The sequence below is a fragment of the Gracilinanus agilis genome, chromosome 6 (assembly GCF_016433145.1).
Source record: "Gracilinanus agilis isolate LMUSP501 chromosome 6, AgileGrace, whole genome shotgun sequence".
Taxonomy (NCBI): Eukaryota; Metazoa; Chordata; class Mammalia; order Didelphimorphia; family Didelphidae; genus Gracilinanus; species Gracilinanus agilis.
In genome coordinates this window covers 223,499,370-223,560,683 of record NC_058135.1, presented here as the reverse complement: position 1 = coordinate 223,560,683, position 61,314 = coordinate 223,499,370, and the positions used below count along the sequence as shown (strand labels likewise).

Below are 61,314 nucleotides of genomic sequence, written 5' to 3'. Positions count from 1 at the left end.
CGTGCGCACTTCCCCTCCCCCTCGGACCCGCCCCTACCCCGCCCCTTTCTCCTCCCTCCCGCGCTAGCTTCCTGGTCTACGCGGACCTCTTTCTCTTTCTCTCCGGAGCTTCTCGCCCCGCCCCTTATCACGTCACCCGGCAACCACCTCCCGGAGCTCGAATACGCACGCGCCCGGCTTCTCCCCGCCCCTTCCCCTTAAACCCTTTCTGCCCAAAGCAAGTAGTCACGCCTCAATTTGGAGCGCTCCTTTCTCCCGGAGGGGAGGCGGCGTGGGGAGTGCAAGGAATGGGAGTAGGGACCAGCGTCTAAGGGGTGGGGCCTCCCGGACGCGTGCCGGGCGGGCTTGCGTTCCTCGTACGGCACGTGACCCCCTACCTCATTTCCCCACCCCCGCCGCCTCCCACGCGAGACACACGCCCTCGGGACGCATGCGTGTGGCTGGCCGTTAGTTGGGCAAGGATTGGCGTGACCGTTGGGAGGACAGAAGCTGGGAGGCTAGGGCATTACAAAGTGTGCCACCCCTTCCAAATTCGACTTGAAATGAAAGTGTGGTCTTAGTGGTCCCTGGCCATCTTCTGTTACTTCCTAGGTTCCGTCGTGTGCCCTGCTTCACACCCAAGCTTGCGAGGCAGAAATCCAGTGAATGTGTTTCTTTATAGTTTATACGCGGTTTTTGTGCATGCATTAAATTGTAAGTTCATTTTGTATTCCCTTCGCTAAGCACTCTGCCTGTCACGTAGTAGGCGCTTAATAAATGTTCACTGGATTAAATGTTATCCCGTCTCCCTCCTCCAGACTATAAATTCCCAGAAGACAGGTGCTGGGTCTGAAATATCACACTCCACGGTCCAACAAGCAAGTTCAGGAGAATGTGGATCCTTCTAGAGAACTGGAAATGTTTGGGTGTGGGGAAGAGGAGGTTCTTTTTTTTTTTTGTCCTCGTCGCTCCAGCGCCTGTACCATTCCTGCCGCACAGTAGGAGCTTAATAAGCACTGCCCGATCTGTGCAGATTCCCTGTAGTGGGCTCTAGGAGAGATATAACGTGACCCCCACGGAACCCACTCAAGTCCTTAGAATGACGAGTGTGAAGGACATTGCATCTAGTAAAAGGCGTCACTGAGCGGTGTCTAGAGTACGGTTAGGAATCGGCACCCCCTGCTTCTCTGAGAGCATGCAAGCATCAAGAATTGCAGAGATGATAGTGTGCAGTGGGTAGACAGATTCCTTCGTGGTCAGTTCCCTGCATCACTGAATTTTACCCCCATGAAATCACTCCTTCACATTAGGAGAAGATGCCATTCTCATTTCCACCCCCCAAAACTCTTCTCGGAGCATTTGAAGACTTTCACCACTCCAACTCTCCAGACTTTATTCTCCCTCCTTGATTTTGCTCTCCCCCAGGCAGCTTACTTCTATCCCCCTTACAGGGCATTCCATCTCCTTCCAATATTACTCTGAACCACCTGTCCCCGAAGCCTTGGCATGCTCTCATCACCTCAACATCCCGAAATCCAGTCAAAGTTCAACCCAAATAAACTCCAGTTTACACTGGAGACCTTGCTCCATCATCCACATGTTGGTGCTTCCCTCACTGGTTCTGATTTGTTTAATTGTTGTCTCCTCAAGTAGAACAGATGCTCTTCCTTGAAGCCAGAAGCTTTTTTTTTTTTTCATTTTGTCTTTTTAGGCTCCGGAGAGCCAACAATTACATATTTAATAAAATATTAAATTGATCATTCAGTTAAGGGTTGTGAAAAAAAGTGAGATCTGATAAGGGAAGAGTCAGTATCTTCTGTTTTAGAATAATTTGACTTAACATATTCTGTTTCATGCTGTAGTTATACACGCTGAACCTCCTTTCCTTATTTGTGAACCCCTTGAGCACAAGCAACATGTCTGATGTCATGTCCATCCACAGTAACAAGCACAGAGCATGGTCTATAACTTCAATACTTTCGAATTTTTGGTTTTTCCTTCTGGCTGCTTCTCCTAGTATCCATCATAAATAACCCCTTCCCTCTCCCCTTCACTATTTATTATTCAGTTCCACATGATTTTCTTTTTGGTCATCTCCTTTCTGGTGATAAGCCTCTGTATTAGCCAGGTTGGTCCCTAAAAGGTAAACCCAGAGTCAGTCCATTTCTGAGCCATTCAGAAAGTAAGTGCTTAAAATATTTTTATTGAACTAAATTTAATTCCTTTATAGAGGAGATTCCTAAGGTCTCTAACGTGCCTTCCAAATTTATAATATCTTCAGATTTTGTCTTTTATTTCCTTAAGGTACTCCTTTATTAATATTTGTTCATTTTCTTTTTTCATTCTTTTTTATTTGCTTTTTCTTTTTCAGCAGACTTTTAGGAAGCCTGATTATTTAAATGAATTATGAAATATCTTCATATACATATCCTATTGTTCTTCAGATCATGTGATGGCAAAAATGAATTGCTTTAAATATATTTGAAGGATTCTCTTTTGGAGAAGATGGAAAAAGAGTAGATGATATAGTTAGATAGATCTCAGAGATGGCTGATTGGCCAGACTCAAAGTGTAGTGGAATTTAATAACATGTAAGGATGTGTCTAGTGGACTATCCCAAGGATCTGTTCTTATCCTTGTGTAGTTTAAAATTTTTATCAATGAGATCGGTAAAGGCATAGATGGCATGCTCGATATATATGCAGATGACACAACTGGGTGAGATAATTAAAAAGGGATGGCATAGTCCAAATCCAAAAGAATCTTGAAAGGTTAAAACATTAGCTGAGTCTAATAAAGTGAAATTCATATCTATAAAGTCTTATTTTTTATTTCGAAAAGTCAACTTTACTCTTATGAGATAAGGGAGATATGATTAGGTATCAACTTATCTGTAAAAGATCTGGAGGTTTTAGTGGACTGCAACTCAGGATGAGTCAGCGATGTGATATGACAGCCAAAAAAACTAATGAGACCTTGGGATGCATTAAAAGAGTCATACCTTCCAGGACTAGGGAGATTATAGTAATCCCACTATAGTCTGCCCTCATCAGACCCCCTTGGAAGTGTTATGTTCAGTTGACATCTGGGTACCACAGTTGATAATCTGGACAGTGTCCAGAGGAGGGCAACCAATGAAAGACCTTGAATCTAGGTCATGTAGTGGGGAATCAGTTGGAAAAGATGAGGATAGTTAACCTGGAAAAGAGAAGACTTAATAGGAAACATAATAGTTATCTTCAAATAGTTAAAGGGCTAAGATGTAGAGAAGTATTGGATTTGTTTTCTTTAGCCCCAGAAGGCAGAACCAGCTAGTTTTGTAGGCTAATTGAGTCTTGATGACAAGAAAAACTTCCTGACAGTTGTGTCATCTGCATATATAATGAGCATATGCCATTTATGCCTTTTTTATGTGCTCAATGGGAAGAGATACAAATTTTATTTTTTATTTTAGTTTTAAATTTATTTTACAATTTTTCCATGGTTACATGATTCATGCTCTCTGCCTCCCCCCTCCCAGAGCTGACAAACAATTCCACTGAGTTATATATGTATTATCACTCAAAACTTATTTCTATATTATTCATTTTTGTAATAGAGTATTCTTTTAAAACTGAAATCTCAAATCATATACCCATATAACCAGGTGATAAACCATATGTTTTCTACTCCCACAGTTCTTTCTCTAGATGTGGATAGCATTCTTTCTCATAAGTCCCTCAAAATTGTCCTGTTCACTGCATTGCTATTAGTTGCAAGTCTATTATTACATTTGATAATCCTACAATGTTTCAGTTACTGTTTGTAATGTTCTCCTGGTTCTGCTTATTTCACTCCACATCAGTTCATGTAGTGAACTATATACTTTCTAAGATCACTTCTAACTCTCAAGTTCTATGATTCTTTAATTTTTTTTTTAAACTCTTACTTTTTGTCTTAGTAACAACTCTAAGTCAACAGAGCAAAGGCTAGGCAAATGGGGTTAAGTGACTTGCTCAGATCACACAACTAGGAAACGCCTAAAGCAAGATTTGAAGCCAGGACCCCCTGTCTCCAGGCCTGGCACTCTATCCACTGTGCAACCTAGTTGTCCTGATTCTTTAATTTTCCAATCACATTCCATTAAGTTTCAGTTACACAAATTGTTTGACTTTTGCTTGATCATTATGGATATATGTAGGTTGTTTAGAGATTTTATGGGTTTTTTTGTAATTTTAAATAGCTATTAATATTTTAAACAGACAAGCTTTTTGCCCCTTTTAATAATATTCTTAGTGTATGAGTTCTAGGCCATTAAGATCAGTAGGATAAAAAGTTTTGTCATTCCTACTGTATATTGTTATATTGCTTGATCTGGGTCTTTTTTTAAATCAGATTTTGCATCTAGATTCTTTTCTCCTGTAAAATTCCCCCAAAAGATCATATATTCATTCCTACTTTCAAGTTACAACCTAAATTTTTGAATTCTCTCTCATTTTTCAAGGTTTTCTTCATCTAATTAAGTCTGAAAAGTACTTTGGGGAAATAATTATTTCTTAATTTTTTCTTTCAGAAAAAGACTTTAATATGCTCCCACAAATCCAAATTAATTCAACTTCCTATAATATACTCTTTCAAATAATTCCCCAAAAGGTACCAATTTGCCCTGTTTTGAAAAGGAATAAGGATAGTGGTTTTTAACAAACATTTATTAAGCACCTGTGATGTATAAAGCTCAGCACTATATTGACAAAGTCACAAAAAGTACGAGACACAGTGTCTGCCCTCAGGAAGTTTACTTACAACTATCATATACTCACATCTACAGGATGTCCCAATAGTCTTCATGTCAGTTCAAGCTTAAAACTGCATGAAAACTTTTAGAACACCCTACATTAGTACTTTGAGTATTACAAAGTACTTTCTTCACAACTCTCTGTGATAGGTAATACAAGAATTATTATTCCCATTTCATAGATGGGAGAGGGTCCCAAGGGTTAAAGGAGTTATGTTCAGCCATACAGCCAGTAAGTGGAGGATCTAATGCCATAACATATATGATGTATGAGAAAGACAGATGCAAAGAAAGTGATGTGCAAAACCAACACCAACAACAGTCAATAGGAACTATGGAGGATTCAGCAAAAGCTTCCAATTTGAATTAGGTTTTAATGAATGGATAGAATTTCAGCAGATAAAGAAGCAAATGAGAGCAAAACCAATGAAGGAGAGTTAGGTGTATATATCAAGGGTATTTAGCTGAAGCATTAAACACATAAAAGTAGTGTGGCATAAGGTTGAAGAGACAGAATGATGGGTAGCAAAGAACTAGAAACAAAGCAGATGCCCATCACTTGGAAGATGAATAAAAAAATTGTGCCATATAACATACTACCATTGCAGGATGAGAAACAATGACTGAATAATACAGAGAAGTGTGACAAGATATCTGAACTTTTACATAGGAAGTCAACAGAACCAGGAAACCAAAAGAAATAATGACAACAGCAATGTACATGGAAAGAATAATGATGAAACAGAAAACAAATCTAATGTAGTTTTGATAACCAAACTCAATTCTGAAGAGAAATGAGAATACACCTCTCTCCTCTGAAGTAGTGGGTGGAGAATACTGCACATCCCATCAGATAAGTTGGTATGTTGGCTAGTTTTACTGAATATTTTTCTCACTTGTATACATTGGTATAGGGATAGCTGTATGGATAGAGGAGGGGGAAGATATATATTAGGAAATAAAAGTGATATAAAAACAAAAGATACAAATAAGTTATTTTATGACATAAACACTTCTATTTTTCAAATTTTACAAATTCTTTTTTTAGACAGATTCTTGAACTGGTGACTCATATCCGTCAGCCCTTTCAACATTTGTGCCTGTTTCATCCCCAGGAGGGTTTTTTTCAAGATTTATCATCTTCATCATTCAGTTCCATCAGTTTTCCCAATTCAAACTTGAATTTCTTGGGTATCTTGATTTTTTTTTTTTTAACAAACATATCTTAAAGAGGGTAAATGGACTGGGAAGCTTTGTCTTTGGCTTTTCCAGTACTCTCTGGAATCAGTTCACTGACAAAATCTTTGAAAGTCATTTGTCTGTTCTTTCTGGGTCATCATCATCTTGCAGATTTGACAGCCATGTTGATGTTTAGCTTGAGAAATCTCAAAGATCTAGTCATTATGCTTTTTGGTAAAAACCAACACAGACTAGATAGAGCAAGTAGTCACTGGTGGTTTTTATAGCATCATGAAGTTTAATCCTAATCTGTCCTTTTTTTTTTTTTCTATCATGATGCACATCTTGTCCTGGGTAAGGTCTATTCCATGAGAATTAGTTTAGTTTTTACTCTAAACATCTTCAGTAATCAAGTTGGATTTTTAAAAAGAACTTCATCGTTCAGATCAGCAAAGGCAGTGTTTTCCCCTTGAGTCCGTGGGACCCCTATCTTGACAATATTGCAAATAATAAATATTTCTAGTTCCTTGACCTCACATCAATTCCCCACCCATCACCCAAAATGGAGCAACCACTTTCTTTTCGGCTCTTTTTTTTTTTCATCATCTTTGATCAGCCACTTGCCAACCACCATGATCTTCCTCAGAAATCTAAAACAATGGGAAAATTTCTTTAAGAGAAAAGGCAGAGCAACACCAAGGGATTCAGGCCTTTGTGTGCCAGGGTGAGGAGTTCAAATTTTATTCATTGGTTCATGGGGAGGTACTGAGTGATTCTGAGGAGAAGGGTGGCAACTCTACATAAGAAATCATTTGCTATATGGAAGATGGGTTGGAGGAGGGGAGAGTGGAAGTGGGAAGGATGAATGCAGTCAGTATTCTTTCTGACTTGTACAACCTAGCCATTACTTGGCCTGGGTGGTTGAGCAAGTAGCTATTTGCAAAACCACTTAATAGATCAGCATTCAGCCCTCACCCAGAAGGTTTCTAGCCACATTTGCACTTGCTGTCACAATGCTGTTAAGAAAGATGCAAAGCCTCTGAATCATCAAGTTTCAGCATTCAGAGTCCCAAATGGACCACCTGCTCCAAAAAATATCAAGGTGCTCAAGAAACTCAAGTTTGAATAAACCTAAGAAAAGGACACAGGTTATTCTAGGTTAAAAAAAAAAATAGAGGCCAGGTGCAGATAGGGACAAGGAGAATGGTGGCAGGAGGAGCAGAGATGTTCAGGTTCCTTAGGGATAGAGGAAATCCAACATGGAAAAGGTTTTGATTTCTACAGCAGTGATAGGAAAAAAAAAAAAAAACAAACACATGTGATCTGCATCTGCCAGTCATTTAATCCTCCCCAAACAATTATTTTTATCCACATTAGCAAAAACCATGTGACTCCATACTCAGGTTACCTACCATCTTGGAGAGTTGGCTCTCTGCTACTTCTACAAATAACAGTGAGTTGCCTTTATCTTCATTTCCTCATTTCTAGATTTTTTTTTCTTGCCTCTATTTGAACACCCAAGATATAAGATTATATTCTGCCATTGCTTCTTTACACTGAAGTCCGGTTATCCTTTGAGCAGCCTACCTTCACTTTCTTTCCATAGGGAGACTTGGTGTCCTATTCATAATCCTTGACAGATTTGACCCACATACACACACTTCATGGTTACCAAGTTCACCTTTTGTGAATGTTTATCAAAGACCTTTAGAAAGTCTGATTAAAGGATATCCACCTGTCTCCATATGCCACCATTCAACTAGTTTTTTAAAGAATTCAATGGGTTGGGGACATGTTGTTCCTGTCTTTAAAAAAATAAATGGCCCTTTAATTTAGTTTGAACCTCTCACATATTGAGGAACATTATAATAATCACTTGCAATAGATTATTAATTGAAGATTATCATATGATTTCACTTTTCAGAACCAACATTATCTCATTGGAGACTATTCTTTAACAGGTCTGAGAATCCTCCCGCAAACAACTGATCCTAATTGAGATTGCCTTTTAAGAATTTAAAGAGCAGGAAAAGTTAGAGCTGATGTGTCTCTGAGTACATGTCTAGACTAATTCCCTTGGTTAATTATTAGGTCCAAATGGGGGTATTATATCTCACTATTTCTTTGCAACTTTAGAGATGTCTTAATTTCACGATATAATGGAAAAAGAACTGGTGTCATATCCCAGTGCCTACTGCTAAGAGCCCCTTCTCTGGGGACAATTGAGCCCAGTTGCTGAGGATCAAATGTTCAGCTCTAGGCCAAATCTGTGACATATATTATCACACAGACCCCTTTTATGAAGGGGTCTCAGTCTAGGTTTTCACATAGCATAAAGTCTGACCACAAATCTACATGTAGACTGAAGGGAACACAAGAAATATGCCATATGAATGCCTTAACACCTCTCTTAGAGTCCTAGCAACCAGGGGCACATAATTTCAACATGAGTGGAATTATAAAGCCTTACCAGACAACAACAGCCAAAAGTATTCTCCTCATGTCCTGACCTCACCATTCACTCCTACATCTCCTATGCATAATGAGCATCACCAAAGGCTAGCTGGTATGAGGTCTACACGCTGGTCCTGATTGCAATGTGGATCTCATAAAATGTTTTGTCCTCTCCCCTCTAGGTGGGAACAGGACTGTTATCTTTAGTGCATGGCCCAAGCTATGTACCCTCTGTGTCTATATGCATTGATGGCATCTAAACTGGGAATCTGGAAGCCTTAGCTTTGGCTCTGTCACCAATATCTTTTCTCTTCTCTGTGACCTTGGGCAAGTCTCTTCCAAAGTCTCAATTTGTCCATCTGTGAAATTAGTTAAAAACAATAAATGCTTTTGAAGCTAAAACTGAACCGATGCTCTCTGACAGCCCTTCCATCTCTGACATTTTGTGTTATTCTAAGGTCTCTTGGAGCCCTGACATTCTTTGTTCAAAGTTCCAAGATCCCTTCTAGCTCTAACCTTTTATGATTTTCCCCACTTATGTGTTCCCATCCTGAAACAAGTATTCACTGCTCTGTAATTCAGATAATGTTTCCCATATGCTTCTCACTGTTCTTGAGAAACTATCTCTTGTTTCCCCTGCTCCTCTGGCTTTCCCCTACTAATATGGGAGTGCTGCTCCTAAGTCAGCTATATTCCAGGGCTTCCTCTGCCATAGTGCTAAGGCAAGATGCTGGGAGTGTGAGACTGAAGTGAAACCGGAGCAGTACCTTTCCTACTGGGCCTCTGAAATCCTGGTCATGTGTCCATCACAAAAGCTTGGGAAGAATCACAAAGAAGGTGACCAGTTGTTTACTACAAAGGCACTTATCCTCAGAGTCCCATTTTAGCCTGAGATTCCTAGAATTCACGCCAATCTGGAACAAGCCCCAAGGGTACAGTATGATCCCCGGCAGGACATCCTGGAAAAGAAGAGATAGGGGAAGCTGATTGCTATCTTCAAGTATATGTAAAGGCTGCCCTGGGGAAGAAAGATAAGACTTGCTATGCTTGACCTCAGAGGACAGCACTAGAAGCAACAGGAGATGGGGGAGGTGGCATTGTAGAGAGGCAGGTTTCAGCCAACTTATGGAAAAACTTGCTTAAAATTAGATCTGTCCAAATGAATGAATGAACTGCCCCAAGAGGGAGTGCATTCCCCAGCACGGAAGCATTTCAGATAGATGATGGTTGTCCAGTTGTCAGAGATGTTAAAGCATGAGATTCCTGCTCAGGTACTGATGAACTCAATGACCTCTTGGGTTCCTGCCTACTCTGGAGCTTCCCGGAGTCAGGGATTCCAATTCAATACAGAATCAGTCACATTTGACCAAGTCTCCAGAGTACCACTCTCCTAGATTAGACCCCAGTCAGCACCACCTATCTCTTCTTTCCCATGTCCTTCACCCCAGAAATCACCCAAAGGCAAGTCCATCTCCCAAACCTAGCCCATGGCTGATCTCAAAACACTAGGTTAAATCAAGACTAGCCTCAAAGAGAAAAGGAGTCAAGGGGACAGGAAGGAAGGTTGTTTATCTTGCTACTTTTTCTTTAGAGGCTGCCTTCCTTTTAAAATGTATGCTGTAAAAGATAAATGATTTGGTGTCTCTTAGCTCCTTCAAACTGGATCTTGAATAAATACATAAGACCCCAATTTAGAAATGGATTCCAGGCCTATCTAGCATATGCATCTGCCTCTTAACCACTTTAAAATTTCAAAAGAGCAGACTTCAACTTTAACCACAGGGTGACAGGAGAGAATCCAGCCAGTGGGCTACCATTCCTTTGATCTGAAGTTTCCTTCTTAAAAGGCATGTGAGTAGGGACTCTATGGAGAGAGTAACATCCTAATCCCCCATCTCCATGCAAATGAGGCTGGTTTTCCTTTATCTTCAAGGCTTCATTGACTCAGGGAATAAAAGGCTTTAGCTACTGACATCACTTCCTGTCCCCCTCAAACCCATACAGCCATTAGAAACTACTTCTGAGATGCTGATCTGGAGGACCTTAGTGGGCCACTCAGAGGCAGAAGAATTTTGTTTAGTCAAATAATCTCAGGGTATCATCAGTGTATGTCAGTGGTTCCCAAACTTTTTTGGCCTACCGCCCCCTTTCCAGAAAAAATATTACTTAGCGACCCTGGAAATTAATTTTTTTTTAATTTTAAAATAGCAATTAATAGGAAAGATAAATGCACCTGTGGCCATCACCACCTCCCTGGATCACTGCAGCACCCACCAGGGGGTGGTGGCACCCACTTTGGGAATCACTGGTGTATGTCCTCATTGGATATCCTTCTCCTGCTCTGGCTAAGTGAATATTCTTTTGTTAACTGTTGAATGACCTAAGAGTGTTTCATTTCATTCCAATATCCACAATCAGCCACCAAAACTGACCTGAGCCAAATCTAGCTCAGAAACCTTCCACCCCACAGAAGTCACAGTATTGTCTAGTTCCTAGAGGGCCACAACTGAAGGTTCACCAAACTATTCCATGAGGAGGGATGTTATTCCTCCCCTCTCTCCTCTCCTCTCTACAACCTAGAGATAAAGAGAAACAAGGAAAGACTCCCAGGCAATTCCCTTTGCCTTGAGCCATAAGCACATCTCTTCCTAGCCCAGCACCTTCATCTAAAGCAGTCACTCAAAAATATGCAGGTAGGAATGCCTCATTGCTTCAAAGGGGGTAATTATTAGACCTCTTCAAAAAGGTTAATTCAGTTCAATAAGTAATTCCTCACTACCCACTCACTTTCTATTGCCTGGCAGTCTATTTTTTTTTTTTTTTTTGTCATCCTTACTTTACTGAAAGGTCATGATTGAGCCACTTCACTTCCAAAACCATCAGTTTACTTATTTTTAAAATGAAGGTATCATACAAATTTATTCCATTGGGCCTTCCAGTTCTAATTATGTTTTCATAATTTCTTAATGGCCAAATTGAACGACCTTATCTTCTTTGATGTCCCTGGTGTTTAACAATGTTGAAGACCTACTCCTTCCTTGAATTCTATGAATAGAAACTACCCTGGTTCTCCTAAGTAAATCCACTCCTTTGTCACTTTCATTAGCTTCTCTTCCTCTACTCACTCCCTCAGAATAGGTATTCCCCAAAGCTTTCTTCTCATCTCTAATCTCTCTATTGCTTTCTTTCTTGATAATCTCATCTATTTCCTCCACTCCAATTATTATCACTGTAAGGATCACTCCAAATTGTATGATAACATATAAAGTACTTTGCAAACCTTAAGGTGCCAAATAAATAATACTTTTAAATCTTCATGGTCCCACCTTCTCTTTTAAACTGAACCCCCCTTTCCAGCTGCTGGCTGAATATTTTCGCTTAGATGTCATGACTGCCATTGGAAATTCAATATGTCTGAAGCCAGCTTCATCAGCTTCGCCTCAAACTGATTTCTTTCCTTGTCTTCTTGACCACCCATTAGATACATTATGAAAGAGGTTCTTTTCCTGAGTATATGTTGGACTGGGTGACCTTTGAGGATCCCTCCAACTCTGAAATTCAGTGACTATTTCAGTTATGGCACTATAAAGAAGTGGCCTAAGCAGGAAAGAGAAATTTGCCTTTTTTATTCTCTCTTTGACCTCTCTGTTAAAGTTCCCTAGTCCTGCCTTGGCCCCTGGGGAATACCCAAGGTTTCCCAGTTTTCTGGCTTAAGCAAAGGGCCAACAAAACAATTGACCCCCATTCCCTAGCTCTTACCACTCTTTCTTTAAATGGGCCAAGACACAGTAAAATTAAAAGTAAAACTTGATGGGAGTAAAGGCAAGGACTTACCTGAGCTCTCCCAAATTCCTCTCCAAATAATTTTAAAATAATACCTCAAGGGGGCAGCTGAGTGGCTCAATGGATTGAGAGCCAGGCCTAGAGATGGGAGGTCCCGGGTTCAAATTTGACCTCAGATACTTCCTAGCTGTGTGACCCTGGGCAAGTCAATTCACCCCCATTCCCTAGCTCTTACCACTCTTCTGCTTTGAAACCAATACACAGTATTGATTCCAAGACAGAAGGTAAGGGTTTTTTTTAAACAAAATAAAATAACATGTCAAAACTAATTCAAGAGTATCAGAATCAACAAAGGTCCAGGTGAAACAACAACTTAGAAGGCCAGCAGGAAAGCTCTGACCCACTGGAGTGAGAATAGAGTATAGTTCAGTGTGGACTGATCCAATCATTGTGGAGAACAATTTGAACCATGCCCAAAGGACTATATAACCATGCATACTTTTTGACCCAGAAATACTACAACTAGGTCTAGATCCTAATGAGATGTTTTTTAAAGGATAACAACTTATATGTACAAATAGCAGCTCTCTTCTTGGTAGCAAAGAATTGGAAATTGAGGAGATGCCCATCAATTGGGGAATGGCTGAACAAGTTGTGGTATATGATTGTGATGCTATAAGGAATAACTAGCAGGTTGCTTTCAGAAAAAACCTGGACTTACATGAACTGATGCAAAGTTAAATGAGCAGAACCAGGAGAATGTTGTACACAGTAACAGCAATATTATACAATGATCAACTGTGAATGATAAATATTCTCAGCAATACAATGATCTAAAATAGTTCTGAAGAACTCATGGTGAAAAATACTCTCCACCTTCAGAAAAAGAACTGATAATGTTGGAATGCAGATTGAAGCATACTTATTCTTAACTTTTTTATTTTTCTTGGGTTTTTTTTTTTGGTCTATGTTTTCTTTTATAGCATGACTATTATGGAAATGTTTTGCATGACTGCATATGTATAACCTATATCAAATTACTTGCCTTCTCATTGAGGAGAAAGGAATAAGGGAGAGAATTTGGAACTCAAATTAAAAAAAAATGTTAAGGGCAAGTCACTTAACCCCCATTGCTTAGCCCTTACCTCTTGCTCTTCTGCCTTGGAACCAATATACATTATTGATTCTAAGACAGAAGATAAGAGTTTGAAAAAGAAGAAGAAAATGTAATTTGAAAAAAATTTAATATTAAAATAACAAATGATATGATAGAGGGGCAGCTGGGTAGCTCAGTGGATTGAGAGCCAGGCCTAGAGACGGGAGGTCCTAGGTTCAAATCTGGCCTCAGACACTTCCCAGCTGTGTGACCCTGGGCAAGTCACTTAACCCCCATTGCCCACCCTTACCACTCTTCCACCTAGGAGCCAATACACAGAAGTTAAGGGTTTAAAAATGTAAAAAAAAAAAAAAAAAAAAAAAAAAAAAAAAAAAACCAATATGATAGAAAGAAAACCAATGGAGAATTGAAAGGTCTATGTTTGAGCCTTGGTGCTACCTTTTTTTCTGGATGCCTTGGCAAGTTTCTCTAATCTTCAACTTCCTCATCTGTAAAATGGGAAGAATATTTGAATTATCTACCTTAAAGAGTTTTGTGAGGAAAAAAAATTAATAAACTTTTCAAGGTGGTAGAAATGGGAGGAAGCTTTATTCAGTCTGGAACCTCAGGCACACACTTATTTGTGGGCAAGTTAGTTGAACTCTCAAAGCTTCTGTTTCCTCAGCTATAAAGTGAGGATAGAACTATGTGGACTCCCTGCTTCCCAGTTATGGCAAGCACAATGAAGTGCCCCTTGACTCACTCTCTTGAGCCAAGATGCTATATTGCCCCTGAGGGTTCCCAATGAGCACCCCAAGGTGTTGCAATTTTTCTTCCCTACTATCCTTGGCCATTATTAGAGAGTCCCTATTATTAGAGAGTCAGCAATTAACACTCCGTTTCCTATTAAATACTTTAATATCACTTAGCTTCAGAAGAGGATATTTACTTCAAAGATATCATAGCAAAAACAAATATATAGGCATTTCCCAAATGCATAGTATTGGGCCCACCAAATTCACCAAATTGGGCTCACTAATTGCAGCACAAATGTCAAATGAGTCCATCTGCTGGGCTGGGGTCCTAAAGGTCACCTAGGAAGATTGAGCCTTGTTCCTTTGGCCATTGATGCTGCACTGGGTACAAAACCCAACTAGAACAATGATTTATAGATTCCCGTGACTTGTTTTTCTAATCTTTGCAATTCCCAAAACTCCATTCCCTTCACCTATAATGGAAAAGCAAAGTAAAAGGTGAAGGACCGAGGCCCATTTCTCTGTGAGGGGAAGAAGGCCTTAAAGGCCTCTTCCCTTGCCAATCTCTCCCTGGACACCATGGACAAAAGAGAGGTAGGAGCCAAAACTGACAGGCCTTTTTGAATGCTTCTAAAGCCAATCATAGAGACTCTTTTCCACCATGTTTTAGCATGCTCAATGATCTCTCAAAAGCACTTCATCTATAAGGCATCATGATTTCTGTAAAGATAAAAATTAATATGCAATAACTAAGTATTATATTTTATAAAGTTTATTAATAATAACTAAATTAAAAAAGCTAGCTAACCCAGCTGGGTCGTGAAAGAAGAGAAAGAATGTGAGGTTTACAGAAAACTTATAAGCAACACGTGAAAAACGTAAATGTAAGGACACAGGGAAAGGGATGCTGGGAGATGAAAGGAATTCTGGGGAACATAGCTCAAAAGGTACAAAATTCTCTAACTATACACTACCTTTATAAGGTCACCAAAATCTCTAAATTTTTTTTCAGATAAAATTCTCTCTAATCCTGCCTCTCCCATCTTGTACTTGTAAAGTTACCTTTTTAAAGAAACCAATTTATCCTTTTTGCATTTCATCTTATTAGAGTCAGCCCAGTGCTCTAGCCTGTCAAGTTCTTTCTGGATCCTGACTGTCATCTAGCATATTAGCTCTCCCTCCTGACTTTGCATCATCTGAAAATTTGATGGGCATGATATTTATGTCTTTATGCATGTCTTTGCCAAAATCTGCTCACTCACATATAACTATAACAAANGTTTATTAATAATAACTAAATTGTATATATAAATAACATATATTTAATATATATTAATATATATAATATATATAATAAATTTTTTTTAAAAGCTAGCTAACCCAGCCCAGTCGCTAGAGAAGAAAGCAACAGGGGCAGAGTTACAAAACTTATAAACAAAATGTGACTACGCAAACGTGGAGGTGCAGGGAAAGAGATGCTGGAAGATGAAAGGAATTCTGGGGAATGTCGTTCAAACAGTACAAAATTCTCTAACTATACATTTCATGAAGCCAGCTCTTCAGCATCCCCCTTGGGGAAAGGTAGCATCAGACAAGCAAACTGACAGGATTTGCACGTGCACCAGATTCCCATTCCATTGGGAAATCATTTTGCAAACTTTAAAGTCCTAAATAAATGTAATCATTATCAATTATTATCAGTAGGTTCCATCCCCTAAAAAAGGGTACAAACAGTGATTGTGAAAAGTCAGAGAAGCAAGAAATCCTTTTATGCTGAAAGAGTTAAGGAAGGATTATAGGAAGAGATAAAAAAATTATTTGAACCTTTCCTATAGAAATTAGTTAGGCAGCAAGAGACTAGGGAAAGAAATTCCAGGAAGAAAGAACAGCATAACTAAAATTGAGGGCAAGAATTTAAGGGACAGGGAAGAGATAGGAACTCTGATGGTTCTACTTCACAGAAGCAGAAGCTAGGTTTGAGTGTTGGATGGTTTGAGCGCTGGTCAAGAATGTTCATAGAATTCAGGTGGTATCAAACCAAGATTCCCTAATTCACTAAGGCCTTCCTTCATGATTACAGACTACAAGACTAAAACCTAATGTCAGATAATCTCTCAAGGACCTGTTCTTCTTGTCTGGCCTTATTTCTGCTCAAATATCACCTTCAAAACACTTTAGTACTACAACGGTAGGTGCCAAGTCAAGAAATAAGAGAGATACCTGGATCTTCTGGCAGGAATGGGCACCCAGAAATCAAGTTTAGCAGCCAAATTCAGTTTGGCAAACACTAGTCCCCACCCTTCGTGAGGCCTCCCAAAGAAAGATGCAACATAGACCTTACTTTTAAAGAGTTCGCCCTTTAGTGGATCAGAGTTGTAGAGAGCAAGGCAAGAAACAGGTTGAGCGTCCTTTGAAGCATTTCTTTTCCCTTGTCCCCAGTGTGTGGCAAGATGAAAGAATTGGCAAGAGTCCTTATTATGGGTTTGGGCTTGGTAACCAGGCAAAGTTCTGGACTAATCAACGAGCACAAGAGAGATCAGATTCCAAGCACACCCACCACATGTTCAAGTGGTCAGCATCAGTGTTCCTTCAGGAAGCACCATCTGCTTCCAGTGAAGCAGTGGTTTGGGAAATGTAAGCAAAAGGCCCTTTTCAATGAAAAGGATCCATAAAGTGAACATGGAAGCTATGAAGCTTCTTTGAACAAAAAAAAAACCAAAACATGGAAGAAGTAAAAAGCATTAATGAGCAAGAGCGACACTCCAGAAATGCTTTGTTTCTGGAGAGTTATGATAAAGATATTTCACAGTAACATTTAAAGGAAATTCTTGGTAGCCACAGCTATTAAATTTCACAGTACACTATACTACAAGTACTGAATTAAAATGAATTATTTTTTCAAATCATCTTTTCCAAGCCTACCATACTCCTACACTATATTTACTGTACTTACAGAACGATGTTAAACAGAAATCCGAGGCATTGTGCCCTCCTCACAGTAGGATGGTTTTTAAAACTGGAAATATTCCACGTACTTTGCTTAGATATAAAGGAAGAGACAAAAAATAGAACACTCTCTTGTGCCAGCTTGCCACCTGGGTAAGACTAATGTCCCCGATTGGTCTGGAAAATAGAACATGGTGGGGATGGATGGGATTCAACAAAGGACATAGGGAGAGAAGGAGGGCATTCGCGCAAAGTTCAGGAAAATGATCCTGCCTACCATTTATGGTTTCAGTTCTCTTTGGACAGGTTACAGCTCTAACTAGTATTTCCAGAGTGAACTAGAGAGGTTTTTGTCTTTCAATTTGATTCAACATTTATTAAGCATCTACTGTGTGCAAGGCATTTTGCCAAGGAGTAGAGAAACAAAAATCAGTGGTCCCTACATTCAAGAAAAAGAGTCTGTAGGATCGGACTTCACTCCCTCAGGGTCAGATTGTTACATGATCTCCTCAGTAAGTGTATCCTAGAAACTTAGAGGAAGTTGGGAAATTTCTCTCTAATGCCAGTAGTTTGAGGCCCCACTAACCATGTGTCTCCAATCTTAGAGGACCACTGACCCCAGTTCCATTTAACCATTTAACGTTTTTTTTACAAAAGAATATATGTTTCAAAGACAGAGCCAAAAACAAACATATGCACATTCCTGACAACACCCACTGGGCACTTTCCCCCTATACCATTTTAATCTGAGATAAAAAGATGAGTTGCTTCATTTATTTCAATTCTAAAGAGCCTTAGTCTCTCTCAATTTATGTACAAAATCAAGTCTCTCTGCTGGATGAGTCTGCTTCAGAAAAGACTGAAGTTCCCTAGGGGTATCGGTGCTATGCTAGCTGAAAATCTCAGCCTGGCCTTAGACTCTGAAATTCCTGTGGCTCTCTCCTAACCTTTTGAAACTCCTAAGGATGGCAACTCTACTCCCTTCACCAAGTCTCCCTAAAAGCAAACGAGTCAAAGAGATCATAGATAAAGATGACAGATTTTTTTGACTATCTCTGCCACCAGTCAAAAAGTCTCTTCTTTCAACACATAGTCAGCCAACTGGAACCAGTTACAGAATGTCCACGTATGCACCACAGTCTCCACAAGGCCCTTCTCTGACATGGCATCATGATAATCCCAGGAACCAGTTCTCCAGTGGGAAAGATCCATCCCTGTTACTCTGCATATGCCCCAGATCCCCCATCACAATAGCTTTGTTTCTCCTAGAAAGGATACGACACTATACAAAAAAAATAAATACATTTGAGGAGGAAGAAAGACAACTAGAACAACTAGTTTTAGGAAAGGCTTAGTGGAGGAGATGGCCCCCGAGCTTGAACCTTGAATTTAAGAAGGGTTCTAAGAGGCAGAGATAAGAAAGTGCATTCCAGGTAGGTAGGGTAGACAGCAGGTACAAATGCAGAAAGGGAGAAGGAATATAAAATTGAGTAGTCTGGTTTGTCAACAGCGAAGAGTATATGAAGGAGAACAAGGTAAAATAAGCAGAGAGATTTGGGAGCCAGATTGTGAAGGAGTGTAAATACCAGGTTGAGAATTATATACTTAATCTAGTAGGTAAAAGGGAATCACTGAAGTTGGTGGAGCAGGGGAGTGGCATAGACCAAGCTATACATGAGAAGGATTATTTGGTTATCTTCATGAAGGAAGAATTAGAAGGGAGAGAGATTAGAGGCAAGGAAATAATTCAATTAAGACCTTATTAAAATTTTACAGGCAAAAAGCAGTGAGGACTTGAACTAAATGGTGGCTATGTGAGAAAGGGATCGAGTCAAATGACTACAGAAATAAAACGGATAGGATTTGGATTTGGGGGTGAAGAAGAATGAAAAGTCAAGGATGATGACAGGTTTGTGAACCTGAGTAGCTGACAAGAAGGGAAAGATGGTTGTGTCCTCAACAAAAGCAACTAAATTTTGAGAAGAGGTGAATTTAGATGAAAAAATGAAGAGTTCCACTATATTAAATTTGAGATGTTAAAGGGACTTGGAGACCCCAACTTGGACACCTACCCCCAGGTAGCAATGTTGGACTGAACTTAAGTCCAGAAATCAGGGATGGCAGTCATCTAGGTATAAAGTGATAACCAAGGAAGAGAGTAGGAAAGGACAGATGCTAGGAAAGAATCATGAGAGATAATCTAAAGGGTCAGGAGATAAATGAGGAATCAGTGAAGGATTGAATGAATGGTCAGACGGGTAGCTCTCTTCCATCCAGCCAAACTGGACATCTCTCTCTGTTCCTTACACATGACTTGTTCCTCCATCTCCATTGCCCTTACATTCACCACTCACCTTGCCCCATATGTACTTCCTCCTTCCCTCTACCTTATAGGGTCCCTTTCTCTGAGAGTCAACTTGGATACCATGTTCTTCATTAACTCTTTCCTGATCCCTCCCAAAGTACCTAGTATTTCACTGTTTTATATGTATTTATACTCATTAATAGTATATTGATACTAAACCCATTTTATATGTCCTTATAATCTCCCTCTCTCCTCAACCTTAGAATGTAGGCTCATTATGAGTAGGGATGGTTTCATTCTTTTAATTTGTATACCTAGTGCTTGGCACATAGTAGGTACATAATAAATGCTTATTTCCTCCTTCCTTAGGGGAATAAATCCAATATATTCTCTATCTCCCCCATTTCATTTCCTTAAACCAGTATTTCCTAAATGTCTCTACATCTGTTGAGGTTCTACCATTTTCCCAGTCACCTTGGAATCATTCTTGCTTTCCCTCGCCTTCACCACCCCAATCATATCCAGAATTGAATTTTTGTCATTCAGTTATTTTCAGTCATATCAGACTCCTCATGTCCCCATTTGGGGTTTTCTTGGCTTAGACACTGGAGTGGTTTGCCATTTCCTTCTCCAGGTCATTTTACAGATAAGGAAACTAAGACAAACAGGGTTAAGTGACTTGTCCAGGGTCATACAGCTAGAAAGGATTTGAGGTCAGATTTGAACTCAGGTCTTCCTGACTCCAGGCCCAGCACTTTATCCACTGCATCACCAAACTGTCCCATTCAAAGACTTATCAAATCTCATTGATTTTGCCTTCATGACATCTATCACATCTACCTACTTCTGTCTACTCACACAGTCAGTAAGCATTTATTAAGTGGCTACTATATGCCAGGTACTATGATAAGTATAAGAGATCCAAAGAGAGGCAAAAGACAGTCCTTGTCCTCAAGAAGCCCACAAACAAATAGGGGAAGGGCAGCCAACTAAACACATATACAAACAATATATGTGCAGAGAAAATAGAAAATAATTTTTTAAAAAGGAAAGCAATATCCTTTGATCCAGCAATACCACTACTAGGTCTGTGTCCCAGAGAGATTTAAAAAAAAAAAAAGGGGAAAAGGATCTATTTGTACAAAAATATTTCTTGCAGCTCTTTTGTGGTGGCAAGGAACTGGAAACTGAAGTGTCCTTCAATTGGGGAATGGCTGAGCAAGTTGTTGTATATGATAGTTATGGGAATATTATTGTGCTATAAGGAATGATAATCAGGATGATTTAAGAAAAATCTGGAAAGACTTACATAAACTGATGCAAAATGAGGTGATTAGAACATTATACACAGTGACAGCAATATTTCTTGATGAACAACTGTGAATGACCTAGTTATTCTCAGCAATAAAGTGATCCAAGAAAATCCCAGAGACTCATGATGAAAAATGCCATCTGCCCTCTGAGAAAGAACTGGAGTCTGAATGCAGACTGAAACATACTATATTTCATTTTCTTTGTTCTTTTTTTTTTCCATTTGAGAACTCCTCCACAAAATGACTAATATAGAAAACTGTTTTACATGATTACACATGTAAAATCTATATCAGCCATCTCAAGGAGGGAGGGTCCGAACAAGGAAGAGAATTTGGAATTCAAACTTTTTTTTTTTAAAGGAAAGCACTAGAATTAAGAGGGGTTGGAAAAGGTTTCCTGTAAAAGCATCTTTGTTCAGTATTTCAACCCATCATATTAATGTTATAGCCTCCTAATGAGTCTCCCTATTTCTAGTCTCTCTGCTCTCTAATCAGCCCTCCAAACAATAGCCGGCATAAATCTGACCATATCACTCACTTACTCAAAAACTTTCAGAGGCCTCCTATTACCCCTCAGATAAAACACAGACAATTTAGCTGGACCCTGAAGCCCTTCCATAATCTGGCTCCTGTATATCTATTTTTTTTTCTTAAGTTTTTTTTTTTTTAAACCTCTACCTTCTGTCTTAGAATCAATACTAAGAATCAGTTCCAAGGCAAAAGAGCAGAAAGGGCTAGGAAACTGGGATTAAGTGATTTGCTCAGGGTCATAGAGGTAGGAAGTGTCTGAGATCACATTTGAACCCAGGATCACCCATCTCCAGGGCTAGCTTTCTATCCACTGAGCCACTTATCTGCACCTCAAATATACTTGTAGTCTCAGTCTTGTCTATGCCAGTCCACTTCACAAAATTCCAAAGTTCCAAAAAAAATGAATTACTTGCTTTTCTCTGAATTTGACATCCTCTTCTACCTCCTTATGTCTGCAAAAAGTCACCACCACCTAACACCCCACACCTATCAGACTGACTAATATAACAATAAAGGAAAGTGATAAATGTTGGAGGGGGTGTGGCAAAATTGGGACACTAATGCATTGTTGGTGCAGTTGTGAACTGATCCAACCATTCTGGAGGGCAATTTGGAACTATAGCCCAAAGGGCTATAAAATTGTGCATACTCTTTGATTCAGTAATACCACTACTAAGCCTGTATTCCAAAGAGATTTTTTTAAGGGGACAGGAGGATCTATTCTTATGAAAACATTTACAGAATCTCTTTTTGTGGTGGCAAAGAATTGGAAAATGAAAGAATATCCATCAATCGGAGAGTGGCTAAACAAATTGTGGTGTGTGATAGTAATAAAATACTATTGTGCTGTAAGAAATTATTGAACAGAATGATTTCAGAAAAAGTCCTGCACGAACTGATTCAAAGTGAAATAAGCAGAACAAGGAGAACATTGTACATAGTGACAGCAATATTGTATGATGATAAAACTGTGAAAGTCTTAGCTATTCAGTAATATAATGATCCAGGACAATTCTGAAGAACTTATGACAAAGAACCTCCAGAGAAAGAAGTTAGTCAGATGCAGATCTAAGTGACTATTTTTCACTTTAGTTTATTTGTATTTTTATTTTAAGGTTTTGGTTTTATGTGCATATTCTCTTATGACAATGAACAATATGGAAATATGTTTTACATGATAATACATGTATAACCCAGATCAAATGCTTACCATCTCCAAGAGGGGAGAGGAAAATGAGAAGGAGACAATTTGGATTTTGTAATTTCAGAAAATGTATGTGGAAAACGGCTATTACATGTAACTGGGAAAATAAAATATCTTTAAAAAAAAAAAAGCCGCCGCCACCACCACCACCACCACAACCAATCCCATACCTGGAATTCACTCCTGACTTCCATCTCTGAAAATCCTTGTCTTTCCTTCTTTCCTTTCTTCCTTCTTTTTTCTTTCTTTCCTTCTTTTTTTCTTCTTTTTAAAAATAAGAAACCTTACCTTCTTTCTTGGAATTGATAACTAAGAGAGAAAAGCAGCAAAGGCTTAGATAATCAAAATTAATTGACTTGCCTCAGGTCACACAGCTAGGAAGTGTCAGACTTGAACCCAGAATCTCCCATTTCCAGACCTGGCTCTTTATCCACCTAGCCACCTAGATGCCCCCAATCCTTGTCTTTCTTCAAGGCTCAGTTCTCTCTTTAATTCCCTTAGTTGTTACTGTGCTGTCTTGCTTCCATTTTTTACACATCCTCTCCTAGATTTCTTGAATTCCCCCAGGGACAGTTTTGGCTTTGTTAGTATGCCCAATGCACATAGGGAGTGCTTGACTCAATTCCATTCAACAAGCATTTATTAGCCACCTCCAATATCCCAAATACAGGTGTGAGGACTGGGGATAAAAGATAAAACTTCCCATATACGCACACAAATGGATACAAATAGAGTAATTTCTAAGAGGTAGTAGAAAAGCACTAAGAAAAAAAGGATAATAGGGGTCATAGATTTCCAACTGCCTACAATCAATTGCTTCTCAAAGTTTGGTCTTAGGCCCCCTGGAGGTCCTCAAAACTTTTTCAGGAGGTTCCCAAGATCTTTTCCTGAAGGTCTACAAGATCAAAACTGTTTTTCATAATAATAACTTATTTTCATTTCTAATATGATAGATAATGATAGATGTAGTCCACATAACAAAAACTCTTTGGGTTGAGGGAGAGCTATGCATCTTCAGTCATTTTTAAAAGTGCCAAAAGTACAGCTAGGTGGTACAGTGGATAGAGTGCCAGATCTGGAATCAGGAAGAACAGAGTTCAAATCCAGCCTCACTTAATAGCTGTATGACCCTTGGCAAGCCATTTAACCTGTTTGCCTCAGCTTCCTCATAAAATGGGGTTAATAATAGCACCTACCTCCCAAGGTTGTTGTAAGGATCAAATGTCATAACTGGTTCATGTTGGGTGGTGCCATATAAATGTTAGCTATGAGATCAAAAAGTTTGAGAACCACTTTTCTCTCCCAACTTTATTTTATATGTAACCTATGAGTCAGTGTCCCCAACCTCCAAGGTCACACAGACTGGGTCCAGTCTTGGAATAAATCGAAAAGATCAGTCCCTTTTTGCTCATTATGCTCTTACTCAAAGTTTACTCTGCATATTGATAATATTTGTTTGTTGGTTTTTTATAATTGATAATTGATTAAAAAACTTTTTTTGATAATTGATAATTGATTTTTTAAAAAGTATTTGATAATAATGTTTGTTGAATTAAGGAGGATGGGAAATCTTTGTCTCCCCACTACCAAGTAGTTATCATTCTGTCCTCCACACCACAGACAAATATTCAAAGAATCTGTGATTTGGTAAGCCTGAGTCACTCTGAGTATGATTACCAATTCATCCCCTATCTATAACTGTGCCAGCTATCTCTACTAGATCATGGGCCCCAAGGAACCAGGAGATAAATGATAAATTGGTGGGAAGCTCCTAGAGTTTAAATACCTTGTCATGGGTCACAGAGCTAATAAATATCAAAGGGAGACAGGATTCAAGCCCCCTCCTGCCTTGCCGGTCTTCTTGCATCTTACTTCCCTTCGCCTATCTTCCATCCAGTGATAATGACCCCCTGGCCATCTGCAATCAAGACACCAGATCTCTTAGCTCTCTCTGGCTGGCCCCCATGCCTGGAAAACTCTCCCTACTCTGCCCACTGACTTCTCTGGCTTCTTTTAGGTCCCAACTTAAATTCCTCCTTTTCCTAGAAGTCTTCCTCAACTCCTCTTCTTTCCAGTACCTTCCTTCTGTTAAGGATTTCCTATTTATCCTGTCAATAGTTCTCTTTGTCTAGATTTGTCTCCCTCAATTGATCGTAAGCTCCTTGAGGGCAGGGACTATTTTTGCCTCTTTTTTGTATCCCCAGAATTTAGCATAGTGCTGGCCCTCAGCAGGTGCTCAACACATGGTGACTGATTGACTCAAAGACAGTTTTTTCCTAAGTTGCTTTGACCAGTTCTCTGGGGCTGAGCCTGTGCCTTTAGCTATGCTGATCTCGGATATGGGACACACATTAGAGGCCTTTCTACTTTGCTATGATCTGCCAGCTGCCAGATGGTACTACTGCCAGGGAGTGGCTCAGGGTAATCTCTACCCAACAATGAGCCACTGGAATAATTCTTATTTATTAAATAAATGGCTTCTATTTATCATATATATTTATTATATCTCCCCACTAGAATGTAAGCTCCTTCAGGGTAAGGACTGTTTCTTCATGACTGTCTGTTTTTGGATCCCCAGCCCTTAGCACAGTGTCCAGCACATTGGAGGCATTTAATAAAAACCTTGTGGTTTGTTTATAGGTAGCACTTTACATTTATAAGTCCTCAGTTGATTCTCACAATTTTATTAGCTACATCATGCATTTTCTTATAACATAATGAATTTAGTAGTAATGATAACTAGCATTTCTATATTACTATAATGTTTACAAAATACTTTACAAATATGCATTGTGTCCTCACAACAGTCCTGGGATATAAGTGCTATTATTATCCCCATTTTTTCAATGGAAAAACTGAAGCTGGTAAAGACTAAATGACTCACACAATGTCCGTTTCAAAGGCTAAATTTGAATTCGGGTCTTGATTTCAGGGCCTGCGATTTATCCAGTGTTTCCCTTCAGTTTATATACTCATTCTATGAAGTCACTGGGGGCAGGATAAATTTCTAAACTGGACAATAAGGTCAATGTGACTTAATAAAGCTTTTCAGTTTTGAATATAAGCCCCTTTTATTCTAGAATGTATGCAAAAATGTTTATTTTATTTGCCATGGGTCAAATTTAAAATAATTTATTTAATTTAAAAAAATAAAATACTTTTTAAATTAAAAAATAATAAAGTCTATGTGACTGGTGCAGCATGACTTAGTGAATAGGATGTTGGACTTGAATTTGGGAAGAAGTGCCTTTAACACTTAATGACCGTGTAACTATGGGCAAATCACTTTACATCTCTGTGCCTCAGTTTCCCCATTTCTAAAGTGATAAAGTTGTAGTAGATGGCTTCTAAAGGTCCCTTCCAACTCTCCAAGCCATGATCCTCGAAAAGTTTGTAGTGAAATTTGAATGTCTTCGAGTGACAATCCTATTGCTATAAATCTAAATTTTGAATTTGGATTGGATGTCAGAGGTTGGCAGTCCCTTCATTTGTATATTACTGGGGGTTTTCTTCTCATACATATTTCAGGTAGGAATCTTTCTCATCAGTAACAATTACCTGGGCACTGGACTTTTTATTTGTGGACGAAAGAAAGAAACCTCGCTTATCAAATTGCGCATGCACAAAGCATTCTGATTGTTTCTTAGAATTATTCCCTAGGAATATGATATGGCTTATCTATGGCCACTTTGACTATGCAATGATTTAGGAAGTGATAAAACACTTTGGAAACAACTGAGCAATTGTTTTGAATGACTTTGGGCACCATAGACATATAGGAAAATAATTGCATACTTATTATCACTAGCCACTACCTGAACTTTCCTTCCGTTATGAATGTCAGTATAATTTTGAGAAAGGGTATTCTAGGTTTCACCAGACTGCCCAAAGGGTCTACCACAAAAAAAAGCTCAAGTCCCTGCCCTGGCCCCAAATCTGCCATATAGAGACATACCTCAAGACCCCCAAACCACTTACATGTAAGACTTTACATTTATCCATCTCTTCACTTTCATCTCATTCATCAATCATCAAACATTTTTATGTCTTACTCTGTGCCAGACATTGGGCTGGCACAGCACTGAGGGGTACAAAGAAAAAACTCATCTTCTGCCTTCAAGGAGCTGACATTCTAATGGAGGAGACGGCATGTATATATGTAGCTATACACAAGATACATACAAAGTAGATACAAGGTACTTTTAGGACTATTGGCACTAAAGGTTCAGGGAGGCGGTTAATGGCCAAGAAAGCTCTCATCTCAGATGCTTCCCAGCTCTACAAACCTGAGCAAATCACTTAACTTCTATTTGCCTCAGTTTCCTCCTCTGTAAAAGGGGAATACTAATAGCACCTACCTTCCAGAGTTGTTATGAGTTGGGATGACTTGACTTCTAGTCCTTTCCAGAGCTAAGATTCTACAAAGAAGCTTAGACTTGGAAGGGATCTCAGTAAAGCACTTAGCACAGTACCTGGCACAAAGTAAGCACTCTATAAACGTTAGCTACTATTATTATAACAATTCTAATAGCTGACGGTGACATATCATTTTTCATTCTTCTGGCCCCTTGTGATCCTGTGGCTTTGAGCCTCACTTTACAGATGAAGAAACTCACTTGGATTGCTTAAAGTGACTGGTTTTTGTTCACAGAGCTGCTAAGTGGCAAAGCTATGACTCAGACCTAGAACTTCACCTCTAGACCTCCTTCTGCTCATCAATCAGCTGTCTTACTACCCTGTGAGCCCACACTAGAACAGACCTGGCGCAATGGATCACCCATCTGAGCCTAAAGAATGAAGTAACTCCCTGAACCCCAGGGGATGGACTCATCCTAGAATGAGCCTAGGAGGTCCCCTTTTCCTTTGACTTCTTTGGTACTCTTAGCTTTGGACAGTCTAGATTGGGCACATAGGGCCAGCCTGGAAATATTTTGTTTTCACCTTTTAGTGGTTCCCAACAAGATGGGAGCCTTGGAACCTCAAAGAAATAGGTACTTAGTTCAAAATGATAGCAAGACCAAATTTCACCCCCCTAAAAAGTCCTCAGGCATATTACCACCCAGACATGAGACTTGTTAGCTATAGTTTACCTCCTCCTCAGGAACTTATTAGTAATAATAATCATACTTTCCATCTATACAATGTCTGATACTTTTCAAGAAATTCTTACATACATCTTTTCATTTTCTCCCCAGGAGAATCTTGCATTATATATTATATATTATATATTATATATTATATGTGTGTATATATATATAATTTATCTGATACTTTTCAAGGAGTTCTTACATACATCATTTCATTTTCTCCTCAGGAAAATCTTTTATTATATATATTATATATATATAATTTATGTGTATTATATACATATATATTATCCCCATTTTATAGATAACAAACTGAGGCCCCAAGAAGTGAATTGTGAATTAACAGCAGAGATGTAACTAGAAACCAAGTCTCCTGACTGCTTGTCTACTGCTTTCTCAAACTGAGTCACTCCCATCTTCTGTACCTCTGAGTCCTAAGGGGAGGGACTATGTGGGAGAAGATGCCTGAAGTAGCCCCTGTGGCTCATCCTTGAAGAGACTGGTCTGTTCTAGGACATTCTTGGAGATGTTCAGTTCTAGAAGCATCCAATGGGCTCTGGGATTGATGTGCCTCTCTGGGAAGATCAAAGATTTGGAACTAGACTTGATTCTAAGTTCACCTCTTGGATAACTGTAGATTCCTTCAGCTTCTTCTGGTCATGAGCCTAACACATTCTCAGTTTATGGGCAGGGGAAATCTTAGACTTTTCATCATTTCCCTTCTGTTGCTTGACAGTAACAGGCACAGAAATGAAAACACCGCTTTCTGTCTTATTTGTAAGCCTGTATGTATATCTCATAGGTACAGAGATGTTGGCATGTGGTCTCTCCCATTAGAATGTAAGCTCCTTGAGGGCAATGGGCTGTTTTTGTGTTTCTGTGTATCCCTAGCATTTAGTTCATTGCCCGGAACATAGAAAGTTCTTAATAGATGCTTCTCAACTACTCAGTATTGACTATTAGAGGAGGTACTTCCAGTCATCTAATGTGGGATCTCAACCTAGTACTTTTTATTCCAAGAGTCTTGGTTTCAGCTAATTGATTTCATTAATTGTTGAAACTTTGAGCCTTTTCCTGTGAAACATTTGATTAAAAAAAAGAAAAAGCTTAAAGAAAAACACCTTTCAGCTACATAAAAGTAAAATGAGCTGCTTCTGGATGGAGTGAATTTCCTCTCTCTGGAGCTTCTCAAGAGGAGGCCAGATGATTACTCATTATGGATATTAAAGAGGATATTGAGAGATGCCCAGAATGTCCTCATTTAAGGTAGACCAGATGGCCTCTGAGATCCCTTCCAATTCTGAGCTTCCATGTAGAATATTACCTCTGAAAGACTTTAGAAGTCAGATGATCCCAATTCCTACCTGTTGCTAGGCTCCTCATTAAAATATTCTCTATTAATTTAGCTATCCAAGTTTGAAAATCATAGTAGCCTAATTTGAATTACGAAGCTGCAAATAGCAAAAATATTTGTAGTGTAAATGAATAGGAATTTGCTTGTGAGTCGTTGCCACATTTCAACATCTGGATAAGCAATTCCTACACAAGTAGAAAAAAGATCCATATTACAAGTAGAAACTCCACTAACAGTTCCAAGAATTTACATCTCTTCTTCCATCTGATTTTTGTTCTCCATCTCAGCTTTTCATTAAAGCTAGAAATAAGGTTAATATGACCTCTGTTTTTCTATTTAGCTACAGAAGCTGGAAAAGTTATGTGCCCGAGGAAACAAAGATGAGACTTGCTTCTTTCAGTAAACTAGAAATAAAAAAAATAAAAATAAAATAACTCTGTTTAATGCAATTAAACCTTTTTAATTTGGCCTCTGCTAACTTGGAATTTTTGTAATTGTTAATAATGAGTTGAAATTCATTTGTGTAATATCATCATTTTTTTTAATCTGGAAGGGACCTTAGGGATCATAGATTTAGTGCAGGGAATTAGAAGCTATTCGTCCAAATGTGTCATCATTTTGTCCAGCCCAGTCATTTTCTTTCACCAATTCATTCATTCCATCCTTCAATAAGTATCTACTGGAATACTGCCATTCACAAGGCCATGTGCCAGGTACTACTGTGAATATTTCTTCAATATTGCAATGAATCCATGATCTCATTGGTGTGGCTTGTCTTCCCACTGGTACAAATCATAAGCTCTATACATCGTCTCATCCTGGACAATTCTCGCTCCTGCCTTTCCATAAGAGTCCTTCTTCTGATTCATTTGCTATTTCACACATAACATGCACTCTTATCACGGCACATTATGATTGCCTGACCAACACACGTCTTTTTCCATCATACCTGCCCTTAATGTGGTCTTTTATGCAGCAACCCACATGCAAGTCATCAGTGATAATATTCTGTAGCCCGCTTATACCCAGACCCATCGCTAAGGCAGGACAACCAGAGCTTTATCCCAGGCCACTAAAATGTAAAGGATTCAAAAGTTTAAAATAACACGTGTTACGTTTACATGTTCACAGTGCAAGCACTCCTTGGTTATAGAAACAACAGAGCTTAGCACCTAGTCAGCAAGAATAATTAGTTAAAAGAGAAAGCTACCAGATGGTGGCATTGTTAATAACACCCTTCTGTCAAGCACCAAAGAAACTAATTCCCCCTCCTGCTCAACTAAATTTGTTTTAATTACTTCTTGTATTATTTTCACATCATGAACTACAAAGTTGATTTAAGGGAGCATTTGCAGAGCTATAAGTAGGGGTAGAGGGAAAGATGGGCTTTGCCTCGGGGAAGGAAATGGGAAAACTTAACCCTTGGAAGAGGCTAACCTGGATAGAAAGTGAAAAATGAAATGTGGGAGAAGGGTTGGATTTTGGGGGGGGATGAGGGAGACGGCAACAATATGTTCTGTTTTACTCTTTAAAACTCAATTGGAAGATCCTTGTTCCAGGAAGTGAGAGTAGACATCTGAAACCTAAACAGCAGAAAGAGGAAAAGGAAGAATTAAGAAGCTGCTGGAAGTTGAGTTTTTACTTAAGGCCTCACTGGAAACCAGCTAAAAGCAGTCTCTGTTTGCTCTAGGAATTCGAAAGGAACCAAGTAATTATGGATCAAAGGCAGCTAAAAAACAGCTAGTCTTCTATTAGGTGTTAAAGTCTAGGAATGTCCAATGGACATGTTCATATCCTGTTCATATCACATAAGGATATGAACAGACAAGTTTCAAAAGAAGAATGGCTAATTATAGTATTAACAATCCTATAAAACATTGTTGTAAATCATTAATCATAAGAGAAATGAGCATCAAAATAAGTTTGAGGTTTCACCTTATACCCAGAAAACTGGCAAAGACGACAAAAGAAGGAAATGGGCTGTGTTGGAGGAATTGTGGAAAGAGAAGCACTGGTGGTAGAGTTACATATGTATGTTGTTAGTGAGACTGAGTTGGCGAGGTGTGTGACCTTGGCCAAGTCGCTTAACTCCTTTTGCCTAGTCCTTACTGCTCTTCTGCCTGGGAGCTAATACATAGTATCTTGATTCTAAGAAAGCAGAGGATTAAAATACAAAAAAACTGAACTGGTCAAACCACTCTAGAAAGCAATTTGGAAAGTGACTAAATGTGTACTCTTTTGCACCCAAAGATTCTACTGCGTAAGCATATACCCCAAGGAGGAAAAGAGAAGTTCAAAAGAAAGGTCCCATATATGCCCCCAAACTTAAAGCAGCGCTTTCTGTAGTAGCAAAGGACTGAAAACAAGTTAGCTGCTCGTGATTGGGGAATAGATAACAACAAATTGTGGTACATAAATATAGTGGAATATTACTGTTCTATAGGAAATGAGGAGTATAAGGAGCACAGAGAAGCAGGAGAAAACATGTGAGCAGATGTGAAGTTTGAGTAAACAGAAACAGGAAAGCAATGTATTCAACGACTACAAGATAAATTTTTTTTTATTTTATTTTTTGTTAAGCCCTTACTTTCCATCTTAGAATCAATAGTGTATATTAGTACTAAGGCAGAAGAGAAATAAGGGCTAGGGAATGGGAGTTAAGTGACTTGTCCAGGGTCACACCGCTAGGAAGTATCTGAGACCACATTTGAACCCAGGACTTTCTGTCTCTGGTCCTGGCTCTCAATCCACTGAGCCATCTAGATACCCCTGATAAATTTTTAAAAAGCAGTTTGTAAATCTACTGATCAAGCTTGGCCCTCAGAGAAGACATGAGAAAATGTACCTCCCTCTCTTCTTTGTAGGGTTGGGGAGATTATATGAGTGCAATGAATGATTGAATGATTGAATGAATGAATGAAAAAGCATTTATTGGGGTAGCTAGGCAGCTCAGTGGATTGGGAGCCAGACCCAAAGATGGGAGGTACCAGATTCAAATATGTCCTCAGACACTTCCCAGCTGGGTGACCCTGGGCAAGTCACTTAACCCCCATTGCCTAGCCCTTACCACCCTTCTGCCTTTGGAACCAATACTTAGTATGGATTCTAATACAGAAGATTAGGGTTTAAAAAAAAAAAGCATTTATTGAGTCTCTACTTGTGATAAGTACTAGAAATATAAATAGAAAATCAAGACAGTCTGTCCTCAAGGAGCTCACATTATAATAGGTGGGAGACAACACTTAAAAGAGGGTTCAGTGGGAAGACCCCAGCATCCTTGGGATGTAGCAGCCAAGCAGTTGATAAGATAGCAATATATTCTCTTTATGCTATTATGATATTGCCACTAATATATTTCTGATATTGAACCATTTGACATAGCCAAGACAAGAATTTTCTTTTCTTCTCCAGTAACTATGGCTGCTATGAAGGCAGGGGTTTAGCCCTTGATAGGTCACATCCCCATAAGGATCATTTCTCTGGGTGATGGCTCTGGAGACTGGGCTTAGAAGCAGGGTAGCTCAAGGCTTCCTTAGGGCTCTGAGGGGAGGTGGTGGTTAGTCAAGGTTCTGGTATTGCCAAGGCACCTACTGGGTGCCTTGCCTGCTTGGTGGGTGGCAGTCAACCAATAGTTTGTGAAGAAGGTCAGCCCTTCTCCATAGGGGTTGCCCACCTCCATGATGGCTGTAGGAGTCAGACTATAAGCCTCTCCAGTGGTCTGAAGGACACTCCCAGAGTTCTTGGGATCAGGGTTCTGGGTTGTCTCCATCAAGGTCAATGAAACAGACAGTTGGGGTGAAATGGTAGGTAGTTTTATTCACCCACTTTCTTTTCTTCTCATAGCCTTTTTGCAAGAGATCTCTGGAGAACAGAAGAATGAAAGTGATACAGAAATTAAGATTTTTTTTAATTTTCAGGTTTTTTTTTAAAGTTAGCTATTCTGTAACTTCACATCATATAAAATGAGAAAGACAGAAAAAAAAGATGCTATTCATGACTGGTGGAGCTATGAAGTGGTCCAGCCATTTTAAATTTTAATTTGGAATTATGCAAGAAAAATTATTCAGTTGACTATACCTTTATATGATCCCACCACTTGCACATACTCCAAAGAAATCAAAGACAATAACAAGGTTCCAATATATGCCAAAATATACATAGTCACATTCTTAATGGTAGGAAAGAACTAGAAACAAAGTAGGTCCGTTGCCTGCAGAATGTCCAAACAATTATGGCATATTAATTTAATTTAATATTCTTCCATGGCAATAAATGAGGAATATGAGGAAATCAGAGAAACATAGAGAGATTTATATAACCAGATGCAGAGTTAAAAATCAGAAGCAAGAAAACATAATGGTTATGATAGAAATGAGAAGCTCACCAAAAGGAAGTTAAATTTGTAGTAACTAAAAAATAAGTAAAGATTCTAGAAAGCAAATAATAAAATATACTCTGCCATTATAGCAGAAAGTTGGGGCTTTACTAGGATTGAATATTGTATACATTGTCAGATATAGTCACTGTTGTATAATTTTTCTTCATTGTCTTTCTTTGTCATGATGGAAGACTGCAAGTAAGACTTGAAATTCCCATAATATAAACACAAAATTTATCAAATAAAAGTTTTTTCTAATAGATTTCATTATATTCATTTAATTTTGTATATGACGTCTCTTCCTCCAGTAAAATATTAGTTTCTTCGAGATAAGAACTACTTTCTTTTTTGTCCTTATATGTTTAACATCAAGCACAGGTCCTTGGTAATTAATGCTAGCTGAATTAAAATAAGGAAGGTTAGCACGAATTGTTAATAGGAAAGTAAATACTGTACTGCCATTTATTTCCAGGAAGTGAGGGTCTGTTCCAGAAAAATTAAGAGTTGATTTACGAGAACTGCTTTGTGTGGCTCAGTGGATAGAGAGCCAGGCTTGGAGACAAGAGATCCTGGATTCAAATCTGGCCCCCGACACTTCCTAGCTGTGTGACCTTGGGCAAGTCACTTAACTCCAATTGCCTAGCCCTTACCACTCTTCTGCCTGGGAACCAATATTTAGCATCAATTCTAAGACAGCAGTTAAGGATTTCAATTAGCACTAATCACCCCTTGATTAAATCTCATTCACTACAATACTTCTCCTATGCAAAGCTAAGTTCAGGGTTTAAAAAAAAAATTGCATAGTGCAGTGATGGTGAACCTTTTAGAGACCTTAGAGACTGTGTGCCCAAACTGCAACCTTCATGTCGTTGCATGTAAGCCCCTGCCTTGCCCCATACAGGGGAGGAAGGAAGAACTCCTATTGGGCTTCTAGGCAGAGGAGCAGGTCATGCACCCCCCCCCAATACACTACAGAATGCGTGCCATAGGTTTGCCAACATGGGCATAGTGTAAGGGAGGCTCTAAGAGCTTGGAACCCAATGGATTCTGCAAAAGAACTGCTATATCATAAAAGTTGGAATTAGTCCCAGGGACACTGTAATGAGTCAGTCAGTATAAGTCAGTGTATGCTATGGAGAGATGAACTGTGTTCTAGACTCTAAGCTTTCTACTCTCACATACATACAGCTATAATCATGGGAGCCATGAAGAGCAGCCCTGTCAGACTCTGCAAGTTTCTGAGTTCTGTGTAATCCCTACATAGAAAGAAGAATGTCTGGAGGCAGAGGGATGGCAAACAGACTCTGGGCAGGAAGGCATAAATGGTGGTGAGGTGATTGGGAGTGATAGTTCCAGCACCCTAGGCAAATCTGGCAGTGCATAATAGGTCAGCAGCATCAGAAAAGAAGGTAGAAGAGTTCCTCTGTTAATGAAGGCTCATATGGGAAGGGAAGAGAAAAAGGAGACTCCCTCCCTTGTAGTTCTCTATTCATGGGCATAATTTGGTCTTCCTACCACAAGAGATGAAAGGACTCATAATCAGGAGAATGAAGTGTTCCTAGAAAGAATTTTTAAAGTGCTTTAAGAGGTAAACAAGAGAGGCAGAAAGGAACTTAGCACAATTTTCTTTGTAGGAAGTAATCACTGGAAAGGAAAGGAAGAAAAGGGGTCACAAAACATTTGGATTTAAGTAATAGACAAGACTTTTCCTATACAGAGATTCCTAACCCTAAATACATAAAATGACAAAGGAAATGAGTTATCAACATACATGAAAAATTCCCAGACCTCTTGAAATCTCCTAGACTCCAAGTGAATCACCTCTGCAAAAAGGGTTCAATTGGACCCGTACTTGAGTAGAAAGCAGCTTCATGGGCTCCAAAAAATGATAATTTGACTCTAGAAGTGCCACTAAGTCAGAGATTGGAGGAAGACGAAATGAGTAATCATGGTTGGTGACTCACTGCTGAGGGGTATCTGGTGAATATTAGAGGACACCATCTTTCTAAAGTATGTAGCTAGGACTGGATGGAATGCCTCCTGGAATTACCACACCTAATGACCATTACTGACTTCTTTTTTAAATTTTATTATTAGCTTTTCCTTTTGCATTACCTTCATTTCCAACTATATACTTTTCAAGAGACTTGTATAAAAATATTTATAGCTGTGCTCTTGCAGTAGCAAAAAACTAGAAAATGAGGGGATGCCCTTTGGGGAATGGATAAATAAATTGTGATATCTGTTGGTGATAGAATACTACTGTGCTCAAAGGAATAAAGAACTGGAGGAATTCCATGTGAACTGAAATGACCTCTAGGAATTGATGCAGAGTAGAAGGAGCAGAACCAGGAGAACATTGTACACAGAGATGGATACATTATGGCACAATCAAAGGTAATGGACTTCTCTATTAACAGCAATGCAATAATCCAGAACAATTTGGAGGGTCTTATAAGAAAAAACGCTATTCAAATCCAGAGAAAGAACCATGGGAGCAGAAATGCAGAAGAAAAACATATGATTGATCACATGCTTTGATGGGGATATTATTGAGGATGCAGACTCTAAGCGATCACCCTGGTGCAAATAGTAATAATATGGAAATAGGTCTTGATCAATGATACATGTAAAACCCAGTGAAACTGTGCATTGGCTGGGGGGGGGGGGGGGAGGGGAAGGGAGGGAAAGAATATGAATCATGTAACCATGGAAAAATTTTCTTAATTAATCAAAACCAAATATATACTTTCCCTACCTTCCCCCAGAGAGCCATCCCTTGTGAGTAAAAATAAAAAGAAAGGGGAAAGAAAGCAGTTCAGTAAAACAAAGCATCAACTCTTCTAAGTCTAAAAATCTATGTTGTAGGGGCAGCTGGGTGACTCAGTGGAGAGAGAACCAGGTCTGGAGTCAGGAGGTTCTGAGTTCAAATCTGGCCTCAGACACTTTCCAGCTGTGTGACCCTGGGTAAGACACTTAACCCTCATTGCCTAGACCTTACCACTGTTCTGCCTTGGAACCAATATTTAGTATTAGTTTCTTAGATAGGGTTTAAAAAAAAGAAAAAATAAATTTTTATAAAGTCTATGCAGGGGGCATCTGGGTTGAGAGCCAGGCTTAGAAACAGGAGGTCCTAGGTTCAAATATGACCTCAGACACTTCCTAGCTGTGTGACCCTGGGCAAGTCACTTAAGTCACAAGCCCTTATCACTCCTCTGCCTCGGAACCAATACACAGTTTCAATTCTAAGACTGAAGGTAAGGATTAAAAAAAAAAAAAAGTCTCCGCAGTGTTCTAACCCATTGTCTCCCACTTCTGCAAAAGAAAGAGGGAGATTCATCTCTTCCTGGGCCCAATCTTGGCCACAATTACAAAGCATTGTTTCATTTTTTTGGTCATTCTTTCCATTTATATTACTATATTCATTATATATATCACTTTCCTGATTCAGCTCATTTCATTCTACATAAATTCATACGCATTTTCCCAGATCCTCTGTAGTCTTCAAATTCATAATTTCTTATAGCACAGAAATAATTGCATTATATTCATGCATCACAATTTGTTAGTATTCCCTACTTCATGGGCACCTGCTTTGCTTCCAGGTCATTGCTACTGTGGGGACAGCTATGTGGTTGGTGGATAAAATGCCAGGAGTTGAGAGGATGTAGATTCAAATGTGGCCTCAAATACCTCCTAGCTGTGTAAACCTGGGAAAATAATTTAACTCCAGTTGCCTAACCTTTTCCCTTCTTCTGCCTTGGAACTGATTCTCGTATTGATTCAAAGACAGAAGGCAAGAGTTATTTTGGTTTTTTTTTAAAGGCTACCATGACTAAATGGAATCTTTCTTTCTATCTCTGACCTCTTTGAATATGTGCCTACTAGAGGGATTCCTAGGTCAAAGGATATGGATATCTTAGTCTAATTTTAAGCATAATTTCAATTTGGCTTCCAGAATGGTTTGACTAATTCATTCCATCAACAATGTATTTGTGTGTCTACGCTATAAAATTCTGATGATGCAAATGGGAGCAAATGATACCACTAAGAAAAACCCAGAAAGCTTTGCCAGAGATTATAAACAAGAACCTCAAGACTTTAGAGGAGACACATGCCTTTTTTATCACTGCTGTCAAGAGAAGGAGAATGCTTCAGAAGAGAAGGGAAGATTTCAAGAGTGAGCAGTTAATTAGTCAATCAATATTAAGCACCAACTATGTGCCAGGTACCATGCTAGGTGCTAAGAAGATAATGTCTGCAAACAAGATCTGAACTTCCATAATACAACTTAAAAGAGAGGAATGAAATGTTCCTGGTCAGGGATGGATTCTGTTGAACAGAAGCTGCTAAGACTGTATTTACCTGAAAGGCAAAGCTAATAAAGAGCTTAAAGCTGAAGTAGAAGAAAAAGGGAAAAGACAACCTACACATAGCTTGCTAAACCAAATTCCAGAGATACAACATAAAAATAATATTATCAAATTCACACGAAACCATATCCAAGAAGGGAGCCAGCAATAAAGCCCATGATTTCATAAGCCTATATACAAATACACAAAGGGTTTATGCCCACAAGTAAATTTGACTGCATTGGCATCACTGAGACTCATGAATGGAAAATGCCTATCTATGGAAGAGCACACCAGAACCAGGAAGAATTCAAAGCTGGCCTCAGACACATACTGGTTGTGGGACCTTGGGCAAGCCACTTAACTTCTGTCTGCCTCCTCAACTGTAAAATGGGAATAATTATAGCAACTTATCTAACAGGGTGTGGTGAGGACAAAAATGAGATATTTGTAAAGCCCTTAGCATAGAATTAGCACATAGCAAGTGCTTAATAAATGCCCATTCTCTTCACTTCCCCACAAAAAAGGAACAGAGTAGGGTTATTGAATAGCACTATAGCTAAGAAGATAACCTTTTGGAGAATCAAAGACCTAGAATGACATGAATCAATCAACATGCTATAAGTGCCTATTATGGACCAAGTAAATCTGGGAATACAAATATAAAAGTGAGACAGACCCTGCCCTAAAGCACCTTACATTCCTCTGAGAAAACCATGGTGGAAGAAGCATTTCCATGAAGATCAGTAGAAGAAGAAATGGAAGTGATGTTTTTTGTTGGAGTATACCACAGACCACTCTGCCAGAAGGGAGAAATAGATAAGGTATTTTGGAGAAGGTCATTGACTGTGGCACAAAGATATTTATAATAGTGATTGAGAGCTTTCACTCTCCAGACATTGGTTAGAGTTCTCTCTGTCAAAATCAAAGCCGCTGGTAAATTCTTGATTTGCCTGAATGATGACTTCATTCTTCAAAAGGTGGAGAAAGTGTCAAGAAATACTGCTCTCTTGGACCCAATTCTGAAGAATAGAGAAGAAGCAGAAATTTAGGAAGGTATGAGAGAGGATAGTATGAGATAGCAGATAGAGTGTTAGGCCTGGAGTCAGGAATACCTAGATTCAAATCCCATCTCTGACATTTAGGAGCAATGTGACCATGGGTGAATCCCTTAACCTCACTGAACCTTAGTTTCTTTAACTGTAAAATGAAGGAGTTGAACTAGATGGTCTCTAAGGCCCCTTCTTGTTCTAAATCTTTTTTTTTTTCTGTTCTGAAACTATGGTTCATTAACCCATTTTGGAATTTGTAATAGAAAAGGAAAGCCAGGCACAGTCTGGTATGTACGTACCTCAGATTTTAGGTGACTACAATTAAGGGCTCCAGGAAATGTCTTAGAGCAGAAACTAGATGGCCCCTTATCCAAGATGACATATTCCTATAAAGATACCCTTTTCTTGATCGATGATACATGTAAAAACCCACTGGAATTGCTTTTTGGCTAAGGGAACAGGGTGGGAGGAAGGGAGGGAAAGAACATGAATCATTTAACCATGGGAGGAAAAAAAAAATCCTAAATTAGTTAATTAATTAAAATGGATCCAATTTAAATAAATAAATAAAGAAGCCCTTTTAGGGCCTATTTAACTCAAAGATTCTGTGATTTAGGGAGGCTTTACTTGATCTCCTCCCAACTATCTCTAATGCCCTTTACACTCTTCACACCTCACATGGCACTTTCTTCTATGGCTCTTTGATACAAGGTATTCTTTTATATATTATCATCATCATCATCATCATCATCATCAGAGTGGCTTTTCCTCACTGAGCTCCCAGAGAAGAACTTGTGTGATAAGAAAAAGTTTTTATTTGACTCAAGCCAGTGATCTGCATGTAGAAGGCATTTAATAAATGTTAGTGGAATGGAATGGAATGAAGACAAGACCTGTGCCTCCCAGGCACTCAGTCTGTGAAGAGATGGGCACAAGACAAGACAGGATGTGGTCAGCCCAGGAGAGATATGTAGTCTGCTGTGAGCATTCAGGGGAAGATGGGAGCGTGATAGGACAGGGAAGCATTCCGGATGCCAGAGCCCAAGGTCACCTGCATCTGGCCATGAAATCGGAGTGTGGGGAAAGAAGGTAGGGTTAGGGTCCAGCAAAGTATCTATAGATCATTAAGCGGACAAGGAGGTTAGACAAGGAGGAGAATTAAGATACAAGGAAAGAAATCAATCCTTTTAAAGGACAATCAATAAGAGTTTGAAGAAGACAAGCTGTTTTTCATCGTGTGACATTACATTAACCTTGGAAAAGGCAACCACCCTTTCACAGCCATGTTTTCAGAAAGCATCTTTTGTAGTGGTAGCCAAAGCTATATTAATCAAAAATGTACATCACTGGCCTTCCTCTCAGAAACGTCAAGATTAATGAATGTTATTTATATGTTTCTTTGAAGCCTTCCAGAGAAAGATACCACCCTAACATCCAGTTCTGCTCTTATCTATCAGAGTTTCTAAACTCTGCAGATGAGGTTCATTGGCCCCGGCTGTACCGAGGATTTTGACCTATGGGGCTATTTTCAAATTCCTTTTAGAACTTGAACTGGGAAGAGCAGAATTGGATTTATATTAAGAAACTGCATTTTAGATATTCTTCTACAATTATGGATACGAGGGAGGCGTCAAGGTAATGCAGTTTAAAAAAATCTGGAGCCCATGAAGCTCTCTGAGACCTCTAAGTTTCACTTACTGGATGCCTCAGCTTCGGACACTAAGGAATTCCCTTCTTCCTGTCTAACAACTCTTCTTCCTGCCCCTTTTCTAGGTATTTCTAAACTGAATGCTTTGGCTTTTTGTTTTGTTGTCGTTCAGTCCTTTTCAGTGGTGTCTGACTCTTTCTGACCCCATTTGGGCATCGTTCTGTCCCCTCAGAAATGAGAAACTAAGATAGGCCAAAATAAGTACTTGGCCCCTTCCCATAAAAACCATGGCCTTTGGCTGTCTTGGTAAACTGCCCTATAATGAATATGAACTTGACCTAGCTTGCCCTAAATACCCTCCGTGCCAATCAGGAGAACTTGAGGACTAGAGAATTTGTCAAAGCTGGATGTGTCCATTGCAAGGGCAATCTCTCCTAAGGACTATTTTTTTTAAAACCTTTACCTTCTGTTTTAGGATCAATACTGTGTATTGGTTCCAAGGCAGAAGAGCAGTTAGGGCTAGGTGACTGGAGTTAAGTGACTTGCCCAGGGTCACACAGCTAGGAAGTGTCTGGGGTCAGATTTGAACCCAGGACGTTTTGTCTCTAGGTCTGACTTTCAATCAGTCCCCTGAGCTACCTAATTGCCCTTTCTCCTAAGGATACACTGCTGACCTCCTTCCTCCTGTCACAGACTGAAGACCATCAGATCCAAAGCTCTGAAAACTGAGGCTCCATTGGACCTACCCCCTCTGCTGCCTGAGACTCTATTGCAGCTTTTGCCATCTCTTGTGTCCTAGGCTGCCTGTAGGTATCTAGTTTGAGACCTTGAATTTCATTTCTTGCAAGGTATAAATGTACTATAATAATAGAAGTATTGCTTTGGGAATTACAGATCTGTCTGATCCTATTGTGTTATATCCTCTTAATCCCATAATTGCTATTAAGGACTGGGAGTGATACCATTGCATTAGCTGTTAGAGTCCTAGATTGGGAGAGAGGAGACATAGTCCAGTGCAAGCTTTCCCACTAGCTGGGTGACCTTGGAGGAGTCCCCAAACTCTTCTGGGCTTCAGTTTGTACATCTGTAAAATGCCTGAAGTGGACCAGCTGATTTCCACGGTACTTCCTAACTCCGACATTCTGGAAATGATTACAAAATCACAGAATTTGCAAGCTGGCAGAGTGTTCAGCAGCCATGTAATCCAACTGAGAGTCAAAGGGAATTCTCATTTTCACAGACCTGATAAGTGCTTTTCCTGCCTCGATTCCCCTCCAGAGAACCCACCCCATTTCTAGACAGTTCTAATTGTTAGGAGGAGCCAAAGAAGCCAAAGTTTTACAGACGACTCAGAAGCCCTTCACGGTGTCGTTATTCAGTCAATTTTTTCAGTCGTGCCTTTTCCTGATTCTATTTGGGGTTTTCCTGGCACAGATATTAGAGTGACTTGCCATTTCCTTCTGCAGCTCCTTTTACAGATGTTGAAAATGAGACAAACAGGATTAAATGACCTGCCCAGGGTCACCCAGATAGTATCTGAGGCCAGATTTTAACTCAGGAAGATGAATTTTCCCACTCTATCCACTGTGCCACCTAGCTACCCTAACATTTATATAGTACCTACAATATGCCAGGCTCGGTACTAAGTGCTTTAAAAATACAACCTCTCATTTGACCCTCACAACAAACCTGGTTGCTATTATCATCCCCATTTTGTAGTTGAGAAAATTGAGGCAAACAGAGATCAAGTGACTTGCTCACTTAACTCACATAGTTAATAAAAGTCTGAGGCCAAATTTGAACTCAGGTCTTTCTGACTCCTGGCCTGGCACTCTCCATTCACTGCATCATGTAGCTGCCTAAAAATAATGCCATTAAGAAGATCAATTGAAAGAAATGCGGATGTGTGAAGAAGATAAGACACAAGGAGGATATAATAAGTGTCTTCCTTTTCCATTTTTATTTGCAGGTCCAAATTCTCTCCTTCCCACCACCCCCTCCTCAAACCATAGAGAAGGCAAGAAATATGCAACCCATTTTACATGTGAAATCATACAAAACATATTTCCATATTAGCCAGGTGGCCAAAAAAAATACACAAGAAAAATAAAGAAAATGACTCAGAGGTCATCAGTTCTCCCTCTGGAGGTGGAGGGCATTTTTCATCATGAGTTCAAGAGTGTCTTCTGATACCTGTGCAGCAGTTATGGAGAAGACGGGCCAGACTTGTTCTGTTTTGGACTTAGAATGAAAAAACTGTTTCTGTGAGTAGAAGCTGCAGATAGGTGAATTTCTTCTCGACCCAAAAGTGGAATGGGCTATATTGAGAGGTAATGAGCTTACCATAGCTAGAAGTCTTCAAATAGAGAATGATCAGAGATGTTGAACGGAGGATTCTTATTAAGGTACAGGTGGCACTGAATGGCCCCCTGGCGTCCTCTCCGATTCTGGGGGATTCTGGGATTTAATGAAGTGGAAGCTGGTTTTCATTTTCCCATAATGATACCTTATGTGTCTTAACAGAGACATGTGGCTTGTGCCAAACAATGGCATCTCTCTGGTCTCCTTTTTATGAACTGGCAAATAGAATCCCGACACCTGGGGTCCAATCCCTGGGGACTCATTCTGTGACTGGGGCAACAACTGAAAAGGAACTTAAAGGACTTCTGTGTTATTTAACTCCCTCATTTTACAGAGACACGGAGGCCATTACAGGTTAAGTCATTTGCCCAAAATCACTTCCTTTGATCTCTTTACACATCTGTGGTGTCCTCCACGTGGGTACTCCCTCCACCAGTAACCCCTTCCTTACCTCCAACTTTGCTCTTGGGAGGTACTTAATAAATGTCTTTGGATTGGAGGCAGTAACACCAGAGCTGAGCTTTAGAGAAAGCTAACGATTCTGGGAGACCAGAGATGAGGTTGTCTGGCATTCTGGGTATAGGAGACAGCCTCTGGGAATGCACAGAGGTAAGAGATGGTATACCAAACCTGAGAGAGGAGAAATGCAGAGGAAGCCTTGAAAGCCAGCCTGAGTTTATCCTGGAGGCAATGGAGAGCCTTGAATGATGTGGTCAGATTGGTACATTAATCAACCAATCAACATTTATTAAGTGCCTATTAAGTGCTAAATTTCAAAAAGTGGAGATTATAGTCTAATGGGGAAGACAACATGCAAGCAAATATATAAAAGCAACAATAGACAGGATAAATAGGAAATAATTGACAGAGGGAAGGCACTAGAATGAAAGGGGGTTGGGGAAGGCTTCCTGTAGAAGGAAGGATTTTAGTTAGGATGTAAAGGAAATCAGAGATGTTAGTAGTTGGAGTAGATGAGGAAGAGCTTTCCGGGTAATATTGATTCTAAGACAGAAGGTAAAGGAGAAAGAAAAAGAAAGAGAAAGAGAGAGAAAAGAAAAGAAGAGAAGAGAAGAGAAGAGAAGAGAAGAGAAGAGAAGAGAAGAGAAGAGAAGAGAAAAGAAAAAAGTTGGAGGGGAGGAGGAGGGAGAAAATGCTTGGAGCTGAGAAATGGAGTGTCTTGGTAATTTTGGCAACACGTGGAGGAGAGAACACAGAGAGTGGAGCCTAGAAACAGAAGGGACAATTAGGAGAGAGACTCTGACAGTAGTCGAGGCGAGAAGAGAAGTGAATTAGGGCTGAGGCTTTGTGAACAAAGAGAAAGAACAGATGTGAGGGATGAAGACAGCTTGGCAATTGCTTCTGTAATGTGGGGAGCCTGCATCTGGAAGGGCCTGAAGGGGCCCAGCTTTACACTTCAGAGCCTACTGAGGCATTCCAGGATGCTTTTCTGTCTGCTTTCTGCCTGGGGAGGAAAAGGTTGTCAACTGGCTGCTCGTCCAAGATGAGACATACATAAAAAAGGCCTCAGCGAACCAGGTATTTTCTCCAGCTGTGCCCCATACCTGGAATGTTTTCCCTTCTCATTCCCATTTCTTGACTTTCTTCAAATCCCAATTAAAACTCTGTCTTCCCCAGGAAGCCTTTCCTTAGCCTCTTTAATGCCAGTGCTTTCTCTAAAACTGGTTATCTCCATTTTGTTCTGTCTATGATTTTATGTTGTCTGCCCCATTTCATTGTAAGCTCCTTAAGGATGGGAACTCTTTTTTTAAAACTCTTACCTTCTCAGGGGGGCAGCTGGGTAGCTCAGTGGATTAAGAGCCAGGCCTAGAGATGAGAGGTCCTAGGTTCAAATCTGGCCTCAGACACTTCCTAGCTGTGTGACCCTGGACAAGTCACTTGACCTCCATTGCCTACCCTTACTACTCTTCTGCCTTGGAGCCAATACACAGTATTGACTTCAAGAAGGAAGGTAAGGGTTTAAAAAAATAAATAAATAAAAATAAACTCTTACCTTCTGTCTTAGAATCAACACTAAGTATCAGTAACAAGGCAGATGAGGAATAAGGCTTAGAAAATTAGGCTTAAGTGACTTGCCCAGGGTCACACAGCTAGGTAATATCTGAAGTCAGATTTGAATCCAGGATGTCCCATCTCCAGATCTGGCTCTCTATCCGCTGGGCCACCCAACTGCCCCAAGGAACTGCCTTTTACCACTTTTCTGCACACCCAGGGTTTAGTACACTACCTGGCACATAATAAACGCCTAATAAATTAAATGTTTATTTACTGACTGACTTGCTGTCTTTCCCTTCTGGAGTGAGAAGGACTATTATAAACTGCTGGATCAGGAGAGAGGTAGTAGCAGAGGTGACCTCCAAAAAGCCTCAGGCTTCCAGCTCTGGCTCTCCCCACCCAGGCTGAAAGTCGGCTGTGAATTCAGTGCCTCTCTTTGCCTTCTTGCATTTGTTCTCTCCTGTTCTCAGGCAAATGAGGATTCAGAATGGCATGATAAGAGATGACATCCAGGAATTGGAGCTCTTACTAGAGTTCACTAGCAGCCAGCCTAGAGAAGAAGAATCTTCAGGGTCCTACTACAATTTTTTTTTAATTTAAACTTATGTATTTAGTTAATTAATTTAGAGTATTTTTCCATGGTTGCATGATTCATGTTCTTCCCCTCCTCTCCTCCCATGGCCAATGAGCAATTTCACTGGGTTTTTCATGTATCATTGATCAAGACCTATTTCCATATTACTAATATTTGCAAGTAAGGGAACAACTTATCCAGAGGCTATGACACATACTGAAGTGAGCTTGGTCTGGAGAGTTTAGTTTGAGCCCACTCTATGCAGGGACCAAGGTGGTATAGAGAAGAATGTGCTTCCAGGTGTTGGGGAGAAATGTTTTGTAACTTCTCTCCTAGTTATCTCATCTCAGTAAATAACCCTTTATAGAAGCTAGTTGATCAGGCAGCTAGGTGGCCCAGTGGATTGAGAGCTAAGTCTAAGGATGGGAGGTTCTGGGTTCAAATCTAGCCTCACATACCTCAGTCACTGTGTGACCCTAAGAAAGTCACTTAACCATCATTGCCTAGTCCTTACCTTACCAATACCAATATTGATTCTAAGATAATTGATATTAACCGATATTAATTAAATTAAAAAGCTAATTGATATTAGCCAGTTAAATGACACTGGGGCATTTATCACTGAGTCAATCAATGATTGAAGTGAGATAATATAACTGGGGATTGATTTTAGGGGAAAAGATGAGGAGCAAGGTTTGTGCCAATAGCATTAGAAGAAAACACCTTACACTCCCACGGGGGGAGATGTGGCTAGCTTTACTCTTGGAGAGCTGAGCTGAGCAGATAAAAAGGTGGGATAAGGATTCCACTCCAGAATCTCTCCGTGAGGCTTTGTATGTCCATGAGCATACATACACAGGAAAGGTAAAGGAGAGGGAAGAGGCAGAGGTAACGCTGATGATATAAAATGATCGAGACCATAGTAGTGCCAAGAAGGAAACCTGGAAAGGGAATGCATTGGAACAGGAGATGAAACACTCCATTGTAGGTATATTGAGTCATGGAATATCCAGCAAGCCATTGTCCAGTAGGGCTATGAGCATGAAAAAAAAATTAAGGGTGAATATACGGATTTGGGATTAATCTATGGGTCTGCATCAATTGACCCAGATGGGAGGAGATGAAATCACCGAGGGACAGAGTTTAGAGGAGAAAAGAGAGATCAAAACAGTGATGGCAAGGTCCATGCTAAGAGGTCAGGAGATGGATTGGTGATGGAGCAAAGGGAAGTTGCCATCAGACAAGGGAATTAACAGAACCGAGAGAGAGCAGGATCTGGGAAGCCAAGAGAAGAGAGTGACCAAAAGGAAGGAGGGGTTAAAAATGCCAGAAGCCACAAAGAGGTCAAGGAGGGTGAGGATTAGGGGAAACTTATCTGACTGAGAAAAGCTCATCAGGTTTAGCAGCTAAGAGATCTTAGGTAACCTTGGGGAGAGCAGTTTCAGCAGAGTGTAGGCTTGGACCAGAGACAGATTGCAAATGATTGAGAAGTGAGTCGGGGATGAAGAAATGGAGACAGGCAGTTTCTTTTTTCTTTTTTAACCCTTACCTTCTGTCTTAGAATTGATATTAGAGATTGGTTCCAAGCAGTAAGGGCTAGGCAATTAGGGTAAAGTGACTTGCTCAGGATCACATAACTAGGGAGTGGCTAAAGCCAGATTTTAACCCCAGGACCTCTCATCCTCCACTCCTGGCAAACTATCCACTGATTCTCCTAAATGCCCCAGACAGTTTCTTTTGTCTTTCTTTCTTTCTTTCTTTCTTTCTTTCTTTCTTTCTTTCTTTCTTTCTTTCTTTCTTTTAATAATCCTTACCTTCTGTCTTAGAATCAATATTGAGTATCACTTCTAAAGCAGAAGAGTGGAAAGGGTGAGGCAATTGAGGCTAAATGACTTGTTCAGGATCACACAACTAGGTGTTACCTGAAGTCAGATTTAAACCCAGAACCTCCTGTCTCCGGGCCTGGCACACTATCCACCGAGTCACTTAGCTGCCCCCAGACAATATCTTTTTAAGAGCTGAGTAGTTTCCCACCACAGATTAATTGCCTCTTGTTCTTGCTATCTTTCTGCCACTCATTGGATCATTTGCTATAGAACTAGAACAGACTTTAAAGATCTGGCCCAACCACTCCATTTTACAAAAAAAAAAAAAAAAAAAACTGAAACCCAGAGAAGTTAAGGAACTTGCCCAAGGTCACATATGTTCTAAGGTAACAGGTCAGGATTTGAACTCAGGACTTCTGACTCTAACTTTAGTATTTGCTTCACTATATCTTATTAACATCATTTATACCATATCTCCCATAAATGTCACCTTGCTAATAACATGCAGTTGCCTAATTTCCTTAGGCCTTCCTTGTGTCCTTTGGGGCACTGACAATTCTGTCATGTTGCTGATGATCAAGTCACTTCTTCAGGCACTTTATTCTCCTCAGTTTCTCTAAATAAGTTTTTAAGACTTTATACTAGACAAATTCACATGGGCTTTTGGAGCCAAAAACATTTGCTAATGATTTTCTAATTATATAATTTCATGTATTACTTGCCAATGATATTATTTGCCAACGATTTTTACCACCAAAAGTCTAGGCTCTAGGGGGCAGCTGGGTAGCTCAGTGGATTGAGGGTCAGACCTAGAGATGGGAGGTCGTAGGTTCAAATCCGGCCTCAGACACTTCCCAGCTGTGTGACCCTGGGCTTGACCCCCATTGCCCACCCTTACCACTCTTCCATCTATGAGCCAACACACAGGAATTAAGGGTTCAAAAAAAAAGTCTAAGCTCTGATATAAGACATTCTATTTCCATTTTCTTACATGATGTAATTACTGGGGCCCCGTGCAAACACAATGCCCTTACCCCTGACTTCCCTGCTCGGCTCTGGCTTGCTCAATGCCCTGGTTCCTGTAGTGTCCAGGGCCCTCCAGTCAATAACAACTTGCCACTTCTTCTCCATTGAGGCAAAGGGAACTAATGAAATTATTTTTGTGAAATCCTTTGACAGAATATGTTCTAAGTAGAGAAATGGAGAACTTCCTCATTCAGACTCCCTAAGGGGGTTGGAGTGGCAAGTCTGAATTCTTTGGATGTCAAGTGTTGCACAGAGGGAGGCCCATTTGAAAGAACAGAGAACTAGACTTTGAGATAGAGGGCATGAGGTCCAGTCCTTGTTCTATCACTCACACTGGCTGCATGACCCTAGGCAAGCCTCTTTAACAATCTAGACTTGAGAAGAAAACTTTTCCCTTCCTTTATATAGGTGAGCTTTGGAAAATTGCACTCATTTTCACATACTGATCAGTTTTGCTGATTTTTTTACTCTTCTTTTTCTTTAAAAAATATTTTTGGAGGGCAGCTGGGTGGCTCAGTGGATTGAGAGCCAGACCCAGAGACAGGAGGTCTTAGGTTCGAATCTGGTCTTAGACACTTCCCAGCTGTGTGACCCTGGGCAAGTCACTTGACCCCCATTGCCTAGTCCTTACCACACTTCTGCCTTAGAACCAATATACAGTATTGATTCTAAGACAGAAGGTAAGGGTTTAAATATATAAAATTGTTGTTGTTTTTGTTATATGAAATGGTACTCTAGGTGGGGGAAAGGAGAAAGATATAGAGGAAAATTTAGGCAAACCAAATATTAACAAAATTTATTTTTTAAAAAATGAATTGAAAATAATGTCATCAGGGCAGCTAAGTGGCTCAGTGGATAGAGAGTCAGACCTGGAAATAGGCAGTCCTGGGTCAAATCTGTTTTCAAGTCACTTAACCCCCATGGCCTAGCCCTTACCACTCTTCTGTCTTGGAACCAATACACAGTATTTGAAAGATAAGAGGGTTTTTTTTTTAATCTGTTTTCAAATACTTCCTAGCTGTATGCCCTTAGACAAGTCACTTAACCCCAATTGCCTAAGCCCTACTGCTCTTCTGCCTCAGAACTGACACAGTATCAATCCTAAGAGAGAAGGTAAGAGTTTAAAAAATAATAATATGGTTCTGAGGGATTTATGGAAAGGAATGCTACCCACATTCAGAGGAAGAACTACAGGAGTGGAAACAGAAGAAAAACAACTGCTTGAACACATGGTTTGAGGCGGACATGATTGGGGATGTAGACTCGAAACGACCACACCAATGCAACTATCAACAATTTGGAAATAGGTCTTGATCAATGACACATGTTAAAACCAGTGGAAATGCGCATCTGCCATGGCGGGGCGGCTGGGGGGAGCTCGAGGGGTGAAGGGGAAAGTAAGAGCATGAATTATGTAACCATGTTAACTTTTCTAAAAAATAAATATTAATAAATGTTTTTTAAAAATAATAATAATAATAATATGGGCATCATTTTTTTCTGTATGGAAAATCAGGGTACTAAAAGTCTCTTCCTACTCTAAATTCTATGATTCTGACCTTCCCATCTCCCTATCCACTACCTCACTCTGGCCTAGAGTAATGGTGGGCTCTCTAAGCCTATGCCAACAAAGATTGAGTCCTTTAAGGTCCTCCCATTCCTGGATGGCTTCTGTTCTCAAAGTCTTCCACTAACTGAGGACCTCATTTCCATCAATTATGGACAGCTGGAAGACTTGCATTTTGTATTTCTCTACCAGCTAAGTGACTGCCTTTTATGTTCAAAGGACAGGCTAGACTCTTTCCCAAAAGACTAGGTAAAAGGATTCAAGAAATTCCAGGTTGTCAGGAAGAATGAAATATTCTTTTTAGAAAAGGGAGGGGGAAGGGGCCATTGATGTGAAAACAAAGACGAAAAAGCATCTGAAGAGACAGAGGAATCTTGACCTAGGTCAGGAGTTGGGAGATTGGAAGAATGTGACACAGAGGGAAAAATGGAAGAAGGACCAGGAAACATTTAGAGCTAAAGAAATAGAAATCAATCAATAAACATTTATTAAATACTTACTATGTGCCAGGCATTGGGTTAAGCTCCGGAGGTACAAAAAGAGGCAAAAGAGGGTCTCTAACCTCAAGGAGTTTGCACTCAAACAGGAGAGCTTACAATATGAAGCTTTGTCTACTCAAGAAATTTAAATCTAATGGAGGAGCTTATTATAATTATAAGGTTTTGCCTACTGTGGAGGAAGCCAAAACCCTATGAGGAAGGAGCTTGTCCTGAAAGGAGAGATGAGAGAAATGTCATAGATGTAGTTGACTTAGGTTTTATTCAAACATTTCATAATATCTCTCTTGCTCTTATTATAAATGAGATGAAAAATGTAGAAAAGAAAAAGATGCAATCAGCTGCATTCTAATCTGATTGAACTGGCCAGACCCAATAAATAATCAGTCATTAAAGATTCTATCTATGCCAATGGGAAAAAGTTCTCTAGTGGAGTAACCCAGGAATTGATGCTTGGCCCTTAGCTGTTTTAACATGTTTATCAGCAACTTGGGAAAATGCATAAATGGTGTGCTTATCAAATTTACAAATGACAGAGCAAGAAGAGATGGAGAACACTTGATTCCAGTCAGGATTTAAATCTTCATAATTTAACATGTTGGACCAAATCTATTAAGTTAAAATTCAGAAGGAATAAATGTAAAGTCTCATGCTTAGGTTCAAGAAATCAACCTCACAAGTATAAAGCAGGAAAAACATGACAAGCCAGTCATTTGTCTGACAAAAGATCTGTGGATTTTAGTGGGGACTCTGCAAGGCCAATATGAATCATGCTATGATATGGCAGCCAAGAAAGTTAATGTGATACTGGGTTGGCTTGAGGGACCTACTTGTCCAGGATTAGAAAGATTATATTCCTTTGGTTCTGTACCTTGGTCAAGCCATATCTGGAATATTATGTTCTGGTCAAGATGCTGCATTTTAGAAAAAAGATTGATAGGCTGAAAAGAATGTCCAGAGGAAGGTACCCATAATGGTGAGAGAGGTTTGAGATCATGTCATTCAAAAATCAAGTAAAAGAACTTGAGATGGAGAGCATTAGATATGGGGGAAGCATGAGAGCTACGTCAAATTCTTTAAAGGGCTATGACAAAGCAGATGGATTAATTAGCCTGATTCTGCTTGGTCCCAGGGGACAGGAGAAATAAAAATGGGTTGAAGCTATAGAGAGGCAGATATGTTCTGATATAAAGAATAACTTTTTAACAATTTAATGATTACTTGATTATAGCAATACTTCCTAACAATTAACAGCAGAATAAGGGCCACAAAACAATGAATTTATGGGAGAGCAGGGGAACAGACAAAGCAACCCACCAGAGAGTAGAAGCTATCTGCACTGGATAGTAGAATTAAGGATATATTAAAATAGTAGTTTTCTTTTTTTTTTTTTTTTTTTTAATCTTTAGAGAAAGACTATGACCAGAGCTATTTTTTTAAACTCTTACTTTCTGTCTTAGAATCAATACTGTTTCAAGACAGAAGAGTGGTAAGGACTAGGCAATGGGGGTTAAGTGACTTGCCCAGGGTCACACAACTAGGAAGTGCCTGAGGCCTGATCAGAGTTGTTCTTTAATAAGAATAATCATCCCTACATAAACTGATGCAGAGTGAAATAAACAGAACCAGGAGAACATTATACACAGTAACTGCAATATTATGGAACTATCAAATGTGATGAGACTTTGCTACTGATAGCAATGCAATGATCCAGGACAGTTCCGAAGAACTGGGAAAAAGAATACTATGCACCTCCAGAGGAAGAATTGTTCAGGTATAAATGCAGATGAAAACATATGACTTATCACTTGTTTATTTGTGATCTATAAGATTATTTGCTTTCAAAGACGAATGATATGAAAATATGTTTTGTGTGATAATATGTGTCTAACCCAGATTGAATTGCTTGTCAGCTCAGGGAGGGGGGAGGGAAGAGAGGAGGGAGATAATATGGATCATATGACTTTGAAAAGCTTATGTGGAAATTAGTTATTAAAATAAAAATTTAATAAATGAGAATAATCTTCCTAGTTCACATTTTCAAGAGCTCTCACACATTCTTTTGAATCTGCTCCCAAGAGCTAAACCTTATCTTATCTTTTGGAAAGAGAATGGGAGGCAGCTGGGTGGCACAGTGTATAGAGAGCCAGGCCTAGATTTAGGAGATCCTAAATTCAAATTTGGCCTCAGATACTCCCTAGTTGTGTGACTCTGGGCAAGTCACTTAACTCTGTTTGCCTAGCCCTTCCTCTTCTGCTTAGAATTGTTACTAAAAATAAAAGGTAAGGGTTTTTTTCAAAATGTTTTAAAAGAAAAAAGAGAGAGAGAGAGAGAGAACAAGAGAGAAAGAACAAGAAACAGAAAGAGAGAGAGGGACAGACACAGACACAAAGAGAGAGAGAGAAGATTGGGTTTGTGAAAAGAGTCAAATGCAATGGATGATCCAAAAGGGGAATCCCATTTGGACTTAAAAGGGGAAAAAAAATGGGGTGTGATGGTAATATAAAAGAATAACTGTTTAATCCTCATCCACCCCACCCCCAAAGGAATGGATGACTTGGAAGAGTATTATACTTATATTCTGGTCTGTTTGCTTAAAAAACAACAACAAATAAAAATCGATCACTTTATTTTATTGCCAAGACTTGTTAAATAATATCCATGGGCTTGGCTTCAGTTCAGTCAAATTAACTGTTGATTAAGTAGCTATTGTGTGTGGAATTCTGAGTAGGTACTGGAGAAGACACAAACGTTAAATAAGATTACTTCCTTGGGCAGATATGACTTGTAGCCAATAATTGTTATAAAGCAATATGTGACAAGTTGCATTAAAGAAAATATTTAACACAGTGACTATAATAATTATATGGTAATAAGAATAAAAAGCTCATCAAATGAGGAATAGCTAAAAAAACCATGGCAGGATGTGATCCTAGGCAATTCACTTAACCTCAAATGACTACCCTTAACTTTCTTCTGTCTTGGAATTGTTGCTATCAATTCTAAGACAGAAGGAAAGGGTTTAAATAAAAAGCATGGTATAGCATGCAAATGGAATGAAATGCTACTGTGCTTTAAGAAATGACAAAAGGTAGGGCAGCTGGGTGGTTAGTAGATTGAGAGCCAGGCCTAATGATAGGAGGTCCTGGGTTCAAATGTGGCCTCAGACACTTTCTAGCTTGTTCTACCCTGGGCAAGTCACTTAACCCCCATTGCCTAGCCCTTACCACTCTTCTTCCTTTGGAACCAATACACAGTATTGATTCCAAGGCAGATGGTAAGGGTTTAAAAAAAAATGATAAAAGGGATGGATTCAGAGAAATCTGAGAAGACTTGTATGAACTGAAGTAGACTGAAATGAACAGAACTAGGAGAACAATTTACATAATAGCAACAACATTATAAAGACAAAGAACTTTGAAAGATTTAAGAACACTTCCTGAGAGACATAACAGACTCAAGGTGCAGAATGAGACATATATGAATAATGTGGGAACTTTTTTTGCTTGACTATTCATATTTGTTAGAAGATATCTTATTTTTCTTTTAAATGAAGGGAAGTGGAAGGGAATAAAATTAATGCTCCTTAAAAGTAAAATGAAATGTAAAAAGATTAAAAAGTAGTCAAATCAAAATGATTCTAATAAATAACCTGATTCCTAGAGAACCTTGTTTTCTATGGAGAGAGAGAGGTAGGAACTATGAATGTAGAATGTGATGCACAGTTTTTTAAAACCCTTACCTTCCATCTTGTATTGATTCCAAGGCAGAAGATTGGTAAGGGCTAGGCAATGTGGGTTAAGTGACTTGCCCAGCATCACATAGCTAAGAATTGTCTGAGACAGATCTGAGCCCAGGATCTCCTGTCTCTAGGCCTGACAATCAATCCACTGAACCATCTAGCTGCCTCTATTTTCTATCTTAGAATCAACACTTAGTATTCAATTCCAAGGTAGAAGAGTGATAGAGACTAAGCAATTGAGGTTAAATGACTTGCCCAGGGTCACAGAGCTAGGAATTGTCTGAGGACAGACAGGATCTCCCATCTCCAGGTCTGACTTTCTATCCACTGAGCCACCATTGAGATAGCCAATTACTAGATGTGGTTTTAGATTTTTTTTTTTAAATAAAACTGGGGTCAGTGCACTGGGAGTAGTGCAGGTACCTCACAGGAGATTAAAGAGAAATGCCTACAGGACAATGGAAGGAGTTTTGAACTTGGAGTTGCAGGACCTAAATTCAAATTCCAGCTCTGCCACTTTCTACTGGTATGACTTTAAGCAAGTCACTTAACCCTTGTGGGTTTCGGTTTCCTCCTCTCTAAAATGAGGGGGCTGGACAGGATGATCTCTGAGGTTCCTTCCAACTGCAGAGCTATACTTCTATGATCCCACCAACAGGATATTTGAGGGGTTTGAGTTAGGGGAGACCCCCTGAAATCATCTAGAAAGACTTCCTTCAAGAGACTGTGTTTGAGTAGGGGCTTTAAAGAATGGATAGAAATTTATCATATGAGGGGGGATGGCATTCTAGCTTTCAGAAAAGGTTTAAGTAAAAGCCTGGAGGCAATAAAGTATACAGTGTGTTCAGAAGACTGAGAGTCATCCAGTTGGACTGGAATGAAAAATGTATAGACTGGAGCAGCCACTCTTTTCCTTTTTGAATTTGGAAATGATTGAGCATTTCACAAGGCATAATGACATTTCCTCATTCTGAGGAAGAAACCCAGAAACATCTTCTTTGGGTGGACCCAAGTTAACAGAATCAATTTATGCAACTGAGAAATATTATACTGAAATCAACTTGATTTAAGCTTCTCTTCTTGCCTTTCTAATCAACCCATCAGTTAATCAGTGTAATGAAGGATGTAATATAATAGAAAGATTTTGTAGTCTTGAGTCTTAGGTTCAAGTCCTGCCTGGTGTTTAGCTAGATTATCTCAGACAAATGACTTTTTCTATCTTGGCCTCAACTTCCCCTTCTACAAAATGGGAATAAGAATACCTTCATTATTTTCTGTTGTTGTGGTGAGGCAAGAACTTTGTGAACCTTAAGTTACTGCAAATCACCACGACTGGACATCCATTATGTCTAAGGCACTATGCAACACTTAAAGCATCATCTAGAGGGCAGTTAGTTGGCTCACTGGATTGAGATCCAGGCCCAGAGACAGGAGATTTGGGGTTCAAATATGGCCTCAAACACTTTCTAACTATGTGACCCTGGGAAAATCACAACTCTGATTGCCTAATTCTTAGCAGAAGAGTTCTGCTTTGGAACCAATAGACAGATTTTTTTAAAGCATTATGTAATTAAAACAATATTATTGTTGTTATTATCCCCATTTCATTCTTTTCATCATTTTTTATGAAATTCAGCTAGAAGTAGTCTAAGAACAAATCTCCATCCTATTATTTTTATTATTATTAGTTCTTTAGTATTATTATTCTGTAAACAATTATCCAAGTTAATAAATGACTTTTTTTTTTATTTTAAACCCTTAACTTCTGTGCATTGACTTATAGGTGGAAGAGTGGTAAGGGTAGGCAATGGGGGTCAAGTGACTCGCCCAGGGTCACACAGCTGGGAAGTGTCTGAGGCCAGATTTGAACCTAGGACCTCCCGTCTCTAGGCCTGGTTCTCAATCCACTGAGCTACCCAGCTGCCCCTCATAAATGACTTTTTTGTTGAAGAAAATTATTGGAATATGAACTCATCCTCTGTAGACTCACTGAGAGCCTCAGTGGAATAATAATTGGAGGAATAACTCCAATAGCACACAAGAAAATAGGGATGTTTTGTACATTATCCTATTCCCACATGATCTTAATTTCTTCTAGGTCTATATGTTTTGAAAGCTTTTGATTCCATGTAGTTTAGAGATTATGAGTATCCAAAACTAAGACAACTAGCTAGTGGTGTGATGAGTTAGAACATTGGTCCTGGAATCTTGAGGACCTAAGTTCAATGTACTCACTCTCTCCCACTCTCATGCAGTTACCAGCTATGTGATCCTAGGCAAGTCTCTTGACCACTACCTCAACTTCCTCAATTATAAATGGAGAACGACAGACATACCTCAAGGTTTGTTGTGAAGCTTGAATAAGTTAGTACTGTAAAACACATAGTACTTGGCACATAGTAATAGAAATGCTTATTCTCTTTCTTCCTATAGTGGCATCTAATAAAAATATTCTTGAGTTTTTAAGGAGTCAGTTTTGTGTCCAATCAAGTATGAGCAAGAATTCTGTTTCTAATGATGTTTCCATTCCAGTTTGCTAAATTCTCAAAGATATTTGGGCATTTGTGTCTGTACTATGAAGATTTATCATCTGTTGATAGGTGCTAGTAAGGGGTTGATGCATAATTCTGTTTGTTTTTGTTTTTGTTTTTAAACCCTTAACTTCTGTGTATTGACTCCTTGGTGGAAGAGTGGTAAGGGTGGGCAATGGGGGTCAAGTGACTTGCCCAGGGTCACACAGCTGGGAAGTGTCTGAGGTCGGATTTGAACCTAGGACCTCCCTTCTCTAGGCCTGGCTCTCAATCTACTGAGCTACCCAGCTGCCCCTTGATGCATAATTCTGGATACCTTATTTTGTCTTTCTATTTATGTAGTAGATGCTAAAGTTTTGCAGCCTAGAGTAATATGTTACCCAGCTTCCAATATTTCATTGCATGATCTTTATGGGTCTATTCTCCTCAAGGATCATCCTTCTGTAATGTCTAATGTTAGTTACATGATCCTAAATTGCTATCATAAATGCCTCCATTTGCCATTGATGTTTGGTACTTCTTGGTTGACAGATGAATCCATGTGGATGTTGTTCATGGAGGACCTTTTGATTCCATCTTAGATCTTGGGTATTCCATAGACTTCATCAACAAATAAATCTCATTTGGTTACATTTAACAAATCCAGTGGCGTATATTTTTTGTCAGCCATTACAGCTGTTTTATGAATCAAGGTCTGTTCTGTACATTTTTAATTTTCTTGTCACATACCCTGAGAATACCTATCAGTTCTCTCCTTTTTTGCTAAAGAAATGTTCCTCTTTCTAGAGACAGCTTGGCATGATTAGTCCAGTGCTTCATTAACATTGTAGAGGTTTTTGTTTGGACATATTCTAGATTCACTGTCCATTTTCCTGTATCTAAAACAACTTAAGACTGGTATTGTATATGTATTAATTGCTCTAGAAGTTATCTTCCCATTAAACTTTGACTTCAGGATGCCAGTTGGCCTTTTAACACACACAGCTTCAGGTTTCTTATAGTTGACATGTCCTCCTTGGAAAAGACCAACGCATTTTAAAGTATTGCCATGATCTATTCATTTATTTGTCCTCTGTAATCTACCCCCATATTTTCAATTTTTATTCTTCCTTGGTACCAGTTAAGGATTTTACACTTGTCAAGTCCAGAAGATGAAATAGCTCTTTTATGTGTTTTTCAGTAGAACCATACCATTTCATATCATTTGTGAACAAAGGATTAATATGATATTCTGATATGAGTCATTCTTTGATTTGAAAATCATATTTTGTTCTATTCATAAGTGATGGTAATGCATTTAAAGATAGGCGGACATACCACTGCTGGGTTTGTACCCCCAAAGAGATAATAAGGAAAAAGATTTGTTCAAAAATATTTATAGCTGTGCTCTTTGTGGTGGAAAAAATTGGAAAATGAGGGAATGTCCTTTGCTTGGAGAATGGCTGAACAAATTGTGATATCTGTTTGTGATGAAATATTATTGTGCTGAAAGGAATAATAAACTGGAGGAATTCCATGTGAACTGGAAACACCTCCAGGAAGTGATGCAGAGAGAAAGGAGCAGAACCAGGAGAACCTTATACACAGAGAAGGATACACTGTGGCACAATAGAATGTAATGGACTTCTCTAATAGCAGCAATGCAATGATCCAGAACAATTCTGAGGACTTATGAGAAAGAATGCTATCCACATCCAGAGAAAGAACTGTGGGAGTAGAAACATAGAAGAAAAACAACTACTTGATCACCTGGGTTGATGGGGATATGATTGGGGAAGTAGACTCTAAACAATCACCCTAATGCAAGTATTAATAAGATCAATGACACATATAAAACCCAGTGAAATTTCTCGTTGGCTACAGGATGAAGGTGGGAGGAGGGGAGGGAAAGAACATGAATCATATAACCATGGAAAAACATTCAAAAACAAGCAAACAAATAAATAAATAAATAAACTTTTACGAGAACAGAAAAAAAATAAACAATAAAAAATGAAGATAGGTAGAGACATAATGGGCTTATATTATCTCCCTGGGAAAGGTCATATTTTTTATCTATTGTTCTTGATGTTATTATGTAAGTGATATGTTTTAAATAAATAAGTTTGGGGGGCAGCTAAGTAGCACAGTAGATAGAGCACCAGCCTGGAGTCAGGAGGATTTGGGTTCAAATTTGGCTTCAGATACTTCTAGCTGTACGACCCTGGGCAATTCACTTAATCCTGATTGCCTGGCCCTTGTTACTCTTCATCTTAGAATTTATAAGATAGAAAGTAAAGGTTTGGGAAAAAAAAAAGAAAGAAAGAAAGATTAAATTGGGCTTGTATCAGAAAGGAGGTTGATAAAGTATTTTGCTAGTAATTTGTGCACCATTGTAAGGCATTTGAGCCTTACATATGAATATGTGTGAACCTGTCAATTTCTAGTTTTATAGAGAAAGCAGAGTTTTAATTGCACTGTTTTAATTGCTCCCCTTAAAGTAACTTTTCTTTCATTTTTTAATATTGACAAGACAAAAGCTTTCTCTTTTGCATTTGATCCAATTTGCATTTTTGTTGTGTTTCTAATTCAATATATGCTTTCTCTTAAATAATTTAAAATTGATCTTTTGTTTTGAATCACCTGCATTCCCCATTATATGTTTCCATTTAGGCTCTCACAAAGAGTAATACCTTATAATAAAGTATAAAGAAAAAAGGAGTTCTGCAAAACTGAAAGCAAAAAGCTCATGCAGAAATTTAGAGAAATCAATAAAAGTTATGAACTAGATGTGAATAACCCCTTCTTCTATTTGGGAGATATAAACCACTTTGATCATTAAAATCAGATAAGCACTACTTGGGAGATGAGAAACATGCTGTATCCCTAGCTCTATTCTCTTTACTTGCATTCATTCGTGTAAATCCTTCCATACTTCTCTGTATTCATCATATTCATCATTTCTTACAGCACAAAAATATTCCATTACAATCCATGTACTACAGTTTTTTTAGCCCAAGCAATGGGCATCTTCTTTGTTTCCAGTTCTTTGCTACCACAAAAAATGTACTATAAATATCTTCGTGTATATATGACCTTTCTTCTGGTTATTGACCTCCTTGAAGGTATGTATCTAGCAACAGGATCTCAAAATCAAGGGGTATGGACATTTTAGTTCCTTTACTCACTAATTCCAGATTTATTTCCAGGATGGTTGTAGGAATTTTCAGCTCCCCCCAAAAGTGCATTAATGTGATATTGGGATTGTTATCAACCATATAGATCAGCAGAAATTTCCCACCTCCTCCTTCTATGGGGATTCTCTCTCTTCTCTAATTTCTTTGCATCTCAACCCTCTAGAACAGGGGTCGGCAACGTATGGCTCTCGAGCCCTATCTGGCTCCTTTGAGGGCCAGATATGGCTCTTTCTGCAGGAGCCATAAAGTCCATTTTTTTTCAGGTGCTGTTATAGAAGCTCACACTGTGAGCACTGTACGGCTCTCATGAAATTACATTTTAAAAAATGTGGCTTTTATGGCTCTCACGGCCAAAAAGGTTGCCAACCCCGGCTCTAAAATATAGCTTTGGGTCAAGGTTGAATTATTTTGTTCTTTGACTTCCTTTAACTCTTTTTTTTTTTTAACTCTTACCTTCTGTCTTAGAATCAATACTGTGTATTGGTTCCAAGGCAGAAGTGTGGTAAGGGCTAGGCAATGGGGATTAAGTGACTTGTCCAGGGTCACACACATCCAGGACATATCTGAGGCTAGATTTGAACCTCGGACCTCCCATCTCTAGGCCTGGCTCTCAATCCACTGAGCTACCCAGCTGCTCCCTCCTTTAACTCTTTATATTGTTTTCTTCTCTTAGCTTTCCCTTTCACCTGTTGTTTAAAAGGACTAAGAATACCTGATGTCCTCATGTTTTCAATATTCCATTCTGCATGCTCCTTTCTTATTGCCTTTATTTAGGCAATATGGCACTTGAGTTTTCTACTGTGCACATAATATAATATGATTTTGCATTATCTTTTGGATAATTATTGTCTTCAATAATTTTCTCAAGCTACTTTGGTGGTTAAGTGATATGGTAGATGGAGTGCTAGACTTAAAGTCAAGAAGGCTTGAGTTCAAATCATGCCTTTTTTGGACATTTACTAGTCATTTAACTCTGTACTAGTTACTTAACTTTCTCTGTTCTTCAGTTGATTTGCCTGTGCCTTCCTTCTGATATGATCTCTACCTTAACCTGTACACATCTCTTTTGTTCATGATTGTTTGCATATTGTCTCTCCCCCACTTAGATTGGGAGCTCCTTGAAAGAAGGGACTCCCCCCACCCCCTTGCTTCTCTCTGTAACCCTGGAGCTCAGCACAGTGCCTAGCATGGAACAGATCCTTAGTAGGTGTTTATTGAATTGAGTTCAACCTGTCTTAGCCAGGTTCCAAATCTGTATAAAAATGGAAGGGGGGGTAGTATTTGAACTATCTACTACCTTGGGGTGGGTGTCTGCTGTGCAGTTACAAGGTGGGGGAGGCAAAATCTGTGCAGTGGTGGGTTTGGGTGTGTGTATGTATATGTGGTGTGAGGAGGGATGTGTGTATGTGTGTGTGTGTGTGTGTGTGTGTGTGTGTGTGTGTGTGAGAGAGAGAGAGAGAGAGAGAGAGAGAGAGAGAGAGAGAGAGAAAGATGCTGGGGCAAGGGGAGTGTATGGTAGGATGGGGATGGGTCAGTGACAGTAAACCTTTTAAAACCTTATAGACACCCAGTCTAAGACTCAGGGAGATGCCATACAAACTTATATCATAGACCTCAGATTCAAAGCTCTTACCACTGTATCATACTGCTTCTCTGTGTAATCTCCTTAGAAATGGGGTCTCATCACTACCTCAATATAATCACAGAAGGCTTATAATTGCAAGGTGTTAAGTAGTCAAACTTAATATATAAACAAGATATTTTCAAGCCTTATTATCCCTTTATGAAGCATGAATCTCTTTGACTGGGTC

At 39.3% G+C, this 61,314-nt stretch overlaps 1 pseudogene; it reads right to left on the bottom strand.

The window, feature by feature from the left end:
* Nucleotides 1–5,685: 5,685 nt before the first annotated feature.
* Nucleotides 5,686–32,529, bottom strand: LOC123252482 (annotated as a pseudogene).
* Nucleotides 32,530–61,314: the final 28,785 nt, after the last annotated feature.